Source organism: Candoia aspera, chromosome 8 (genome assembly GCF_035149785.1).
Source record: "Candoia aspera isolate rCanAsp1 chromosome 8, rCanAsp1.hap2, whole genome shotgun sequence".
Lineage (NCBI taxonomy): Eukaryota > Metazoa > Chordata > Lepidosauria > Squamata > Boidae > Candoia > Candoia aspera.
In genome coordinates this window covers 19,860,543-19,932,631 of record NC_086160.1, presented here as the reverse complement: position 1 = coordinate 19,932,631, position 72,089 = coordinate 19,860,543, and positions in this window count along the sequence as shown.

The following is a 72,089-nucleotide window of genomic DNA, read 5'->3' as shown; positions in this document are numbered from 1 at the left end:
AAAAGGAAAAGGCAGACCCTTGTAGATAAGTCCCCATTGGAGCCAGCCAGCCAGCTTCACTGAATGGATGGGAAGGGGAAGATGCAGGGGAATGACCCATCAGGTCTTGTGCTGGCCACAATGTGGATGGAGCACCAGCCCATCCTCACTGCCAAACCCACGGCATTCCAGAGTGGGATTTCTGAAGTGAGCCTCCAAAACAGGCAAGAACAGTCTGGTAGGCAGGCAGCTTGGGCTGAGGAGTCACCCTTAGTGATGATAAATGGGTGTTAAAGTAGGCTATACATTAACCAGTAATAAATACCGAGTTTAAAATACAAATAATGTTGAATGTGTCTATTTATATACCTGGGTGCTTTACCCATTAGGATATTTGATATTCAACTGACTGAGGAGGATAATCAGGACCAAATTTACACTTACTTTGACTAACTTTTTCCTCCCACAGGTAGCATTATTTTGCTTAATGGATGTTGATGCCTCTAAACTAGCGTTGGTTTCATTCACCAAAAGCTTTATTTCAAAAGCCTTATACAAGAAATCAGCTTGTGGTCAATACTCTTTGTCTTTTCCCTGCAACATGTTATATATTCATTGTTTACTACTTTGAGACTGTCTATTTCTTATTGGCCTACAGTGCAGGAGTATTGCATCAACCTTGCATCTAAGCACAACCAGCTTGCATTGCAGCAATTATTTCTCTTCTCTCATACCTTTGTTTTTTTTTGAAAAAAAAAAACTTTGTTCAAAAATCCATTCCACTACTGAATAAAAAGAAGCACAGAGCCATTGGAAGGAATAGATTCCTCTCTAAAACCAAATGCTTGTCTGATCTGGAATCTACATTAGTAATCTCCCAGCAAATTATTAACTCCAAGCACAGGAAAAGGGTAATGGGTAAGTGGCTTTTAGCTGTGACTGCAATTGTATCAAGTGCACCATCATGCTTCCAACATTACAGACACATTTTATACCAATTCACACAACCAAAAATTGAATTCAGTCACACACTGGCCCCTTATCAAACACTGAATAATCAATAAACGGGTATGAAAACCATCTTTACATCTAAAACAACATATTTAGCAATAGACTGAAGCCTGGAAACATTACAGATAAATATTCAACTAAGAGAGCACTAGAGCAAGACCCAAGAGTCTCCCAGATGATGATAGGGAGACAACCTCCCCTTCCCCAGGTATGGCAGGTGGACATATTTCTAAGAGGGGACCCCCCTTCCCCCCGGGCCAACACATGCCAGGTCAGCCCTGTAATCTATAATAAGGAGCAGCTTATTACAACATAACCTGACATTAAGCAGCAGCAGTAGCCTGAGCCTGGGGCCAGTGAGGATCCAATGAACAAGTACCGGGGTTGAGTCCAGGGGCTGGCAAGGCAGAACCAGTACTAGACACTGAATATGCCTTTCCTGAGAACAGCCCACCTCCCATTTCCCATCATCTCTCTGTCTATCACCACCAGGATATTACTGCTTGCCCCTTCCCCCCATTGAACCCACCTTTGCCAATCCCTGCCATTCTCCCCTAGGTCCAAGGATCATACCCAACACCCATGTATTAACCAGCATGCTCTGAACTAGCATGTCACAATCCTTAGTCCACTTGTGCTTCTGCACTCAGTGGTACCTCAGATCCAGTCAAGCCACCTTCATACAAATCACAACAGATACACCTCTCCCTGTTTCTATGCCAACTCTCACTGAGTCTAATCAAGGGCACAGAAACAACCCTCTCAATACCAACTATAGATTGGGATAATCTGAGAAGAATATTGCTGCCCCCCTACCTTCTCATACCTCACAAGGAAAAGAAATGCTCTCCAGCTCAATTGCCTGCAATCTGGAAAGGACATAGTCACAATCCTTCTAAATTACAGAATGATTTCGATTTAGATTCCTCTAATACCACAGATATGCACAACATAAAAAGACTGCCTTTGGGGAGAGGCAGCTGATAGTCTACTTCCTTGAAACCCCAATGTCACAACATAAGGGGGACAAGATGGCTGCTGCCCAAGGATGATGAACTCCACAGAAGCTGTAGGATCCAATTTGTTCCTGCTTCCATGAAGTCCCCTCACGATACATGGTCAATCTGGGACTTCGACATATTGCATCACCACTGCTAAGATGTCCCTCCCCTTTTTAAAGGTAAATGAATTGGAAAAAACAGACTTCCTCCTTTTCCATAAATACAATAAATCTTTTTTTCCCCAGAATGTTCCAGCAACAGAAGACTGTTTTGTTTATCTTACTAAAAAATTTAATTCTTGTGGGTTAATTATAGTGGATCAGTGTGTATCCTTTCTGTAACAGAAGCTGCAGTTACTTGAATGTTTGCTGCCTGACTGAGTTTTCCACTGTGTGGAAAATTTGCTAATAAAACTCTTTCAGCCCTTGGGCTGAAAAGTGTACTCTGAATGTTGAGGAGTGTTTACAATCACAAAACTCTTTTTCTGTCTTCGCATTCCACCTATGGAAAAGCTGTACCCTGCTGTCTTTGGATACAAGTGTGTAAATTGACTGAGAATATGCTTTATTTGAATCTGACCATTATAGCTCCATGACACTTCAAAACATTATTTTTGTCCTGAAAGATCCAGCAGTGATCTCCACTCATGGGAAACAGTAAAATAATTCGGTTTCAGTAGGCTATCTTTTATTTCTTTCTGTAAAAATTATCTGTGCTTTTTTTCCAAATATTAGGCCACCCCTTTTGTCTTTCATTAAAAACATTGTGCACTGTAGCACACTCTTTCTCCTGCTGTGAAAAGTTATGTGCAGGTGATGTCTTCAAACCTAAACAACTTGTGTGAAATTCAATTTAAATGGCCATATTGTAGGCATGATTTCCAAACTCTCAGGCTGCTTTTAGACACATATCTAACTCCTTCTACAAACACCCCAGACTTCAGAAGAGGAAAAGAAATTTATTGGCATGAATCCGGTAAGACTTTTGATGAGATTCTTCATCTGCTTATGGATCTCCCACCACACTCAGTAGTAATGTTCACTTAAGCTCTGCATAGGTTGTCTCAATTCCTTCGATATTTCTATTTCATACTTGAGTGATTCAGACATTAGACATTTTGATAAATAAAATAAATAACCATACTCCAGAAATGAGGGTGCAGCTTCCCCAAGAAAGTCTTTGGGAAACCCACTATCACTAGGTCTTTAAATGACCTAGAAATGCCTTGAGACAAATTGATATTGAAATGCCGTCCATAGTAACATTGGAGTTAAACATCATAGAAGTAGCATAGTAGGATGGATGGATGTGTAGGTAGGGAGGTAGCATTACACATTGCAGAATGGGGCAGATTTGGACTAGTCTGGCAATGAGGATTTGCCAAAGGCTAGAACAGTATCTTATGTTGTATAAACCAATTGTAAATTAATATGAAAGGGAAGGGCACTGTAGCCTTTCTATCCTGCTTCCCTGTTGCTGATATTTGGTTGTTTCTGTTGCAGAGTGCTGGAAAGCATTTGGCCCAGAGAGATCAGAAAAATCACACACCAGGCATTTCTATAAAAATAAATTTATTTACAGAAAGCACAAAAACATATTTACAGGATTGTGCATGCACATGCTCTCAGAGAGGAGAGAGCTCTCTCAGAGAGCTGCTTACTCGGTTGCAAGGCTAAAAAACTAAAAAGTCCTGCAAGCTGCCTTCCCTTCAGGCAATGCAACTATTAACACCTCAACTGAGGACAATTAAATTCGACCTCTTCACTCGGCCGATGCTTAAGGAAGTACTTAATTACCATGGTAGCCAAGAGCAGGAAAAAAAGCCAACACTCCCCCTTTTTTTATGCTAACAAGTAAGACACAAACCAATTTTCTTTGTCAACTCTGTATGTCTTGGTAGAGCAAGAGGTTTGGTTAAAATATCAGCAATCATGTCTTTTGATTCACAATAGTTTCAGCATCCTTGACTTTACTGCTTCTAGGCCCCTTTGGTTTTGATAGCCCATTCTGGCAATAGGTAACCTGAAATAGGTGATTTACTAATAGCAAGTTATTTCCATGGTCTGCCTTTTATTGTGGCAATGCTGAGGTTTTGCAGTAAACCTGTTTGGACCTGAATAGCCTTGCATTCTTAATAGCCTTATTACACAGATAAGAGAGCCTATTCTAGAAGAGGGAGTTCGAATGCAATTCCATTTTGACCTCTGTATATTGAGATAATAGGTATTAGAACTGAGTCTAAAGTATGGATTTTCATGAACAAGGCAGTCCCTTTTGGCAACTTTCTAGGGGTTACTACAAAAAAGGACAAAACTGGACAAAAGGGTTTACTTACTCAGGGAGCATTGGTCTCTTTAATAGACTTAATTTGCTTGTAATGACCCATGACTGAGCCTATCCAATCATTTGATTAGCCAATTAATTTGATTGTTTTACATCAAATTAGTTTCTTCTGGGGATGTAAATATGTAGACTGATAAAAGTCAAGTCTCCTAGTAATTCCATGGAAACATGTTTTTTCATGGCAAGAAGAGAAAGTAGGTTCCCTTTGTCTTCTTCCAGGATGTCTCTTGCAACTTCCTAACCTAACCTATGATGGGATCTTCCCTCTGAATCTACCTAGCTTTTCTGAGATCAATCAAGAACAGCTAGGTGTTGCCATCTATCTGGACAGAGTCAAACATGATTGGGCACAAACCCCCTATTCTGGTGTTATGCCTAAAAGAGGTAAATAAAATTTGCATAGTGACTGGGCCTATGCAATCACCTCTGAAGTGGATGATCTTGTGTGGGTTGCCCTATCTTGTCTATTCTGGTCATACGGAGACTTCTACTCACACTCTAACAAAAATGGATAGAAGGTTCTTAAAGATCTCCCCACTCAAAAGAGATGAGAGGGAATTGATGTTTGGGATATGCATTTTCAGTTATGTTCACAAGATTAAGACTTGAATAAGGCTAGAAGGTCCAGTGACAGAATGTTTATTGCATGTTTCCTGATTCGCAGAAGGCTTTCTTGGATGGAAAAAGGATATCTAAGAAGAAAAAAAATGTGATGCAGAAGAAACTCAATATAGTGGCAATGACAATGATACTACTGCTGGAGCAGGGATACTAAATTTTCCACCCCTCTCCACAGTCCAGCAGTCCTGATCAAACTGAGAAAAGCAAGAATTCAACAGATTGTTAAATCTTTGGTAGAACAAACATCTTTAAAACTCTACCAAGAAGAAGGTTATGAATGTATCAGAAATGTAAAACAAAAATACCTCCCCCTCCAGTTTCTATCCATGATATCTACAGCAAACGTCTGTATATATTTCTAGAGAAAAGTGTACTGACATTTCTGTAAATGTTGGTCCATTGTTTTCAGTAAGCATAAAGTGGCCTTGGCCACTGAAAGAAGAAGTAGAAAAAGAGAAAGAAGGAATGCTGGGTGATAAAGAATTATTTTAAAAGAACACTTTCCAGTTTCTGCATAAGTCTGTATGCCAGTTCAGTAGCCTTGTAAAGTACAATGCAGATGCCATGAAAAGCTTGAACTGGTGCTGGAGAAAGTCAGGGAATGGATAGCATGAAACATGTTCAGATTAAAGAGGGAGTTGCTATTCATCACTAAACATCTGGGCAATCCAATAACAGGGATCCCAGGAGTTCCTCAAGACAGGGATATGTTACCTAGTGACTTGGGACTTCTGTACCTGTGCCTTCTATTCAAGCAGCAGTTGGAAGCTGTGGCCATTGTCCAACTTCAGCTAGTGATTCAGTAACGATCCTACTTGGATTAAGATGTTCTGGCAAAGGTAACCCATGCCTTGATCACCACTTAGTTGAATTACTGTAACATGCTGTAAATGAGGCTGCCTTTGGAGTCAACGTGGAAGCTGCAGATGATGTAAAATGTGGTGGTTAGGTAGCTGGTGGGTCAACTCTGCCATCACAGAATAGGGCCAATCCTAAAGTCAGTGCATTGGTTACCAGGAGGCTTTCAGGCCCAGTTTAAAGTTCCAATAGTAGAGAACATATGTAACTCAGGGCTGAACTTTTGGGTTCTTGGTGTTCTCCAAGCTTGGTTGTTTTCTTGCAGATGTTTCATTACCAGGCTAGCCTACATCATCAGTGCAAGGGAGATTGGAGTTTGATGGCTGCTTATATATTGTTTGTTCTGCCAATCTTGGTTGGGATGTAGTTTCTTTCTTGATGGTTCCTTGATTAGGTTGTTTCCTTTATTATTTATCTGGTGTTGTTTCTTTCTTATTTAGGTATTGGCTGCTAGGGAGAAGATACTGTATACTCTGGGCACAATTCAAAGTGCTAGTGATTACCTGTAAAGGCAGATTTATCAGGCACTGCATTGCCAGAACTGAATTGGTCTATCTGGTCAGAACATCTAGAAAGGGGCTGCTGTGAGTTGCCCCCACAAGACTTATATAGGGCATGGACCAGACAGCTGGTTTTCTCCATAGTAGCCCCATGTGCTGGACCATGCTCCCTGAAAATACTGCTCCTCACATTTCACAAGAAGTGAAATCTCTTTTATTCCAATGAACCTTTGGCCTGAATTGACTGTAGGTATCCATCTTGGATTATATAAAGGTAAAGGTAAAGGTTTCCCTTGACGTAAAGTCCAGTCGAATCCGACTCTAGGGGGCGGTGCTCATCTCCGTTTCTAAGCCTTGGAGCCGGCGTTGTCATAGACACTTCCGGGTCATGTGGCCAGCATGACGACTCGGAACGCCGTTACCTTCCCGCCGAAGCGGTACCTATTGATCTACTCACATTTGCATGTTTTCGAACTGCTAGGTGAGCAGGAGCTGGGACGAGCAACGGGAGCTCACCCCGCCGCGCGGTCGAACCGCCGACCTTCCGATCGACAGCTCAGCGGTTTAACCCGCAGCGCCACCACGTCCCTTTGGATTATATGCATTTGTATTATTAATATTTTTCAATTTCAGTTGTTTTGTGTTTTAACTCTAGTTTTTGTTTCACTGTCCAGAGTCTCAACAGACTGGAGCAACTTACAAATATTGTAAAAATAAAATAAATAATGTAAAATAAAATCTTCCCTAGATTACAAAAGTAACTGTACATTTGAGACAGGGACTGTGCTATAGAACAGAATTGAGTAAGCCATTTTAAACTTAAATGCTTTAAAGAAAGAAAAAACAAATTGAGTCAGTCACGTTTATTTATAGATCTTTTTTTTTTTCAATTGCTTCACTCCAAGTGAAGAACATAGTCACTTATGATATGATTGTGGCTGTAACCATGGTGAACTCTGTCACATTAATAGTGCTAGCTGAGAACAAATGATTAGCAAACGCAGTTGGGCATGGAATCCACAATGATACATTATAGACCAATCTTTATGAAAGGATTACAAGTGCATTTTGATCTTCCATTTTTTTTTTGCAGATGACTGACTTAAATTCTTCTCTTTATCCTCCAAATACACTAAGTAAACAAACCACTCCTAAACTCAGTTTTTAACAGTGAGCTGCTCTTTGGGTATGTTCTTTAGGCAGAATAAAAAGATGGCATCTTCTATATCTACCTTATCAATTTCTTGTTTCCCAGAAAAAAAGGGAAATAATGTGTGAATTGAGCTGTGCTGCACACAGTTTTATTGATTTCATTAGGAGTAAGATTGGGTCTTACGATTTTCTCCTATATTGTCTGGGCTTGTGTTGGATCCAGTCCATGAACCTTCAGGGCATTCTGGAAGGCTCACATTTTCTTTCTAGCTTATGTATACATGGGGTGCCACTAAAGCTGGCCTTGGGACTCATGTATATCTTTGCATTAAGGTTTGCCTTAATTTAGATTGTGATGCATCCTCTTAGCTGATTTTTATTAATTGTTAAATATACTGTATATCTAGCCAATTTATAGTACAAAGGCAATGAGATTGAAAGCAAGGCAAGCTAGAAAATTCTTGTCCAGAAACATAACTCCCTGAGCCAATCTCCTTGACACCAAAGTCTGTATGTTTCACAATATCTGATAACAGATGCAAGGAAGGAACAAATCTGTGAGAACAGTGAAAGAGAGAGAGAGAGAGAGAGAGAGGGAGAGATGGTGGAATGTACATTACTTTTGGCTCCTTAAATATCAGAAAATATTCAGAAGGGGATGAGAGTTGCTGGAGCAGGTCCTCAGTTTGCAAGTATCCATGATCTGGATGTGCCATTCTTTCTATAGAGGTAAAGTTGGTGGAGGTATGTAATAGACCAGCAGATAGAAGAGGCAATAAACATCATCTTAGTCCAGAGAAAGGAGGGAACATGAGAAAGAGACTCAAAATAACCTCACATTGATTTTATGAGGTATAACAGGGACAGAAGGAAACTCTGGCAGGCTTTCATGATTCTGTTATTATACCCTATAACAATAGAGCTCCAGTAGTCATTGCAATGGCTGTTTTCCAACCTGGCCTAGTTCAAAGGGCTGACACTTCCCAGATAAGATTCATAAACACTGTCTATGGAAGGTTCTAAAGCTTCAGTAACTACCATTCCCAGGGGAACTGCCACTGAAGATCAACAGAGATGAAATATTAGAGAGGACAGTGCTCTTATGGTATAAAGCAGGCTACACGCAAAGTAAATGAAAGGAAACAAAGATGACCAAACAGCCAAAGCAAAACAGCTGCTGGTACAGATGTTAATCACTCCCCAATAGCAGAAATGATTTGTCTACCTGTGCATTGGGAAAGGTAGATGGCTGAGAGACATACCTTTATAATACAAAGAGTAACTCAAGCATACCTCCTTTATTAGTGGGAACTGAGACAAAGGGAGATTCAAAAGGCTAAGCTATAATAATTCAGACCATACTACAAGATATGGGACCAAACAATACTGTTTTCTTTATTTGTATAATCTAAGAAACCCTTGTGAATATTTAGCATAAAACTGGGTCTGATTGAAATGGTCTAATTTCATGCAATTAAAAGCATATGATAATGTTAACTTTTGCAAAAAGCTAGCATGATACCTCACATGTTACTATAAATATAAGAGAAATACTTCCAACCAAATGTAAATGAAATGATTGTTTGACTGGAGATTACTTGTACAATTAGCTGAACCATTTGGAACTGGCCAATGGAATTAGATTTTTTGTATGATACCACAATATTTCAAATTTTGCTTTGATATCACTCTTTTCTTTTCAGCCCGCTCAACTGATATGCCTGAAGAGATGAGCTCCTGTGAGGAAACTGATTGTAGGCCACTTTTTTCCTGTTCAAATATTAATAGTATTAATGTTAGGGATGCTTTGCTTCCTAATGATTCCTGCACCGAGCAGGGATTGGACTCAGTGGTCCAAATCGCTCTTTCCAACTCTGATTTTATGATTCTAGTTTCTTCTTTTAAAAAAGTATTTTATTTTTTAATTAAAAGAAAAACAGTTTTTGAAGCAAAATAGAATACACATATGTAATTGTTTTACATTATTCCCCATAGCTTCTTCGTATACATTTCAGAATTGTCATTTCTGGATCTATACCTACCATATTCCATTATGCAGAATCCAAAATGTTCTCAGCCTCAGCCTACTTCGAGCTCTCCAGAAGTGTTTAAATTATAACTCTCAGCAGGCCCAGCTAACATGGCTAAGGGAGAGATGCTAGAATTTCTAGTTCAGTGACTTCTGGAGGTCATAGGGCCCACAATTTGGGTTAAGTATAGAGAATATTATGCTATAACATTGTAAACAACAAAATAATCATTTCCCTATGTTGAAAATATCTTTTCTTCTATCACAATAGTTCTTACGTAACATGTTCAGTCAGCTTCCTTTTAAAGTTGGTCAGTGGTAACCAAGAGACAGGTATAGATTTTTTTTTTTAATGGAAGAAATTGCATTCATACCATTCTTCTTTTTAATTCCTAGCTTTCCCATTTTGGATTCCACAATACAGTGAATGAATCTAGCTAGTCAGCTCAAAAAGGTAAAAACAAATTCTTCTTTTCAGTGGATTACTAGCCACACTGAATCACCATACACAGAAAAGGGAGAAAGATTTCAGATGAAAAAGATGCATAAAAATAAAAAAGAATGACAAGTTATGCAATAGAAGTCTGAATGAGTTTTATCAAATTAATTGTCCACTATCTTAAAAGTTTTTCTTGATGGTGGGCATAAAAGAATACATAACAAATCACTTCCACAATTATATTTTCAGAGACTATTTAATTTATTATGTATATTTTTTCTGATGGCATTTATTCTACTGTCTTCAACAACTTTGTTCCCAAGGCACTTTGTAATGTTAAGTGATTTGAAATATTTGTGAAAGTCTCTAGTTAACAGTATAAGCTTGTATTGTCAAGGAGTTAGGGATGAGTGTCTCATTCTCTCCAATGTCTGCAACAGCATGAAAATTTGCATTTATTTTCACAGACAGGTTTCTCTAACACACATCGTGAAAGCATCATTCATAGAACTTAATGAACAAATACATGGATGCTATCAATCCCCACACAGCTGGCAAGACGGAGGCAAGAACTACACAGATTTTAGGAAGGTATTTTTATGAAATCTGGGGTAAATACAGACTCCTTATGGTGATACCACAGAGAAGCTCTCATTAGGAATGGTCAGTGACCTGAATAATTTCAGAAAGTTTTATATTTCCTTGCCTTTAAAAAATGTGTGAAGTTTGATGTCTCGTTGATATATGGCACCAGAGAAATTGCTTGCTGGTTGGGGAATTCTGGGAGTTGAAGTTCACCCATCTTAAACTTGCCAAAGTTGAGAAACACTGATCTAGAATGTATAAAGGTACTTCATATGTATGTTGGAAATGTGAACAACATGAAGGGTTATTTTATCATGCTTGGTGGGCATATAAAAAAGCTAAAACATTTCCGATTCAAACACATACTTCGATAAAGAGGATTTTAAAGATTAATATTCAGTTGGTGCCAGAACTTTTCCTTTTAGGACTAATGGATAAACAGAAAAAAGCCATGGAAGATTATTTCAATATATGATCACTGTAGTGAGATTATTATATGCAGAGTGATGGAAAGAGTGGACACTACTCACTATGGCGGAATGGTTGGTGAAATTGACAGATCCTGCTGAGATGGATAAACTAATTTCTTTGATTAGAGAAAAGACACTATCTACATTTATTGGTGACTGGAAACCTCTTATGAACTTTTTGCATAAAAATGAACTTGTGATTCATGGTTTTGATGATTGGACAGGATAGATTATAGAAAGAAGAGTATTTGATGTAATTTTAGAGAGAGAGGTTAAAATATAAATGAATTTATAATTGCAATTTGTAAGAATATCGGAAGCCACTGCTTTGTATTTTCTTTCTTTCTTTTCTATTTTCTTTAGCTTTTTTTCTTTTCTTGCACTTTTTTCTTTGTCTTTGCTTTCTTTTTCCTTTTTCTTCTTTATATTAGTTTGTATTAGTTTTTATCTTCTTTTTAAAAAGTTTTATACATGTGTGTGTGTGTGAGAGAAATAGTTTGTGTGAATTTTTACTTATTCTCTGTCAACAATAACTGCCATGTTTTAATCCTCTCATCTCTTTTTTTTGCAATAATCAATCAAAGCTCATCATACATTTTATCAGAGTATTTCTTATAACTTCCTTGTAAAGTGAGAATAGCTGCCTGAATATGCTCGGCACTGACTGAAGGAGATACAAGCCCTTGGCTGGCAATGCCAGTGGACCAGAGATAACCAAAATAGTTGTGCTGAATCTTTTGAAGGATAAGGCTGCTTTAGCACTTCTGGGAGAAATGCCATACCTTGTGTGGTAGATTTTGGCACTACTGCTGATTCCCAGGAAGGAGGGAGCGCATTCCAGGCAGATAAGAGGATTCACAGTCTAGAGACTGTTGCTGAGAAAGTTAAGAGGTTCAGGGTAGCTCCACCCTAGAGCCTCCCAGGTAATCTAACCTTAGGTCAGTTAGAGTAGCTTTAGTCTGGCAAGATTCTGTCTGTAGGGTAAAAGCAATAAAGAACTGGAGTTTGGAATACACTGACTCAACATACTTCTTGGGCTGGCCCTGACACCTTGCTTCTTCTAACACACTTTCCCAAGTTCACTTTCTGCATTTATTTATTTATTTATTTATTTTTCAAATTTCATCACTGTACCTCTCACTCAAAGAGTGAATGCTTTGTGTAGCCTTAATACCCACATATTCCCTCTCAATAGGGTGAAAACAAGTTTGGTGTAATGATTTAAGGCATCAGGCTAGAAACCAGGAGATGTTGAGATCTAGTCCCACCTTAAGTCAGCTGGGTGACTTTGGACCACTCACTGTCTCTCAGCCCTGGAAACAAGGCAAAGGCAAACCACTTCTGAAAATGTTGTCTGGAGTCAAGAATGACTTGAAGGTGCACAGACACAAAAAGCTGTAATAACATACAGTTGTTTCAAAATATCCAAAATGGTTGTTTGTATTTGTAAGTTATGTGTATTAAATGTAAATGAGCATGCATCAAAATAATGCTGCATCATGAAGCGTTCAGTTTCAATTTTCCCTATGCTGTATATGTTCTTCCAGAATGTTTATTTGTATGAGACTTTTCTCCAAGAGCTCAGGGTGACTTACATGAAGATTTTCCTTTCATTTTATCTCCACAACAACCTATGAAATAAGTTGGGCTTAGACTGAGTGACTTGGCAGGACCTTTTCCCCCCATGGTTTTCTGGTAATAGAAACTTACGAGAGGGTGCCACCAATCAAGCTGAACCTCTTTTCATACCATAAACTGCCAGGCTGCAAAATGTTTAGCTCTTCTACCAGCCTGCTCAGAAGTCCAGCAGTTGGGAAAAAGGAACTGAATATTCTCTCATTTTAGAAGAACAGTGTAAAAATATCTGGAAGCTTTCCCTTCTTCCTCCATGTACTTTTGCCCCTGTTTCTATTCAACGCTTTGTAGCTTGCTAGTATGAATCCATCTAAGCTCTATTTTTATTTACTTGCTATGCCAACATTACAAATGAGTACATTACTTCTTGTTTTCATGATACTGACCTCTTCTCCTCTCCAAAGAGCCCAAATTTATCATTATTCTACTCTGGAAGAAAAAAACAAAGATTCCCTTCCATGAGCTCTGATCTTGAGCTGCTGCAAAGGTCAGCTCAGCCTGGTTAGCATTTTTTTGTACTTCTCTTTTGCTGTGATGAGTGCAAATACCACTTGAAAACTGAAGCTGAAATCTCACCCCCTTGTTCTTTTTCTCCTGGACTTACACAGCCATGCTTCTGTTTTATCAGAGCCAAATGTGTTACCCTCATAACAAGACAAGGCTTTTGAAATTTCCCTCGTTCCTTAAACTCCCTGACTTGGGTACAGTACAGTGCTATGCTAAGGTGATATATTCTTTGTGAAGTTCTTCTATACATTTTATTGACCAAATGGCTAATTAGCCAAATGGCTGCAGTAATTATGAATGGGAGAAAAAAAATCTGTATTTTACAAGGACCTTTGAAGACGTGATGGTTTTCTTTGGCTACAGAGAGTTAGAAGCATAATGGCTGGAGGGAGAATTTACTTTTTGGGGCGGGTCAAGAGATCCCTCGGTTCTAGAAGCACCAACTGGGCCTTCCAAGGTCTGTCTGAACTTCCTCCTCTGATTTGCCACTCCCCAATATCTTATCACATTAATCCCATGAGCCAATTTTAAAAAGTTCTGTTTTTCAGTGACATTGACTAGTTATGTCTCATTTTCTGAGAAAAGTAGAAAACAATCTATCTGTGATTGATTTCAGGGTCAAATAAAAATAAAGCCCTAAGGAAGGAGGGAGGTTTTTAATTGGAGCTGGAATTGTCTGAAAAAGTAGAGAGGGACACTAATTTCTTAGAATGATAGAATAATAGAATTTAAGGATGAAAGGGGCTTTGGAGATAATTTAGTCAGCCCTCTGCCCAAAGCAAGAATCCACTGTAACAGGATTCCTCTTGCCTTTAAACAAGTTGCAAACTCCTGCAAAGCTGTGACGATGTTGAAAGAAAGATACTGCCTTAAGCATTTTCTGAATCTCAACATGAGATGGGGGAAAAAAAACTCAAGAATACGCATGTTCACTTGGGGCCTCAATTGCTGACACCACTAACCAAAAACCAAGCCAATGGTACAAGGGATAAGTTAAGGTTGTACGAAAAGGAACCTACAGAATATACAGTATTTCCCTCTTCTTTAGAGATTCCCCATGATTGAACTCTGGGATACTTCCCAAGAACTCAGCTTGGGAAACAGTTATATAGGATTTAACTGTTCTTTCTCATGTAGAAGTTGCAGTTAAGCAGTATCTGGCAGTCTTCCAGTTCTCATCCCTGGATTATGCCAACTTGACTGCATGTTGTGGTTGTGGTGTTGATTGTTTTCCCATGTCATGCCTCCTATTTATCCTTTTGAAAAGGTTCACACAGCACTGCAAGCATTTTAGCTTCATTGGACTAGAATCACTCCAGCTTCTATAATCTCTGCTCTACATGTAGCACACTTTTAGTAGCTGGGGAAGGACATTGTCTTATTCTCCTGGGTGTTATTTCTGTCATCCCTCCTTAGATAAATTTGTATAATAGTCATGGACGCTTTGTATAATTCTAAGGGATACAATTATTTTCTTCCTTTTAGTGCATTCCAGCATGACTTTTGTAATCCGTAATTTGTAATGCTACAGCTTTAGGTTGTAAAAAAAAAGGAATTTTTAAAAAAGAAATAAAAAAAGAAACTTTGCTGGCAGTGAAGGCAATGAACAATCCTGCTGTCTTTAGTAAAGTTTGTTCTCTTTCCTTTCAAATGCCCCTTTCTATTTCTTGTGAATACCAAACCACAACTGCAGTATCGTCACATTGGTAAAGCATATAAACTTATCCATTTATAAAGTAAAAATCTCCTCAAAATGTCCAAGCTTTGCTGAAAGTTCAAATTAGCTTCTGTCTACATTTGAAAGGAAAAATAGTACTGATATCTTGGAATATATATTCTGTGTTTCTTTTTAAGTGAGCTGATGTTTGCTTGGATAACATGGACAGGTAGAAGAGTCTCTTCCAAAGAAGACCAGTATATTAAGGGTTGCTACAACAAACACTGTAAGGCTTTATGTTCTTTCATTAGGGTTTATATGGTGTATGTCTTCTTCAAGACACCTGCGTTTTAGCCATTGACTCCAAATACCAGGTGTTGTGATGGTGAATGCATCTGAACTTCACCAAGGATTTTGTGGTCTTCCAGTGTGTTGATATTTTCCTTTTTCTCTCTGTAATCTCTCATGTACTACATGAGTATCATTCCATATTAATGCCTATGCAGTGTTTGTGTTCAAAGGCAAGGAGGTCCTTGGAAGCACATGGAACGTTCTGTGTAGGACCAATCTACAATTTCTTAAGCAGTAGTGTCTTCCCAGGATCACACGACTGTTCTCTGCACAATCCTGAGAAAAGACTCATTTGGTTCAAGAAGCTGTACACAGATGTTGTGTGCGCACCCTTGCATACACTGAAGGATCTTTCTGTCTGCTTTCCAATCTGAAGTGATGCACAACCTACTTTTTATACCTATGACTCTTTTAGATGTTGCAGGATGTCAACTGAAAACCAATCATAGAAATTGGCATGTGATAAACCCAAATGCCTGCCTTTAGCATCATATTTATGGTAATGCTGAATGCCACTGTACTCCAGACAGGTTCAATAGGCACTTGGCCAACATCCCCAGTTCAATTTATGTCTATTATTTCTTTAAATATGTCATTCTTTAATATCAATGGCATCCCAAAGTAGAAATTAAAACAAGTTAAATGAGCTTGTTCAGATTGATGCCAATACAGTGTGGAAACTATAGTGTGGACTATAATTGGAGAGATTAAATTCAATTCCCTCCACAGCCATAAAATTCATTGGATGACCTTCAGCCAACTGCCATCTCTCAAAGAAAGAAAGAAAATAAGAAAGTCCTGGCTTAGTAGCTAGTTGCTATGGAGTCAAAGTCCATGAATTACTGTATGTTTTTAATTTTTTTAAAAAAATAACAATGAAAAGCAAGAATGGGTACCTGGAGGGCTTCTAGAAAATGAATGTGGTGTAATGGAAAAAAATAAGATAGATTTGAGACAGGAAACTGTGAGTTGCAATTTCCGGTCAAAGGTATAAAGGCTTGGGGAGCCTGGAAGAAATCTCTTATCCTAAAAAGGGCAATTTGTGAGGAGGAAATAACATGGATTAGCCCCATGTACAGCCTTTTGAGCACCTCTGATAAAAGTGATATGGAACATGATGGATGATATAGATAGATAGATGATAGATAGATGATGAATCTGACCTTGGGTGTTGTCTTCCATGTTGGTTGGTGCTTGATAGAATAATGTTGGGGATTTTGCAGAGTTTGAAACAACTTTCTTCCAGATGACAACATTTTTTAAGGAAACTTTTCTCATCTAGCAAGTGATTTACAGTTTATCCAGGCTAAGTTGCAGCTAAATGAATAAAGAGTGGTCAGAATCTGCGATGTAGCCACGGCTTAGAGTACCATCGATCAGTTATTCCCACTTAATAAACTGGAGCTTTGCTTTACTTTAGTTTGTTTTTTACTTGTAATTGATGGAGAAGACATTGTCAAGATTTGTTAGGGGTAGGACTTATCACACTGTGATAAACACCTTATTTGTCTGATTTCTGACTACACATGTACAGGTCTATACCATGAAAAACCTAATATTCCATTCAGAATGAGAATGGCTGTCACGTGTGCATTGTGTTGTAATCTCAGAGTGCCTTTTACAATACAAGCTTTCAGGTACTTCTACTACTTTCAGATAGAGGTTGGGCCAGAGTGATGGTCCATCTACATCAATCCTCACACTGATTGTCTGTATGGCATTGCACTCTAAGTAAACAAAGAAATTATGATAAAATAATTTGGCCTCAGTAAACCAGTATTTTAAGACATAAAATGGCATATCATATGGAGAAATCCTCAGATAAAGATACTGGACCCTGATAGATAACATACCATGAATTGTAGTGTCAAAGCTTTATAAAGACTAAGACTCTCCTCTTTTTCTGAACTTGCCACTTTTACATAAGTTCCTTCAAAAATTTCTTCCGTCTCATTGCTTAATATGTTATTTTTAACTCCCATTTGCATATATATATATGTGTATATGCATCTATTTAAACATAGTGTTTCTCAAAATAAGCTTAGTGGAACACTCTTTGAACAACAACAACAAAAAAACCCTCTTAGAACACTGAAGAATTGTGAAAGTCAATGATATTGCAATGAATGTATTAGACCAGGATAACCTAATCAATGAATGTATTAGACCAGGATAACCTAATCACATGAGTTTTTATTCAATTTCCTAACCAAGGCTCAATAACAGCAACATTTATGCAAGCAAGTAGTCTCCTTACTAATGTTAATATTGTACAGGTATATGTGAACATCTACAGTAGAAGTCTGTCATGTACATAAGGTAGGAGGGCTGGGGCATTCCCACTCTCATGATGAGTTAATATCAGTAGTAAAATCTCATTCAAATAAATTCAGCTCCTGGGCCTTCCTAAATACACCCTCATAGTTTTCTTGGCCCTGGCCTAGAAGTGGCTTGATATTGCCTTCTGGGAAGTTTTGTTGATTTCCCAGGCTAGCCTAAAGACCTGTGAATTTCTACAGGTCTCTCATCCAAACACTAACCAGATTTCACCCAATTCAGCTTTTTGAGATTTAGTTCAGATTGACTTGGTTCTATGATGTAACTGAGCATTCATGTACCATTACATATCTTAAAATGGGTAGATTTCTTGAGCATCCCTGAACACCATAGAAACCTATAGCAGAATAAATGTATATGACATCTGACCAGGGGGATGAGGGGTGAGATAGAAAAAGTAGGAGGGCTTTTTCTATCTTCCTACTCCCCTATGGACTTTGCAAACATGCAGGTTGCCAACCTCTGGTGGAGGATGTGATTGCAACCTGTGTTTTATATGGTTCTATCTATCCTTCTGTCTCATTCCTTATTCTATATGCTTTTCAGTAGCAGCCTTGTAATTTTCTCTATCTCCCAGCTGATCACCCTGATCAGCAAGTTGGCAGGAGGCCAACATTCTGCTATAGAGTTGTTAAGAAGGAGAAATCCTTGTGTTCCTCTTTCTCCCTTAGTGTTCTGTTCAAGAACATTGGTTTCCATTGCCTCTAGCTCAGTGTTTCTCAACCTTGGCAACTTTAAGATGGGTGGGCACTCTGGCTGGGGAATTCTGGGAGTTGAAGGCCACCATCTTAAAGTTGCCAAGGTTGGGAAACACTGCCTAGCTCCTTAGTCCAGCAACTAATGCAGCCTTGATGTTCTTCCACGTCAGCCTTTTCAATTACTGAAAGATGATTTTAGCAGTTTTCCCAAATATTTCACCAACACCAAGCCTCTGATAATTTTTTCACTTTCTAGTCTCATGGCAGCTTTGAATTATTACAGTGTTAGAAGCCACCTAGATGCACTTGTATGCCTTGTGCATCAGTCTGCATGCTGCTGGGCTAACAACTGTATCTTATACAGTTCCCCTTGGATGTTACAATGCCCATGCAAGACCTACAAGTGCAAAGCCCTTGCCGGTTTGAGAGACTGTAAATGCTTTCACATCAGGAGTTGCTCTCAGTTGCAAACTGTCCCCCCCCTTTCCTCTTAGCGGCATCCTGTGAAAAATGAAAACTGTCAGCTTTATCTAGCCTTAATTTTGCTCTCCCTAAACCATAATATCCTCCCATGTCAGAACTAGATTAAAAAATAGGCTGAGATTGATAAAATAAGAATTCGACAAACAAAAGTCTAAATCTAGCTAGATGACCTCTAGCTTTGACTTATTTACAACAGAATGATCTAGGAGAAAAGTGACTTGTTTCTCTCTTTCAGCATACTCCCTTTTGTCTAATACACTTTTATTTCTAATGAGCAACCTGGGTTCATTGCTGTGAGCGTCGGAGGGCATGGCCATGTTCCAATAATCTGAGATCAGTCAAGGGAGAATTTGCCAGTGGAATTTCATGGGTCCTGCTTGATGGGTGGGTTAGTTGGATTTATGTATTATTAACTTGCTTTTCTGTTTGTGTAAACATTCAAGGCAGGTGGATATGTGGATAATGGGGTTAGAGTCTAATGTTCTAATAATACGGTTAAGTGATATTTTCAGCAGATAGCAGTTGTTAAAATATCCAACCAGAGAATGTGGATGACGAGCTATTAAAATGGTCTACAGCAAGGGTTCAATAAATAATAATAATAGTGATAGTAAAAGTTTACTTAAAGTTCATGATCATTCCCTCTTCAGGAACCTATTAGGCAGGCCTGGTTTGTACTGTACATTATTCTCACCCAGATTGGCTGCCATTTCATAATTGTTTCCATGTCATTCTGAATCGTGAATCATGTCTGCATTTTCTATTCATATTGTTGGGCTCAAAAATATGTGGTGAGATTGTGTACCAGTGACTCATCACCTAGTGGGCAAGATTTTTTATTACAAAGTTTGTCAAGGATGGAAACTGATGGGATATTAGAAAAGACATGGCTGTAAACATGGGATCCTGGCAATTGAACTCCTACTGGCAAAATACAAAGGGGCTCTTTATGGCGGATGCTGTTCTTTCCCTTTTCTTCTTTAAGGGTTAGGGTTGGGGCCTGCTGTAGATCAGAGGGCAGATTGTTCCCCTAGTATGGCAACAAACTAGTATGTTGCCATTAAGGAAAAAAACCTCTGCAGATTAAGAGAGAAGCAAAAAGAAGTTAGATCTATTTCACAGCTAAATCTGAGGTCTATCCAATATTAATGCAAAATGGCCACATAAATGTTGTTTTTCAATAAAGTCAGGCACCATACACAATATGCTTGCAACTAATTGCAGACTCATTAAACATAATTAACAACTGAGATAAAAATAACGTTTTTGAAGAGTACAGGACAAATGCTGGAGGATGCTAAAGAGTTTGGAAGAAAGTTCCCTTCTTTTTAATCTTTATTTAGTAGGACTCAAGATTTAACAGCCATGCAAAGCTCATATTATCATCCATTGCTTTTTTCTACTAAACAGCTGGGCTGCGAAAAATACAAATGCCAGATACAGCATGAAAGTAATAATTTGAGGGGTCTCCTTGCCTTTTTGTTCCCTTAGCTTTGTTGATTTTCAAAGTTTGAGCCAAAGTTTGAGGTGCAATGATGGGGGGAGAGAATTGTTCAATTAGGCCTAATTTGTGGAAATGAGTTCCTAATATAAATGAAAAGAATTTATGTGCGTTTGCTTTACCAAAATGGCCTTAGGTTTTTACACTTGGAATTGATTTTATTTAAAATGTTGCCTGAAGCAATTGCTCAGTGAGTTGTTTTCTCCCTGAAGGTCTCTTTCTAACATTTCAAACCACCAACTATTATTCTAGTAAAGAATATAAATCCTCCTCCTTACCTTTTTGTGGCCTTTCAAGGACTAACAACCCTATAAATCTGTAAAGGATAAAAGTACCAATAGCTGTTGTTTGTAATTTAGAGTCTGAACTTTTTCTTGGAGTAAAAACAAACCTACAAACCAGTGGTGGTGACGGTGGGAAAATCCGTTATTGTTCTTGTTTTTCCCAGACACTTTAAAGAAAATTGCAAAGAGTAGAATAAACTGAGCTCTCAACAGGAGTTTTTTTTCTTCTTGAAAACAGATTTTCACATTATCCCTGCATGTTGGCAGACCTTGCTGGATGGAGGCTAGGACTGCTAAAAGTAATGTCAGAAAATGAGCAACCCTTCTCTTTAGCTGTTCCTGCAGAGGGCCCTGCTAGAAAGGCCTGCTCTCTTATGCCATGTTATATTGTACAAATCTATTGCAGATGGTTTGCAATTCACTTAAAGGCATTAGTTGGCTGTGAAACCAAGGTTCATTAAAGAACCCCATTTACAAAAATGGGCAACACAAGACCATTACATACAAATTACTGCAAGGCACTTGCCAAGTCTCTGTAAGGATGCAGTGATTTGTCACACTGGTTCTAAGAACATTTGTCTCACATTCTTTAGTTCTATTAAGCAAACCACGAAGTGTGCCCATCTTAAAGGCACAGAAAAGGGAGAGGAAAAAACCCTCTCTTTTTCATATAAGTTTCCTTGAAGCATAGAAGTGACAGGACAGAATGGCAGTTCTGTTTATGTGAAATGACACATGTTTCTGTTTCCATATGTGTGTGTATATATTCTATCTATCATGCATCCATCCATACACACACACACACACACACAAGCTCAAATACATACATATGAGCCAATTTGGTGTACTGGTTAAGACACCAGTGGTTAAGAGGCCGTGATTTCCAATACTATCTTAGGCACAAAGCCAGCTGGATGACCTTGGGCCAGTCACTCTCTCTCAGCCCTAGGAAGCAGGCAATGGCCAACCACTTCCAAAAATGTTGCCACAAAAACTTCAAGGACTTGTCCAGACAGTCACCAGGGGTCAAATCTGACTCAGAAGCTATCTGTCTGTCTATAATCTATCTATCTAGGTCTATATAATATCTTGAATTCTATGAGGAAAGGCCTGAACAATGGTAGGATATGTGATAACAAGGAAGATGTTCCAGATTCAATCTCCCTCTAAGTTATATAATATCTATAAATGTTTTTGGATTTAAATCTACAAGTTTCCTCTCTCTTTTGAAAGTTGAATGAGCTGTTTTTATTTCCTTTGGCTGCAGACTTGGAACTTCAGATATTTGTCTAATACTCCCATTTTAGGGAGCTCAACTAGACAGATGACATCTAGGCTTCAGAAATCTGGGTGACTGCTAGATGGTAGGAAGAGTTAAGAGTTTTCTATATCTCTTTGCTGCCATGTAATGGTGACTCAAACATTTGCAGCCCAGATATAGTTAACTATCTCAACAGACCATGTAGAGGCTGCTCTCTAAGGAGTGCAATTCAACTGCATGTGGCCAAGCCTTCATGCCACTTCTTAACTGAAGGCTGCTGTAGGAGGAAGGTTTATATCCATAACCACAGTCCTGTGAAGTAAGTTGAGAAGACGGAATGATCGGCCCAAAGTCACCTGTGTGAGAAATTGAACCTGGGTCTGCCTGGTCAAGATCTTAACCATTTCACAACACTGATCCTGCAAGATACTGTATCTTACTGCTGGAATTGAAGGAGAAGATAGTGCCTCCCTTTCATTTCTACATATAGAAGCCAAATGAACTGGTAATTGAACTTTCCTTCACTGATAATGGAATCACATTTTCTACAGCAGCTTACTGCAATATAGGGCATAGTATATATAGTCATATCCTTTCTACTTCCCTCTACCTAATATATAGCCAGTTTGTCTAGGACTGACAGCGTGATCACCATCTGCTTCCTGGCTGCCTGTATGTTCAATCAGTGCCATGTCTTACAACACAAAAATAGTTCTTTCCCATAAATTCATATGGAACTACCTGAACTAAATTCCAGCTTATGGAATCAATTGAACAGCTTTTTCTTGGGGGAGGAAGGGAGCTGTCTGGTAACAACTGGACAGTTTCCCAGTTATAAAAAAGTGTTTTGCATCTTGGAAATTCCAAGTCTGGTATTTACATAATTCTTGGTTCTGGAAGAACTAAGCTTGACTACTAAGTAGTGCTTATACACCATCTTCAGATGTCTCTTTTCTGTAATTGTGTGTTGAATATTTGATATTTTGTTTTCAAAAGATAATCTTTTATCTCATATGAGTTTGCATTTGCTTGATTAGTAGAGGATTCCCATTCTTGATTCTCTCTAATGTTAATGGAGTTTCAACCTACCTTCATGTCTATGTGCAACCAACCCTTTTTTTTACCTTAGTGGATCAGCTTGTTCTTCTATTGAATGTCCTAACAATACAAATTACCTTTGGCCTTATTAAAGTTTGTGTATTGGCTGATGCTGACAAATAACTCTTAAGACAATAAACAGGTTTATTAGAATTAATCACTTCTCTACTTTGTTGATTTCTTCTCCCATTAAATGCTGTAAGTAGTATTGTATTGAGTAGAAAGGCAGAGTTCCAGAATTACACACTCTTAGTAATTCTGTCCAAACTGTTCGTTCTTTCTTTCTTTCTTTCTTTCTTTCTTTCTTTCTTTTTTAAAAATTCATCATCATAGAAACAAATGGTTTACAACTACAAGGTCCACTAATTCACATATTCATTCATTTGGGAACACCATGCCACCCAAGGTATGGTGCAAGGTATGTAATGGCCCGAACCCCCTAGGCTTCAGGAAGATGCTTAAGACTTGGCTATTCCATGGGGTGCTACTAGTATGAGGGCTGCCTTAATAGTCAGTTAGCTAGTACATTTTGTTTTATATTGTTTTTGTGAATCTTTGTCATTCATATTGATGGTAAACTGCCTTGTGTGGACAATATATTAAATCTTCTAATTAGTAAATTTCACATACTCCCACATATCTTCCTAACTCAAAATCTAATTGTCCAGCCTATGTCTGAGTTCCAGGAGAACTGAGTTCAGACTCCTACCCAGAACTTCCAAAGACAACAGTTCTCTTGTGTTTTTTTTATAGTCTCCAACAAGGCTTAGCCATTCCAACGAAGCTTTGGCAGCCCTATCCTGATATTCTTCTCATACTTTCTGCTACTTTTCCACCAGACTGCCATCATCTCATCTATGGGAACTGTTTGTTGTTCCAGGAACCATAACTCATTATGTCTTCTTCAAATTCTTCATCCTGGTACTTTTCCCATGCTGTTGAAATGAAATCTTTTCAAGCAAACATATTTGCTTTTTTGATCTGCTTTGAGTAGGAATCTCAAAATCCATCTTTCATACATATCCATTCACACATTATTGATTATGTGCCATCAAGTCATTTTCAATTCCAAGTGACCACATAGATAGATTTTCTCTATGAGGATCTATCCCTAACCTGTTCTTTTTTTCTTTTTTTCAAATTTTTTTTATCTCATGTTTAATGTTTTTATAAATAACTCAAGGCAGGGAACATACTTCATACTCCCTCTTCCTCCTATTTTCCCACAACCATAACCCTGTGAGGTGAGTTGGGCTGAGAGAGAGTAACTGGCCCAAAGTCACCCAGCCAGCTTTCATGCCTAAGGCGGGACTAGAATTCACTTTCTCCTGGTTTCTAGCCTGGTACCTTAACCACTAGACCAAACTTTCAGGTCTCCCAACGGGGCACTCATTGCCACTGTAACTAAGTTCATCCACCTTGCTGCTGTTCATCCTCTTCTTCTCTTTCCTTCCACTTTTCCCAGGATTACAGCCTTTTCCAGAAAGTTGAGTCTTTGCATAATGTGTCCGAGGTAGGATAATTTAAGTCTGATCATTTGTGCCTTGACTGAGAACTCTGGGTTGATTTGTTTGATGATCTTGGCTGTTCATGGTATTCTCAGGAGTCTTCTCCAACATCAAAGTTCAAAAGCATCAATACTCTTCCTATCCTGCTTCTTCAAAGTCCAACTTCCACTTCCATAGAGAGTCACGGGGAATACCATGGCTTGCACTTTGTAAGTATAGACACATCATGGAATTTGAATATCTTCACGGCTGCTCTACCAAGTGCTAGTCTGTGGTTTATTTCTTGACTTCTTGTTTCTTTATTGTTCATGGTTGATCCTAAAAGGCAGAAGGTATCCACTACTTCAATATCTTCATTGCTAATTCCATGGCTGGTTGTTCTACCCGCTGTCATTAGTTTAGTCAAATATATGTCATACAATTACACATTTTTTACTAGACCATGGCTTTATATAATGATTGGCATTAAATGCTAGTGGCCATATACTGACATTAATATATTGATACACAGTTCATTAAATAATGGTTTAATGGTTAATGTATTCTGACAGAATAAAGTGCTGATGAATCTGGGATGTGTGCATTTTTATATTTATTTTTGGATTTTCTTTTATTGAGTTCAGGTTCATTTAAAACTGAAATATCAGCCTTAGGTTTATTGAATGAGGTTATATACGGATTCATTTATTGATTAAATGAATAATTTCCACTCCATCCCCCTACATTATAAGCCAGCTTTGTGAGGAATAGTGGTTTATTTGTATCAATGCAAATCTCATCAGTGTCTGATAGTTGGATTAGCTAGACACCACTGTACTGGACAACTTACACTGAAGTAGTTCTGGAAATCAGATAAATTTATGATAAAACTGTAAGAATGTCTGGATAGAAACAAAGTTTGTCAGCATTTATTCTTCCTTAACATAACTGTAGATTTTGAGAATAATACCCAAAGTAAATAGAAACTAACTGATTTGGATTTGAGGACACAGTTGTAATAACCTGTGAAAAACACTATGTGTTGCACCAGGGGTTGTTGAATTAAATCAAAAACTGACTATGGAATTTGACATCCAAATCTGATGGCTAGGTTTATGAGCAGAATTTGAAACGTTTTCATGTTTATAATGCTGATGAAATATTATTTATGCTTTTTTGCTTAAATGCTGCAGAATATTTTTTACTCTACAAGGTCTTCCCCTCCACCCAGAAAATGGTATCTGACATATTGCCAATTGCACTAGTGGATTTACTTTTTTTTTTTTTTAACAAGTTCTCTGTTATAAAGAATGTTGGTGTTTGGCCAGCTAAGTTTTGTAAGCTTCTGGAGTTAATTGCTGCTGAACACAAACAGCAAACTCTTGTGACCAATAAACAAAAACAAATCTTCCAACATGGGTGTTCTGTCAAGTACTTTCTTTTCAATTATTTCCTTGGCGAGATAAATATGTGTTTGTATGCAGAAGTTGATGTTATATTTAATTATCTTCGTATATGCAACACAGCGCTAAGATTTTAATTAAGAGCTCCTTTGGATTATCTCTGAACCAATCATTTTTGGAACAAATTTGCATTGCAACTGCTATGTAACAAGATCCCATTTGTAATTTTAAAGTCATTTTTCTTTTTGATGTTATCCTGAACTTTATTACCCAAAGGAATGGTTAAATCGTATCAAACTCACTTAACACACCTTAGCATTGACACTGGCCTCCCCTTAGATCGTGTCTGCCAGAATGGCTGGAACTACAACTCCAAATTCCCATTAGCATTAACGTGCTCTTGGGGCCCCCAAGTTAAAAACTGTCTTTGAAGAATTTAAGACTTGAAAAAGGACAGCACATTTGAAATGCAACAGGTTAATTAAATGTAATTCAGACATGACATTTTGAAGATATCCCCCCCTTTTTGGGGGGGGGGTATTTCTCCTTAATAATGGCACCAACTGTATGTAAACCTTTCCCTCAGGAAATCTTATCTTATGTACTTAATAATTTTACACCAACTTGTGTTTTTTCCAATTTTTCCATGATTTAGCCCTGTGCCACTAGTACAACTTATTTCACTCCAGAATTCTATTTCTGTTCCCACTGCGAGCCTACACTAGTTGTTTTTGTATTTCATGAGTTCTTATCTTACATTTTATGCTGCTTTATTGATTTTATCTTTTGAGCCACTTTAAGAGTATTTTAATCTAAGAGAAAGAAAGCACAGTAGCTTTTATTCAATCAGTTGCCTTTCGTCCAACACTGGAATGGACAACTGCTTATAGAATTGACAACTTTCTGTATTCCAAATTTATTGGTAGACTTAAAAGGCTATCTTTAAGGGAGCAGATTTGGGATATGAGAGGAGTGGAAAAGGGGAGGGCTGACTGGAGGAAGTCATGCTATACAAAGAAAGAAATCTGTTCACATTATAGACAAGATTTATAAATTACATCCAGTCTGAAGGTTGTGCATGAACATTATAAAAGTGTAGTACAAATAATTCTGCTCTTCACTCAGGCCACTGAACATCTATGACCAATTTCCTTTTTTATTTTCCCCAAATGTAAGGAATTCAAAGTGACGTTAGTGAACAGGGAACTAATGTATGTGGTCTTGCCACAGCAAGAATAATGTTCCTGAAAAAAACAACTCAAATTATACATAATATTAGCATGGATTGAAATGTTAGGATCCTAGTGATAAATGCTAGGCTATTGACTGAAACAAATCTTTGAAATAGGAAGATCTTGGTTTTGCTGTGTGCAATTCTTATGATTACTGTTAATGATGGGAGAATGTCACTCTTTTTTAGGAAGTCAGATTTGCATAAGACCCCCTTCTGTTCTTTTCCTTTTATGGCCTTGAAGCCACCTAATGTGCCATCATTAAGAATAAGCATTGTCTACCTCTGAAAGACTTCCAGAAAACTAGAAACATCGGAGGTAAATTCCAGGCAAAAATGGGTATGATCAAAAACAAAGATGGCAAGGACCTAACAGAAGAAGAAGAGATCAAGAAAAGGTGGCAAGAATATACGGAAGTCCTGTATAGGAAGGATAACAATATTGGGGATAGCTTTGACGGTGTGGTCAGTGAGCTAGAGCCAGACATCCTGAAGAGTGAGGTTGAGTGGGCCTTAAGAAGCATTGCTAATAACAAGGCAGCAGGAGACGACGGCATCCCAGCTGAACTGTTCAAAATCTTGCAAGATGATGCTGTCAAGGTAATGCATGCTATATGCCAGCAAATTTGGAAAACACAACAATGGCCATCAGACTGGAAAAAATCAACTTATATCCCCATACCAAAAAAGGGGATATAAACATCAATATTCCAGCAATAAAGGATCTGTTAAATCATAGTAGATTTTCAGTAGCTTGGATAGAATTTACTTTAACTTTTAATCTCATTCTATGATTTACACTGTGTTGACTGCCACTGTTGCTATTTATATATGGTTTGGATTATATATGGTTTGGTTTGAAAAGTCATAGTTTTCAAAATGATATATTCAGTTACTTAAAACTAATTAATGAAATACTGAAATTTTAAACCTAATTCTATGATGGTTGCAGATTTCCTGTTTATTCACTCATGTTTTATTTTTATTTTTTTCTCCTCCTTTCTTTCATTCGTCTTTTTCTTTTTCTTTTTTTCAAAAATGCTTAATTTTTAAAAATATAATTAAAAAATACAATTTTTAACAAAGAAAATAACTTTATGGAAATAAATTGAATTTCCATATTAATGTGTAAGACATTGGGCTACATCTGCTCATCTCTAGTAACCCTTAATGGACTTTTGCGGACCATGATTGAACAACAAGGCTTTAAGGATTTGTTTATAGAAAACAGATGAGAAATGGGAAGAAGCGATCATTTGTTGTATTTTAAGAGAAGATGATAAGTTATCAAAATTGTTTATACTTGTGGTGAAGTGGGAAGTCATTCTTTTATATATTTCTTTTCTTTTTCTTTATTATATTCTTCTTTTTCTTTCTTTTCTATTTTTCTTTCTATTTTTTTTCTTTCCTGCATTTTCTATTTCTTCTTTTTACTCTTTTATTTTTCTAGTTTGTATTAGTTTTTATCTTTTTAGCTCTAAGTTTTAATACAACTATTATAAAAATTTGGGTAGATGAATTGAAATAAGTATCTAGGCATGTATGCTGCAGAGCAGAACAGCACAATCTAAGGTCCCAGGATTACTTACAGAAATGGTTGAACATTAGAAATACTCCCAAAATCACCCCCAAAATACAATTACAATGTGTTTGGATGGCAGTGGTCTGAATGATGGCAGTTGTAATCTTACAATCTGAAAGACCAGTTCCCCAATTCTCCCCTTACAGAAACACAGTGATAGAAGGATGGATGAGAAAGAAAAATGGATTCCTCTATTGGGGTGGGGGAGCAGGGAAGCATCTCTACTTCAAGAAAATTAGAATCTTGCAAAGAAAAAAGATGGTCCGCCTGCTAAACATTTGGTCATTAAATTATCAACTGTATTCTATGTGGCATAGTATATCATAGGATGCCCTTTATCATAGTGTACACTCCCCAGTGGGGGGAAAACATGCATACAGACCTTTCATGTATCTACTTGGGCTACTCCATATCTTCCACAAAAAAGTAAATAAGAGATCAGCAAATAGGCATTGAAACATGAATGGAAACTCATAGCCTCTTAGCAGTTAAGCCATAATTTATTTGTGTAAAGCTATAGGCATTCTTGTTTATAAAATAAGAAAAGCTTGGAAGGAGAAACCTTAACTGTAGTGTCTCCCCAACCTGTATATGCTAGATGATCTACTGGGTAATGGTTGGTAAACCTCTAGTGGACTAACTGCAATATTAGTGCCACTCATTTGCTGAGATGGCTCAGTTTCTAGCCTGGTACCTTAACCACTACACTGAACTGGCTCTCACAAACCTAATATCTTAGCTTTGCCTGATATAACAGGACAGTATTAAAAAAATTTTTTTTAACCCATTCAATCATGTCCGATTCGCAGATACTGCCTGGACAAGCCAATGCAGTTTTCTTGGCAAGGTTTTTCAGAGGTGGTTTGCGATTGCCTTCTTCCTAGGGCTGAGGGAGAGTGACTCGCCCAAAGTCACCCAGCCAGCTTTCTGTCTAAGGTGGGACTAGAACTCACAGTCTCCCAGTTTCTAGCCTGATGCCTTAACCACTACACCAAACTGGCTCTCATATAGTGAGAGGGAAAAAGTAAGTAGGCTTGATAAAGAAAGGTGGCCATATCTCCTTTGGTTTAAATGGTCAATCTTCTGTATGCTATGTATCCTATTAAAGGGGTGAGTATTAAAATCTCTTTAGTGCAAAACTATTGAGTTCAGGGGTAAAAAAACCAAGCTTGCACTATATAGAAAATCTCATTGAGAAAGCTCAGAAAATATGAGACAACAGGAACTCAGAAGATTTGGGGCACGTACTTGGAGGACCCTCCTGCCAACAACTTCCATGGTTATTAATAAAAAGGGCACTGATTTTTCACTGATTAAGTAATGGTGCTTATTTGCTGTGACAGTCAGCTATTTGTGAAAGAAAATGACATCTACACCAAATAACAAAGCAGCAGGTAGGACTAAGCTACCTATCCATCATTTTGATAACTTGGCTAATAGCTTTGTCTAGCTTTTAGAAGCTGTTTGACATGCAAACCATGTGATAGCAACACTTTTCAAAGCAGAGTTTCAAACATCATAAGCTGTACCTGACAGTGGAAAACTTAGCTTTCGAAATAAGTCCTGGAGTCAAGAAAAGTTTTGGAAAAGACTCAGGAAAAGAGTCTGTAAGCAGACATTTCAAATGACCTTGCAGTAATATAAGAATGTTGATATAAAACTCATTATGAACATGACCTGAAACTTTGGGTTGTGAATTTTATTTATAATTGTTTATTTTCTAACTATTTAGCACAGAAAAAATTGCAATTTATTTTCAGTTCTTTTTTTTAAGCAACAGACAGTTCAGTCATTAATGTGCCTAGTTATGAAAGCACACACTAATTATTGCGAGAGTCAGTGAACCACTGTTACAAAGTGCATTGACCAACTCAGATTGTCTGCTCCGGTTGATTTATAGAAAGAGATGAGGCTTACAAATAGTATGTATTTGTGCCAATTTCATTGATAACATGAACAGTGGTACAACTAGGTCACTGGCCTACAGCATTTCACACTAGTGTGAAATTCAGAGCCCTTTAAATTGAGGTGATTGCTTGAAAATCATGTTATGGCTTTATTTCTGTGGACTTCAGTTCTACAGTGGAGGTAATCTAATTTACAAACAAGAGAAGCTGGGAAATGCTGATTTTCAATTGATTTCTTCTTAATAATGTGCCAAAGTCTGTACATCAATTATTCAAAAGATTCCTTCTCCAGCACAAGAAACTCCTGTTTCCCTATCTCATTCTCAGGAAGGTTTAAAGTTCTTGATGATGTTTTGAATTTGCTTTATTGTTCCCGATTGGTTACCTCCCTAGTTACATGCTTCTTCATCAATTTGCAAAATCCTTGGTTGCCATTGCTTTTATATCTGAGAGTGGCACTTGGGTAAGGTCCCACATGAATCTTTCTCTGGAAAGGGAAAGGAGGCTGCATACCATATACTCAACCATTGTAATGGTTGCCTAATCCCAAATACTCAGTCTCACAAGCCAGGGCTTAAAGATAACTGATTTATTAAAGGAATAGTATGCAAATACAGAGAAAGCTGAGAATGAGCAAAAGCGCGCCAAATACAAACTTAAAAGCCTTGCTTCCAACCCAGTCCCGCCCCGAGCGCTCGTTAGCAACCACCCCCTCCCAGGTGCTAGCAACCGTTACATCTGCCTGGGAAAGTAACCTTGAATAGAGTAGGAAACCCAAACATACATTCCAAAGTAGGAAAATAAAGAACACAGCAATAATGGAAAATACCAGCAACCGTCCAAGCATGTAAGACACGGAAGAACGGTTTGACATGTGAAACATTACGATGTTAACAATACATTGAAATGGTGAACATGACAACCATCTTGTAAATAAATGCAACCAACCCATCTGTGAGATTATCACAATTTTGGGGTGGGGGTGTTGGAAAGCAAGCAAGCAAAGAAATTACACACTTGATAGAGATAAAATATGTTTTTTAAAAACACAGAACACATTTTGGCACAGCATTAGTTATTCTTGATGATGGTGTTTGGTCTAGTGGTTAAGTGCTGGGCTAGAAACCAGGAGACTGAGAGTACTAGTCCCACCTTAGGCGTGAAAGCCAGCTGGGTGACCTTGGGCCAGTAGCTCTCTCTCAGCCCAACCCACCTCACAGGGTTGTTGTTGTGGGGAAAAGAGGAGGAGGAAGGAGTATTAGGTATGTTTGCCGCCTTGAGTTATTTGTAAAAATAATTAAGGCAGGATAGAAAATAAAATAAATAAATAAACAAAGCCTTGTTTGTGGATTCCGATTTTGGGTGAATTCAGCCAAACAAATTGGAATAAATATGCATGATTGGTATGTATTAACAGGTAAAGTTTTCTACCTAGGAATAAAAAAATCTGGGCTGGGTAAATAGTTTCCCTTTGATTTGGAGCCACTTGAGAACAATTCCAGAAAAAGATGCTCCTTTCATTATACATATACAAACGTATGCACCGCCTGCTCCAGGGACTCTGGGCAATGATGTTTTGGTTGGATTTATGATGTCAATCTCCATCCTAAGCTGTATGGACTGCCACCAGCTGTACATAATATAGAAGGCTTTTGCAGAAATATCCCTAGGAGTGAGAGATACCATTTGAACTTGTCAAATAGTTAAGTCTAAGAGAACCTACTGAAGACATTTTACTGTCAAAGGCAGAGCAACATATTGTACCAAGCCTGTAATCAAAGGTGGATTAGAGAAGGTTCCAGTCTCTCTATTTTTTTTTCTATTTCTTCTACAACTTAAATCATCCTTAACTTTCTTATTTCTCTCCCCACCACCTGCATTTCCTGAATTTTTAGACTGATTAATGGCCTGAATGGTTCTTCCTCTTTAAAAGTTGGTACCAAAAGCTGGATGTACGATTTTCTCCTAAGGTAGAAATTGTGATGCATGTTTGTTTCGTTATTCTTTTTAATTGAGCTTAAGAAAAAACTATTTAGAGAATGAAATCAATTAAAATAAAGGGCTGCTTGTTGCCTTTTCATAATACTCAAAGTCAGGTGAAAGTAAAGTAAACTGGCTACTTTACTCCACCAAATAGCAAAAATACAGACGTTTGACAAAAACAATCTTTGAAGCATACATTGGGGTTCAGATAGTATCTACCTTCTTTCAACTTCGTAAAACACCTGCACCTTTTCCTGGGATCTCATAATTTCAAAGCACCCGAGTCTTTGAAGCATGTTTTTTCCCTCCAATCTGAAGCACTGCACTTCAGTAACACAGAACAGTTTGCAACTTGGCATCCCCCAACTGTTTTAAAATTAGATTGGAAGCCATGTGATTGGTCATTTGGGCAAAGAATTCTGGGACTTAATGTCCCAGTGCATCAAGGAAATTCTGGGGTCTCCAAAAGTGTATTTTAATGCTATGCTGAAGATGAAATGTAGACATATAGTCTGGAAACATTACAGAAAAGGATGAAAAACGAATCAATAAAAATGTTAAAAGGAAGGAAAGTAAATTACACTGACTACTTAAAAATGCTCTAAGTCAACAGTTTAATTTTTTAAGTATCTAGCTTCTTATAAACACCTTCTTTACAAATATTTTTCAGTCGCTTTCCCCTGCTATTTATTTAAAGTAATATAGGGAATTAAGTGGCACACTTTACACTCACTTAAATCATTTTGTTGCAATTTGTATGGATTTATTTAGGCTTGTTTTCTGTCTTACAACCGAACCCTGTTTAGGAATGGCTGCTTTTCTTTTACAATGTTTTTTTTTGTGTGCATGTATACATAAGCAGATGACAGCATCAAGCGGATCTCAACTGATCCCTAGGTTGGGTCTGGTTTGGGAGACCACCAGATCAGAAAACCCCAAGCTCCAGGCTAGACTGGAATTGAAAAAAAAAAAAAGTGGCAGAAGAATGTAATACCAAGCCAAGAAAATCATGTAGTGAGTTAAACTCAAGTGATTCTTGACTTTTTTTTTTAATGCAGTCATGTTTTCTGCAAGAAAGCGCCCACTTATTTATTTGACTAAATCCTGAACTGTATGTTCTGCTAACAGACGTTTTTAGACATATGTAGAAAAATATCCAGGAGGCTGTAATGAGAAATAAGAATATCTGCTTTACAATTCAGCAATATAAAATCATCTAGATGCATTCTCCTCCTGCTAGTGGATCCCTCTACTTTTATGACTCAACGTCTGGCTACTTCCTATTCATACAGTGAGTTGGCGGAAAAAAGAATCATTTGGGGAAGGTCTGCTATTGTAGAAGTCAAGCATGTTTTGCAGAAGAAAGCACTTCTTCAAAGGATCTGCAGCTATGCGCTTTGGCTTCCCTGGCTGCACTACCTAGTCCCTGATGTGCTCTTACATATTATCAGTCACTAGAGAGGACGCTGTTTTCTCTCTTTCACTGTATTTTCATCCCTAGGATGCAAATGAAGCAGGCAGTATACCAGCCATTAGAGTGTCATCATCATAAGAGGCTCTCTTTTACTTGGAACAGAAGTCAAGAGAACCAAAAGTGCTAAACCTTGCTTTGCGTGTGTGCGCACCTTTGAGTCAGTGTGACTCCTGGACAGGTCCCTGTGGTTTTATTGGCAAGATTTTGGAAGTGTTTTGCCCTTGCCTCCTTCCTAGGGCTGAGAGAGAGTGACTGGCCCAAGGTCACCCAGCTGGCTTTGTGCCTAAGGTGGGTCTACAACTCATGGTCTCCCAGTTTCTAGCCTGATGCCTTAACCACTATATCAGACTGGCTCTCTAACCCTTGCTTTAGCCTTGACATTCTGAATGTGGTATCCATGATCTCTAATATGCCTGCAAAAATCCCTGCCCCACTGGCTTTTTAAAAATGCTTCTGGGCCCACTTAGGCACTTTAGAAAGTGTACATGGCTGCAGCTGCCTAATGCGTAAGGGGGTCTGTGTATGTCTATTTCACAAAAGCAGTTTGTTTTCTAGACATTGGCTATTCTATAAATACTCACACCATTTTCCCAACCTTTTGTGAATCAGAAGCACCTAACTTAATGTCTTGCCTAGGTTCTTAAAACAACAAAACAAAACACCCTCCCAAACCCACAACAACCTATTTTCAACATAATTAGTAGATAGAAAAAATGATAAATCCTATTTAAAAAGTTAGGAGGCTTGCTGAACACAATGCAGGCATAACCCTCCCTATACTACCTCTTTGATCTCAATTACTGTTTCCAGCATTCATAGAAGTTTTCAAAGGAATACTGTATAGCCTCTCTTGAGTTTTCAGCAAGTTGGAGATTTATTGTGTGATTTCCCAGAATGAGGTTTTATTCTAAAACACTTTTTAAAAAATTGTCCCTTGAAATCTGATTCCTGAAATAAGTTAATAGGGTGTCAATTTAAGACTTTTTTTCCCCAATCTATTACGGTGATTATCTAAAATTTCCTGCTAATGGGCATCTGTGGAGGGGTCAGCACAAGCAACAAAACAAAATCGTGATGCAAATTCCACACCTTAGGTCCTTGGGTAATGTCTTCTGATGCAAGTGCAAAAGACAAGAGCTTGCACAGTGACATAACAACATACAATTATTTATTTTAGCATTTGCATGGTCAGGAAGAAAAGCCTAAATTCCCACTGTTTTAATTCAAATTTTATTCTCCCTAAATTGGAGCATGTCCTAGATTCAGTTTAGGGATGATGACAAACTCAGTCAGAAGGCAATAGGGCTATTTTTATTACAAAATAAAAGATTTTACATGCAAATTGGAGGTTCCAGATTCATTTACCTTTAGGCAATTTACAAGAATGCCATGTTTTATCTTTCATAGTCCTATTTTCTCCCTTGAGGATCTATGTTCTATTGTATCTCTATAATCTATAACCATAGCATTGTTTTTTTTCTGTATCTTATCATCTTCTACTCTCTTATGTCCTATACTTCTTTGCACTATCTTAACCTATAGCCTCAAGCTATTATCTATTCTATACTTATAGCTTCTAATTTATATTCTATTCTGAACTACACCCAGGATTTCTTACACTACTCTTAAATTTTCCCCTGCCTATCCCAGCCACCTTGGACCCAAAGTCACTAGTCCACTTTGGTAAGATGGGCAGTCTGATGCTTGAGCCAGCAATTGGTTTGTATGTTGGGATTCTGGCAGAACCTCCTCATTCTGGGTATGCCTTTGTGTCTTCAGGTCCATCTCCTGAAGTGGCCAATGCTCTGGATCTTAAAGATACAGTGGCAGCTGGTCCTCTGGTCCTTTTGCTTGAATGTCAGGGCTTGGGGCTGCTTTGCTGGTACTCTAGGGTATTTCTGAATCATCAGTCACCTGGGCTCCTGGATGAGATCTGCTAGAACTTTGGGTCTCTGGAAGATTTGTGAACATTCTGGCCTTCTCTTCCAGAAGGTTAGCCTCTTCTGCCATTTTGGGGCACCACTGTTTCTATCACTGCTGCTCTTCTGACACTTTCCTGCCCTCCTTGCCACCTTTGGGACTTCAGCAATCAGATTCTTTGTTCTTTATCCTTTGCTTTTCTTTTTTCCACCTGTCTTTTTTCCCACTTCTTACTTACTCTTTTCTTCCTTACCACCACCATGTTCCTCCAAAGCCAGCCCCCTTTTAAAGGGATAACTTGTCTGATTTGTAAGGGTTGAGCCCTGAAAAGTAACAGGGGATAGAGGAGCATTCTAGCCATTGTGCCTCCTTATTTCCACTGAGTACCATCTCATTTTGCCAAGTTAAAATGTTCTACTGAAACATTGTCAGATCCTGCTGGTTCCATCAACTCCCCTCAAAACTGTACTCCTCTTCTCCCCTCACTTACATTACAAGCAGGATTGGGCATTGAACAGAAACAAGTGGAGAATTAAAACAAGATGTTAAAGTAGAATTCAGCACTGCTTGTCTGCCATGAAATGTGGAGAAAGAGAAGTCAAGAAAAGCCTACTTTTAAAAACTCCTGAATTTTCCATCCTGTTATTGGGATGGGAGCAGAGCCCAAGAACTTTTGCTGCCCAAGGACCAGGACAAGGTGGTACCCCATCCACCACAATGTACAGAACCCAACTGGCCTGACAGATGAATGTTACTGTAACATGAGTGGAAGGACAATATCTTCCTGAGATAGCTCATTTAGGAGAAGCAGAACAGGCTACATGGCATCCATTACTCTGTCTTTCAACAGAGAGGAGCAACCAGGGACTTACAGTAAACAGGTAGGATCTACCACTATTGTCCCCTATCATCTTCTGGCTGAGATGGGTTCCTTACTGTCTTGGAAGGAAATGGAGTGCCATGACCATGAATTTTGGATGGTGACTACTAGGGAAAGAACATTTGGAATCTATAGGCTGGGCTTACACATTGGGTGAAAGCCCAGACACGAAGGGGTATTATTTGATGGAGCAACTTTCACCACCTGATTTCTCTCCTCTCTGATTCCCTTCTGCTTACTGGAGTGTTCTGGAAGAAGGAGTTGGGAATGGACAGCAACAGAAGGAAAATGCTGAGGAAGGATTATGCATTCTCCTGTTTCTTGCACAATGTCCTGGTCACACAGATGAGAAGAGGAGATGAAGGCACAGCTAATGCATTTAGCCTCCTGTTCATCAGCAACTTATGAGAGAAACTGTTTTTTCCAACCCTGATAGACTTTCTTTTAATGCTGCTCAATCAAAGTAGGATATGCTATATACTTTCATGGATTTAACCTATCGACTACTTTAACCCAGCTATTCCCATATTCTAGAGGCCTGATCAGAAACTTGTCTGATTGCATGAAAGTCAATAGAGAAGGGCCATGCCCAGAGTCGCTGAAAGTTGGGTGGCATATACATTTAATATATGATGATGATGATGATGATGATGATGATGATGATGATGATGCATGAATCCCATCCCTCACTGTTTCTGAGCTACATGTGCTCAGCTGTGAGTATTTCACATGGTCTGGGAATCTAATAAAGGAGGTTATCGTGGACAGCCTGGAGCAGGGGCAACTGCATTGTTTGTGTATGGATGTGTGTGAAAGCCTTCAAGATAACAGGGATGGCATTATGATGCAAATCTCACCTTTTTGTGCATGCAATGTTGACTCATACAGTATGTAAAACAGTGGGGCTTGGATCACATCTCCAGGCAGGTGTAATAGAAGTTGAACTTTTTATTAAAGTACCTGGCTAAATGTGTAGGGGTCATAGACAATAGAGATAAGATCAATATACTCACTTCTCTATATACTTTTAAGCCTTCATACATTCAGATGGATGTCTGAAAAGGCAAGATTTTTTTCCTGAAAGTCTTGTTCCATTCTAAAATTGTTATAAAAGTATAACAATGAAAGTAAATTAATGTTTATAGATGACAAACTCTACAATTAAAAAAAATCCTAGTGATATTTTGCTCTGATTTTTCAGACTAAGTACGTTGGGACTTAGTCCCAAGGAGATTGCTTAGTATTAGATTGGCTGCATTTTAATATTTATTTATTTATTTATTTTATTTATCTAATTTATCCCCGCCCATCTCCTCCCATCAGAGGCCTCTGGGCAGTTTACAACAAGTGATTAAAACCATCAGAATAATACAAAAAATAAAATACAGTAAAAATACTATAATTAGAAATAAAAAATAAAGAATAAAAAATCCAAGCGATGAAACATCTAAAACAGTCCAAGTGTGGGAGGAGTGGTCTATAACAACCATTCCCACTCCACCCCAAGCGAGGCAGCAGAACCAGGTCTTCAGACTCCGCCGAAAGGCCAGGAGCGATGGGGCCAATCTCACCTCTGGGGGCGACATGTTCCACAGGGCGGGAGCTACTGCAGAGAAGGCCTGCTTCCTGGACCCCGCCGGATGAAGTTCTTTTACAGACGGGGTCCGTAGCATGCCCTCCCTGCACGATCAGGTGGGACGGGTTGATGTGATGAGGAAGAAGTGGTCCCTCAGGTAACCTGGCCCCATGCCATGTAGGGCTTTAATATGTATCCTCCACAGCATTTTAAAATTTCTTAAGTATTTAAATAGCAATTCCTACTTTGGGAACAGAGATATTGCAATGGCTTAGCTTTTTGTATCCATTTTGTACAATATTATATTACTGGAAAAACAATACGCAAAGGTGAACTTTGTCTGAATAGCTGAGATGCAAAATTGCTTATATTCTTATTGTCTAATATTGTCCTTATTGTAGGAGATAGTAACTGCTTGGCATTTAATGCATAAAACGATGATGGAAATAAACAGCTGTCCTATGTTTCTTCCTTAATGATGAAGGGTGATCTAAATAAGGCTTACCATTAAAAATTGAAACCATGAGAAAGAAGAATGACAGATGGCTTATTACTTAAAATCTGATTTCACAAATGTATTAAAAACCAGCAATAATTGCAATTGTTTAACATTCATTTGCTATTAAAATATTGTGCTAAGGGTTACAGCCTTGAATCTATGTATCTGCAGAGACAAACATGATTTTACTTAGTAAGTACAAGTTAGTCTTTACAAAGACTAACACAGATGAAAAGTGAAAAAAGTAAGGGTACGCAGAATGCTCTGAACTGTTGTTTTTTCACTGTGGAAACCCCCCCCCCCCCCCGCAAGAAATTGGAAAGTAACTACTTGTATTTCTGCATGGAACAACCAGCCCACTTATTTACTGAAATAGATGTTTGTCTTGAGTGCTACCTGAATGCCAAACATCTGCTTTATGTGTTGCCGAAATAGAAAAATGTAGCTGCGAGATAAGTTAAGGAATAAAGGGAATACAAAGTAGGCTTATTATCCTATTAAGAATGGGTCTAGAAGGGAACAAATAAAGCACTTTTGATTCTTTCTAGACATAGAAAGCATCTGCAGCTAGCCACAATGATGGGAAGATGACTATATGCACATGGTGACATCATGTCACAAGCCCCACTCTTTGTTCCTATATTCCAATATAAGTACAGGGTGTCCTAAAAGACTTAGTGTAGTTTTAAGCTTTACACTTAAAAACTGCACTAAGACTTTTGGGATTTCCTATAGATAAGATGTGCACTTTTCACCATGAACTTATGATGCATGTTTCATCATTTGTCCCCCCTTCCTTCCTGATGGATGTCTATATTTACCCTAAATATAAAAGTAAAATTGATCCTGCTCCTGATTAACAGTTAAGAACATAGGAACAACATAATTATTATATTATGTAATAATTAAATCACATAAGTGATTTCTGCATGTAAGATCCTCACGAGGTGAAAGGGAAAGAGTAAAAAAGTTGTGTTTTTCTCCTGGTGGCTTCCACCTTGTAGGACAGCCTCCCCGCAGAGGTTCATATCTGAATGAGTAAAATTGCTCTTTCTTCTGACCTTGGAAAAAGTCATGACATAAGAGCCTTTCAAAAACTTGGTATGAATAAGACATCTTTTGACAATATTGATTCTTCAAATATGACATAGTTCACTAGCTTAGTTGATAAAAATCAGGAATCACAGCTGAGTCCTGCCAGTCACTCATGTCATCTGGCAAATAAGGGCAACTATACTTGGAGAATCTATATAATTGGGTGAGATCCAAAAGAGGATGCTACTGGAAAGGGAGGCTTCCATTTAGAAAATCTCAGTTTTACTGAGAAGCTGTCAGCCTACTAGATAGATCAGACTAGGAGATCAGCTCTACAGGAAGGCTAAAAGTACTTTTATATTGAGGTTGACTATAATAACAGAATGCTCCTGCACATTCCTTGGCCAGCAAAGGTGACAAACAAGCAAGTACTGGAACATATAAAACCAGACCTATCATTAGTGGGCAAAATTACAAAATTCAGCTTTACTTATTTTGGCCAGGTCATGTGATCGAACTCACTGGAAAAGGCAGTTATGCTTGGAATGGTCAGTGGTAAAAGGAAATGAGGTCTCCAGAAAACATGGTGGCTAGATACCACCAAAGCAGACACCAGCCAGAGCATAAAACAACTAAAAGAAACTGTACAAGATTGGAAAATGTGGAGAGAGCTGGTCTGTAGAAGTGCTGAGAATCGGACATGATTGAACAGATAGCGTTGTCATCATAATAACAGAATCTTGCATGTCTGATTTCTGTACCTCCTCCTTCTTCTTATACTCCAGTGAATCAGTGCGGCATGTGACTGAGTTGCTTCTGAATGTTATCTTATTGCTCTGGACTTACAAAATGGTTCATCTCCTTTTGCCTAAGTAATGGTTCTTGCATATTTCTGTCAAGGTCATCTTCCATACTCTCTACAGAAGCACAGCTTAAAATAGTATGTAGAAAACTACAAATAAAGACAGGAGCAATAACCCCCAATGCAATATTAGAGAGGTACAGATCTTTATAAGGGAGTTTAGGGCACAGCTATGCAAAAATAAAATGCAAGAGTAAAAAGACAGGTCTTCATCTGGAGCCAAAAAGTAACTCATATTGGCATCACACAAATGCCCTCCAGGAAAAGCCATTTGGGCCTGGATTCCCATGACCAAGGACATCCTCTTCTGAATCTCTACCTCTTCACATAGGTGAGCAATAAAGACCCTCCTCTCCCCAGATCTTAATGTTCAGGTGGCTACAAATACCTTGTGTTCAAGTTTTACAAGTATGAATTCATGCAGATGTGGAAGTAATATGTTTCTTCTTTTTGTCTTTCAGAATGACAAAGATACTAATAGGAGTTCTTCCCTACTATAAAAGGCAAATTTCAAGGGACTAGGGTCATTTGTTGAACAAGCAAAGCACATGATATGTGAAATCTCATTCTTGTGTTGTTCTATTGGCATATGGATCTTGGCACAATTTACACTGGGCTAGTCTTGTAGACCTTTTAATAAAAAATGTACTCATTTTTCTTTGTTAATTTCCATATGCTTCTCTTGGATTCAGATACCTTCCAGTTGGTGGGTAACTTAACACCTGAAAGTTCTTCTTACTTGGTAATTAAAGATTTTTTGTACTTGAATCAATGAGGTGTCTGGCACTGAAAGAATGTAGATTCAAAACCTATTGAGCTAGCTTTCAAGTAAATGTCCTCTTATTGATAGACCATTCAATTGTGCTGATATGGATGGTTGATTTCATGCCATTTAATTATTCTGCTACATGGTCTAAAAGATGATGTGGCAAACAATGACTATTTATGACATGAAATGAGATGTTGTTTAGTTATTTAGAACTGAGTTTTCAAAAATATTTATAGAATCCTAATAATACAAACAAGTTTATATTTTGTATGGCAAAACTGTACGGCAAAACTATATTTTGTATGAGCTTGGACAATGCTTAACTGAGAATGGTATAAGGATGAAGTTAAGGCTTATTCAAAGAAATGAAAGAATAAGAACTAGAGCATGACCCCAGAAGGAGGCAGGGAAGACAAGATGGGGGTCATGACCACATGACTGAAGCCTCGCCACTTGGAATGTGTGCATAATGTCAATGCATGATATGCATTGATATTGATACAGTATATAAAAGGGATAGGGCTTTGATTGGCTAATTACAATGACTATCTTGACTTTTTTGACCTCCCTCCAGTGGATGCCCCTGCCTCAGCTATAACTTGGAATCTTGACGTTATCCTTGACTAATTTCTGGATCATACATACCAGAGTAAAGGCAGTCAAATATTAGCAACCATCAAATAATGTCTTGGGCAGGCTGTAGACATCTCCTGTACTTTTAAATAAAAATTTCATTCAATATGATGTATGGTTTTCTCAACTTGTTTAATTGTTCAAAGAAGATGTACTTTAGAAATTCTTCCAAAGGAGAACAGTCTGTAGTTCTTGCACTTACTAGTTATGAAGTGGCCATGAAATTCTCATTGATGAGGAGTGGTGTTCTTGCACTTAATATAAGTGGGCAAGGGATGAGTAACCTGTGTTTCATTGTACAATTCTCTTCCAGTTGGCTGCAGCCTCTTTGATTGCTCATGCTTCAGTTAATTTCCAAGGGAGTATACAGGGAAAGTCTTCTCATTGGGCTTTCTCGGTCTGTTATAGCTATCATTAAACCTGGTCCCACCCTTGTGACATTGTTGGAGAATTTCTCCTTCTCCTGGAAAAATTCAAGGAAATCATCCACCCAATTTCTTTGTCCTCAAATTTTGTGAAGTTTGAAAAGCTATTTGTGCCCAGATCTGATAATAACCTGTTTGGAAGACTAACAATAAGTTCTATATCTTATAGAAAATACCTGGGCTAAAATACAAGTATAGACAATAATTATATTAAGTAAGTAAGTAATTAAGTAAAGTTTATTGTTGTAACCACAGGTCATAACATAGGATTATATTAAGTATACATGGTTGTATTAAAAATATAAAGATGAGTTCCATTCCATTGTGATGAACTTAATTTTGGCACATAATATACTATTAGGAGAATTGAAACAAATCTCCTAATGGAAAAGTAGCAGAGCCAATTACATCAGTAAAACTTGTTCCTGTTCCATGGAAAATACTTCATAAATTGAGAACAGACATATACCACTCCAAGCCCTGCTTCATTGTTGTCTCCTCTTAAAATTGCGTCTGAAGGCCTAAGAACAGATAGCCATCTAAATCTCTTAGTGAGAGAGAAAACAAGTTAACCCAGTTCTCCAAATCTATAAAAGGTATATTTAAAGTTTAAATTCCTAGTTTTAGTTGCTATTTAATATTAATATAACATTCCCTTACATTTTTCAGTGCTACTTATTTATCATATAAGATATATCATCATTATTAGATCACATTTACTTTTAAATCCACAATGAGTTCATGCTTTGAATCAGATAGGAACAGACCTCCCATGGTAAGTCAGAAGAAGAATTGAAGAATTGAGGAGGGATCAACTGGCAGTGCAGCAAATGGCATGCAAGGATATATCTGGCATCTAGGCAGTTGGTTGCTCCATTCTGGTCTAGGCCTTCAGCTGAAGAAATCAGGACTGAAAGTTCATTGGTTCTTTAATTGCTTTGTCCATATTGACAACACAATTATCTGTCTCAAATCTAACTTAATTATAACATTTTGGGAATGTGTGTGGCATGTCCTCAAAGCCAGAAGCCTAGCACGGCCATAAAAAAAGAGTCAGAATACAGTGAATTCAGAGAAAGCCCTTAGCCTCCCATTTTTGGTCTCTCTGCTCTGAGGATGTGGCTGTATTATATGAAAGGTCAATGTCAGAAGATCAAATTCTGTAGATTCTGTAATTTCTAGGAGTCTGCAGGTTGAGTTGGCACCAAGCAACTGTACCGCCAAGGCATCATCTAACGTTGCCACTTGACTTAAGTGTTCAGCTGAGCAGAAATCAAAATTGGAGCAACAGCCCTCTTAACTAGCGTTAACCCAGTCTGAAAGTTCTTCCAGTGAGCTGTCCATGGTCCTGATGTTACCAAAGCCCAGGCCTCTTTGTGCTTCTACTCTCTTTGAGTTACCACTCTATATTTGGCTTCCTTGGAATCTTTAATCAGATTAGGACATTCAAGCCTTAGACCAGAGTACCCCCCTCCTTCCCCACAGCATGAGTGGGGGAGTTTGAAGCATCTGTTTTTTAAATTTTATTTTATTTTAAGGAACCAGGATTCTGCCTAAATTGAACCAAACTGTCCTTAGTTTAAATGATGGTTTATTAAAATAAATGAAGATCAGACCTTGGCTTCTGATCCTAGCTGGCTTAAATCAGTTGTGAGGCTACAGTTGCTATTTCATATGTTATGAGAATCTGAAATTAGTTCTGGGGTTCTCTTCATGGAGACACCAGGGAAGGAGAGAGAATGAGACCCTATTTGGACCTAAGGTGGGAAGAGTAATGCTAAACTACGTTTCCATCCTAGCAAGGCCCACGGTGGCTGGTAAGCCCCATGCCATTCTTTTTAAAGCCAGTATCATTAGACTGTTCACAATCACCTCTTGGATGATATATCTAATTGGAAGCAGATTCAATATCAGATGTAGAGTTGTTGACAGCAGACAAAAACATATATATTCCTACACAACAGCATGGGTTGTGGATCTGGTTTTATAATATGTTCTCTCAGCAGCTTCCCTTCTTATCAGTCACCAAAAGTTACTGACTCCAATTAAACTTGGTGCACTATCTCTTCACAGAAAGAATGAAAGCCAGAAAACATTTTTACCCTTTTCATGCTGATGCTAGAGAACTAAAACCAATGACTATTTTTACAAATCCTGAAATCAGTCATTTGAAATGTCCTACTGTTTATGAAACCTGTTTCTCAGAGAAGGAACAGATATGTTTGCTGAGATGATGCCACTAAAACTGTCATCTCCAGAGCTAATCCCTTTGCTCAATGGATAGATGTGTTTATTATGTATGTCATCTCCAGAGCTAATCTCCCTGCAATGGATAGATGTGTTTATTATGTAAAATGGAACAATGATGGTGAAATGTTGCTTCTGTGCTTCTGATAATTAATGCTACACAATAGAGATGGACAAATGTCCGATGCAGAGAGTCTGCATTATGAGTCAAGTGTACCTAAAGAGGCATCACAGTTTGCATCCTGTTTGGAGGCATCTTTATGGTAAGCATGATGGCAAAATATCTAGCTCTTAGACATTTTGCAGAGCAGGGATATGAAACTGTTAGCTAGTATTGGCAGTTGTATGATTGGGCCTCTAGCTTGCCTTTGTAATTTATGCCAGTAGAAGCTACTGAATCAACAAAATTGATTGGAACAAAAAAGGAGATCAGCCTGTTGGCCTAACATGGATTACCAGGCTGAGTCCTGTAGATATCTTCTACTTGTGTTGTAAATCCTACTATCATAATGTGTAAGGATTACAGATCATAAACGTGTAAGGATTAAAGCTTAGTCCAGATTCAAACCCTGAAATTTGGAAGATTATCTTCCCTTCCCTTCCTTTTCTTTCTCCCCTCCCTCAACCAAATCAGGCTCCCTATACTTAGAACCACTGACAAAAATAAATCTAATTTTCTATCATAAACATTTTCTTCTATACAAATGATTGAGGTTGTGCAGTAATGTGTGTTTATTTATTTATTCAATTTATATAACCACCCATCTCAAACAAGTGATTCTGGGTGGTGAACAATCATAAAATCAATTAAAACCAAATTATAAAGACAATACAAAAGAAAATTAAATATATATAGCAGTCGAGAAAATTATAATCCATAGATATTAACATAACCAGGAAACGTGGCCCTTAACACAGAATTCCTGTGCTGGCCACTGCTAAAAATCTGGCACAAACAAAATGCACACACACACATAATCAAATCCTTTCACATGCTGCAATTTAGATATGAAAAGAGCAGATGCAAGACAGTTTAAGAGACATCAAAACATTAAAAATGGATCAGTACAGAAAACAGTTCAGCCATCCAGCACAAATGTCATTTGAGGGATCTCTGGCTTTCATATCCTTCCTTGTGAGGAGTATTTTGGAAAGAATTCTAAATCTTTGATTAGGACCATTCTAGCTTGATGTAGCAAAAGACCAAAAAGTGATGAGGTTCAGAACAAATGAGACCTGGAAAACAGAATGTCTATATTAATATGGAAATGCATCATTACGCCTGGATTACTATTATCCTGCCTAATTTTAAATTATCCTAAATTAGGATGTTATGGAGAAAAAGCATTAAGTATGAAAAATACATTTTTGCTAATAGTGTTAACGCTAAATGGGTAAAATTTTATCAGCATCAAATCTCATTATATGTTAATTACTAAACGCTAAATCTACTACAATAGATTAACTAGCCATTTCACTGGCATCTTTGATTTAATCTTAGAAAAGGTACAATGGTTGCAATTTTAAAGAAAAACAATATGTGCAAGAAAACTTCCCTGGTTTCCTGAGGCAGATTTAATGTAAGTATCTACTGTTGATATTCTGCAGTTAAAGTTAAAATAATAGAAGAGAGTACAGTGATTCTGATTAATTTTTAAAAGCACATTCTTCTAGAGCAGTATTTCTCAACCTTGACAGCCTGAAGATGTGTGGTTCTCAACTCCCAGAATTCCCCAGCCACCAAGCTGGCTAGGGAACTCTGGAAGTTGAAATCCATACATTTTCAGGTTGCCAAGGTTGAGAAACACTGTTCTAGAACATAAGCTGTTCCACCTAGTCCTATACCATCTGAAAATTAGGTAAGCATTCATTCCACTTCTGCATCCAAGTCATTAAATGAAAATATTGATGAGTACAGAACTCAGGACTGCACCTAGTTGACATAGCAAGGCCATTTTAGCCAGTTCAAACCATGGAAGTCATCCAGAAAACTCAAACATTGAAAGTAAAACCACACTTGACACCAGTTTGAGGAGGGACTGTTGATGAACACAATTTGACTAAAGTTTTCAAAACCAATTGTGGATCCATGTGATACACATGCCACTCAGACCATATTTAACCCACAGCATTCTCATGATGGACTAAAAAAATTACCCAATTTAAAAAAAAAATACAATCTGACAGTACATACCTGCTACATACAGATAGCAGTAAGTTCTGTCCCAGAAACTTCCCAAGTATCATGTCAGTAATTGGATCTTGAATCTGGATCACCTTTCCCAACTTTTTAAGATAGAGACAATAGCTGTCCTCCACCAGTTGCCTGGAGTTTCACCTATTCTACTTTAGATGCAGTGACCAGAATTGTAGAGAGTATTCTGGTAGACTTACAAATGAGTTGTATTGTCAATACCATGTTGGCAATCTTATTTTCAGTCCCTTTTCTAATGGGCTCTAGCATAGAATTTCTGCTTCTCAAAGTTGCCATACACTTATTCAACACCTTCATTGAGCTGTTGATTATGACCCCAATATTTTTTATTTGGTTATTTATAGACAAATCAGATGGTGAGGGAAACACCCCAAAGTGCAGCACTTTACACTTACAATATTTAAACTGGACTGTATTTGCAATTTGGTTTAGGACCAGTGGACTCAAGATAGCCAATGTGACACCAATTTTTAAAAGGGACCAGGTATGATCTGGAAATTTTGAGACTGGTCAGCAAAACACCCATTCTGGGCAAACTGGTAGAAAGCTAATAAAAATAATTAAGCACAGAGGAACAACCCTTGCTGAAGGAAAATCAGCATGGATTCTGCAGATGTAAATCCTCAATTTAATTATTCTAATTCCCTTCCTGAGAAATTTAAGAATATTTTATATAGTAAAGGCAGATGCAGAGAACTCAGTTTATCTGCAATTGTCTTGTCTCCTTGAGCATCTGTTGCACCCCTTTGTTGTCTAACATTCCAATGGCTTCCCCAGCCAGCTGTTTTTTCCTAATGTTTTTATTATACAGTCCTCAAATTTCTCTTATTTTTTTGTCTTTTTTTGCATTCTTTTTTATTATCTTACTCTTTTTTTGCCAGAGTTTGTGCTCCCCCTCCTCCTCCTCCTCCTGAGGACAGGTTTTTCACTTCCTGAAAAAAATCTTCATAACTTTTAAACCTTCCTGGATGCTATAGAGAGCTATGTAGGCTTCTATTGGAAGTTGATTGATTCTTTCTTGCATTGTGGAATCCATTTCATCTGAGCCTTAGTTACTGTGGTTTTAAATAAATTTGAGCATTAGGAACAATTTTGCCCCCTTCTAGCAATTTATATATGCTAGATGTTATTGTGTTATGGTCTCTGTTTCCACAACATTTACATCTCACACTATGTTCTTTCTTGAGGAAGGAGAAGGAGAAGCAGATGGAGAAAGAGACTAGTGGACTTCCTTGTACAGTTGGCTGGCCACTGCAAGAACAGATTACTGGACTTAATAGGCCCAGGATCTGATACAGCAGGGCACTGCTGTGGAGGAGAAGGAGGAGGAGAAGATGATTCTAGAATGGAAATTGGACTGTTCTCAATTTTGAAAATGACTAGAACAATTAAAGGAGTCATCTATGAACCCAAGCTTGGTATGAGAAATTTCCATTCCAGAGAAATGATGTGAGTTAAAGTAAGAACTGAAACTTCAAATAGTTTGCAGTTCAGTGGAATATAATGGTGTTTGAGTTGTCTAATGAATAAGGAAAGACACCCTCACACAAACCAACCCTCCATTTAAATATTCAATACAGTGTCTACATTCAAAGCTTCCTGAAATTGTGTGTGTGTGTGTTTGCATGAGGAACAGAGAGAAAGTGCAAGGAAGGTAAATACTGCTAGATTTGAGAAACTGACACAGCTGTTCCTCCACTGCCAAACGTAATTCAAAGAAAATGACTCTTTCATCTTTTATGAAGCTTTAGAACAATAGGCAGGAAAAAAGGGAGGAAAAAGGTAAAAAATTGATAAGCATTACTAATGCAGATTGCAAATGAACACAGTTAATAGTAGTAGCAGATGCTCATCGTCTGGTCAACAGCCAGTCAATTTTGATCTCCCTCTCTTTCTATCTTCCCCACAACTTCCAAGTGTCTCCAGTCTATTGCTTGCAATTTGCCCTTTCCTCTTTAGCCTAGTGTGAATAGTGCAGGAAGATAATTTTCTCGGCTTTTCTCAGGCGCTTACTCCCTTCTCCTCTCCCCTGTATTGAACAGGATATAGATTAAGACGTAATTTTAGGCCTGTTTACATGGCTAGTTATCATGAGCAGTCTTTTAATTTGCCTGGGTGCCAGACAGGTAAATCAGAGATGGGAAAAGAGATAGAAGTGGGGAAAGAATTGTGACTGATCAGTCCTACTAAGGCAAGAAGTAACCATGGAAAGAACAATTAACAAGCCCCATGAGCATGTGGAGGGATACAGAATCACTCTGTTCCAGAAAGACAATGAATGGGGGCTTAATATTTCCAGATATTCAGCTTCAATATCCAAAAATCAAATGCCCACTCTTTTCTGCATTCCCTGGGACCACCTGGGCCTTTCCCACAAGCTCTTTTGGCTTAAGGAATGTTTTAGTTGATAAATGGGAGGGAAAAAGTTTGCATTGCTCATTCTATATTCCCAAACATATTCCACACACAATATGCCCAGAGGGTCACCTATCAAAGACATAAACAAATGATACCTCCCATACTCCCATAAGGCCAGGGCTTAGTGGAGAATGCTGCGTCCAGATTTCAGGATCCTGCTATTTGGCTTTTATTTGCCAAATAGAAGCAGAAACCAAACTATCTTTGTTTACCTCCTGGTAGCTAGTCAGTCTGCTAAAATGGGTTACACAAATATCTGTCATGGCCATATGTGTGTTGTTGGCTGCCCACATGTTCTATAGCAGATGGAAATAACAGATAGCAGAAGGATCACTTCCAGACAGACAGAAAAAATGTATCTGATAAATTCATTTTTATCAGATTTATTGACCACAAATTCTGTTTGACCATGACCCTGAAACTTATGAAGCTAGTGGATTAAAAAAAATGGGATAGGTCTAGCAAGACAAATCCATGTTGACTTTTGTTCATAATAGCATTTCAAGGTGCTTGAAGGTCATCCTTTTTATGATCTGCTCTAAAATCTTCTCCTATATCAGTGTCAGTCTGACTGGTTTGTAGTTTGTAGTTTGCTAAATCTTTATTTTTTTGGGGGGGGGGGTATCCCATTTGGAAGATAGAGACAACAGTTGCTCTCCTTTGGTCATCTGGGACCCTATCAATTCTCCTGGATTTCTCAGAGATAATACTTGAGATTTCTGCCAAATTATCAACTAGTTTCTTTGGTACTCCAGAATGCAACTGGTGTCTTTTGGGAGATTTAAACTCTTCAAAGTAAACAGGCATTCTCTGATATTTCTATCAGTCTCAAGCTTCAATCCTGCCCCTTCATGATCCTCTTCATTTTCTGTGGGGAAAAAATGAATCAAAATACCAGTGCAGTAGCTCTGCCTTTGTTTTAGCATGTTGCCTTCTTCACTGAGGATCATGATTTTCCTTTTTATTTTGAACCTACCTATAGGAGCCTTTTCTCTTATCCTTAGCATCCTTTGCTACCTTATTTCATTCCGAAGTTTGCTTTCCTGATACCAGCTTTACAATTCTGGCTAACTTGGTCCTCTTTTCAATTCCTGTTCATATTCCTGTTTGTTTTCAGAACTTCATTGAGCTCTTTCTGTAGGCACATTGGCTTCTTTTGCTGTCCTCTTTTTCCTCCTCACTGGGTTTGTTTGTCATTCAGATTTCACTATCTTCTTCTTTAGGAATGCCTACCCACTTTTTCCATTAGCTTCCCCTGCCAGGGGACCCTTCTTATCATGCTCTGAATTTCCCTTAAAATCAAGAACCTCCACATATACTATGTAAGATAGCAATAGCTGTTAGATCACAGCAGGGTTTAAGTTTAATAAACAAATACTCTACCATCATACAGTCACTTACCTATGCATTCCAGCTATTTCCACTTCCTAAAGTATACTTCCATATTGACTGATATCAGTACAGGAAGACTGGTTCCTATTGTGCCTCTCCCCTGTGACTTCACAATTCTTTGAAATATCTGCAGTTTGCTTTTGGAAATCTTCTTACACAGCTCCTCTTTGGTTGGGAGGATGATAGCAGGCACCAGCCAAAGTGTTGCTTGGATTTATTCCTGTCCTTATTTTAACCCAGTGCTTTCTGCAGCATTGTTAAGAACATTCGCTTTGATTTCTGAGCAGGAATGGATATTTTGAAGATACAGTGTAATTCTTCCCTCTCCCCCTTTCCATTGCTTCAGTTCATTTTAAAGAAACTTTATCCTTCAGCTATATTCCATCAGGAGTAACTCCACAAGGCCGCCATTATTTTATTTATTTATTTATATTTCAAATTTCTATCACCACCCATTATAACTATTAAATGACATTTTCCCTTCTGTACAAGGCTCAAGCTCGTATTGTTTATTTCCCATGCCTTAGCATTGGTGTATAGACAATGAAGACTTAAAGAGCCAGTGTCATTTTTTATTTCTCCTTGACTAGTTTAAGAGGCACCATTTCAGCAACAATCCTACTTTTGACAATGTACAAGTCTTTATAGGAGACCCTTATTTCAGAGTTTTTATTTAAGGATTCAGTATAAAGTCTTCCTCAGCATACTTTGGACAACTACTTATTTACCTGTCCTTTTGAGATGTAATCAATCTTGTATCAGCACTCCTTCATTGGGGTTACTAAGACTATAATCCCAGAAACCCAATCTCTCCTGTTGGCACTATTTGTGATCCAGTCATTGACTTGCCATATTCTTTTTTAATTTCTGATCCTCACACATGGGTTAAAAGAGATATGGACATACTACCTGAGCTGTTTGAGTCTTAGCTTCCTTCTGAGAGGTTCAAATTCTGTGGTGATACATAACAATGCCTTTTCAGCTGTTTATGATACACAGTATGTCATATCTGCTGGGAATTATGGAATATGAGGAGGCCAATAAAGCTGTAAGGGTTGAGTCTGACTCTGAAGCTGAGGAACGGGAAATCGAAACCTATGCTAGGCAAAACAGGGAAATTGAAACTCAGAGTGACTCAGCAGAGCAGGAAAATCCTGAGCAGCTGATTGGACAAAACCAGGAGCTGGATTCAAAGCCACCAATCAGCACAAGGAAAAGGTGAGCCAAAAAGCACACCAAGCAAAGAGAAGCTCGATTGGCTCTGGAGGGAAAATGGCGCAAAGGGAACAAAGTAAAAAGCCATTTCAAGGACCAGGTTTCTGGAGACAAACGTTCCACTGAGCTAACAGCTTCCAATGGAGAAGAAAAGCCGGAACTGTTTTCGGAGCCCTGCTCTCTAGCCGCTATGGAACCAGAGCCTTTCCAGTCTTCTGAGCCTTGCCTTGCCACCTCACCATGATATCCAGCCTTGCCTTGCCTTGCCTTGCTGTCCTGCCATGAAGCCCAGCTGTGTCCAGTCTTGTCGCCTTGCCACAAGTCTAGTCGAGCCTGGCCCTGTCGCCTCATTGCGATCCATAGCCAAGTTGTGCCTTGCAGACTTACCATGTTCTCCAGCTGAAGCTGGTTCAGTCTCCTTGCTGCCAGTTCCTGCCAAGTTCTGTCGTGCCTTCCTGCCACAGCCTCCAGTTGAGTCCTGCCTGGCTGCCTTGCCACGATTTCCAGTCAAGTCCTGTCCAGCCACATTGCCTTGCTTTCCAGCTGAACCTGTCTTGCCAAGCTCTCTGCCATTGCCCAGATGTGCTTGAATTGAACTATTAATTAAAGGACAATTACTGATTGTATATAGTTGTATTGTAAATACAGAATTCCATTTTACTTCCTGGTCACCTCATAGTCTAAACAGAACAAAAACTCTCCACTTGGTTTTGCTACGCAGAATGCTCTAAGAGAAGGTTCATGGGTCTTCAGAGGCTTTGTAAGAAGCAGAGTCTCAATTTCACTGGAGTATGAGATCACAGTGGCTGAGCTTAACTGCATGCTGGAAAAATCTCCTTTTGTAACCTGGCTGCACTTTGCTCTGCAGCCTCAGCAGCTATCCCAGTCTTCTTTCTGCTTCTCCTCTTCTTCCTCAGCTCTGCCTTTCACATGTTGGCTCAAATCCTAACTACGTCTCCAGAAGTGCCATGTGAAACTTGAGCTGCTGGTCTTCCTTTTCTTCATTAAAGTTGTGTTATTGTTACAAAACATAGATTTAAAACTGCTGCATGAAATGAAGAGATACGTCACCTGTAATAGGCATAGAGTATATAGATAGGGGAAGAATATACGGTATAAAGACAAAAAAGATTTTGGAAGTTACGCACAGTTAACAAATGGAAAAATCCTTGTGTACTAAATGTAAGTTTATCATTGTTACTAGTAGAAAGTTCTACTAGTTCTTCTACAGAAGAAACTATGCAGTTATAAGGGTGTGTATGAGGAGGGGATGGAAAAGAGTCACCCCTTATTCAAGTCAGGCCAGTCTTTTCCAAGAATCAGGTGATGGAACTATCTTTCTTTTTTTCCTTCTCATCTGTCTTCTAGACTTAGCCCCTACCTGCAAAATATACCTCTATTTTCCAGCTGTCTGTTCTGTATCTTGCAGAGAATATAAACTTTGGTGCCAAGCATTTGCAGTTCAGTACCGAGCTAGCCATAGACACAGCTATCTATAGACACAGCTATCTACAATTGAATTTGATTGATGCTCTCTGTGCCCCCTGCTTTATCTAACTTTTGTTTCAGTACTGCTGGGACTTAGCTCCTTGCTTGCCTTTCTATGGCACAGCATCAATAATGACATTTGTACATCCATGACCAGTAGTGGTATCCTATCTGGCACAAAACAAAATACTTAATTTTTCCCATGAAGAGATTAACACACTGCTTCTTTTAGAATCATAGAGTCTGAAGAGCTTATTTAGGCCATTGAATCTAACTTCTACTAAATGCAGGAATCTAAATTAAAGTGGTATCAACAAGTAACTAAAAAAATAATGTGGTATCAACAAACAACTAAAATAAATAGATAGATAGATAGATAGATAGATAGATAGATAGATAAAGTCTATCCAATGTTTGCTAGAAGCCATACAGCTAACAGTTTTACGTCTTGTATTTTTCTTGAGGGTGACTTAGCCTATGTTGGATTTGTACTTTTAATATTAAGAATATCAGCAAATTAAGGCAGCAGATAATCCTAAAAAATGTCTGGTTTGGAAGTCCAGTCTCCTGCTCTGTGTCGGGAGCAACTTCAATATCCCTGACAGATGGCCATTCAATCTCTACTAAACAGTTCCAGAGAAAAGGATCTCCTCAGCTCCTCAGGCAGTCTAACCCCCTAACAGAGCTTTATCATTATCAAGTTTCTCCTTGTCTTTAGCTAAAATCTGCATCCCTGAAATGCTCATGCCTTGGCTGTAGCCTTGTCCTCTGGAACAACACAGAACAAGTTAGTTTATATTTTGTACACCATCCCTTCATATACAGTATCTGAAGCCAGCTATCATGTCTATCCTTAATCTTTTCTTCAGGCTAAACATAATATCCAGCTCTTTTAAGCATTCCTCCTAGGACTTAGGCCCTGTTCAGACATTAATTTAAGACTACTTTTAAGAGTTTTGTAAAACATACTTGGTCATTTGCTTTTTAGTTGGAAAGCTTTCTGGTATTTACTATACAGTAATGGATTTTAATAACAAATTGTGGCAAGTTCTTAGTGGTATGGGGATACCAAGTCATCTTGTCTGCCTCCTGAAGACTCTGTATAACGACCAAGTAGCAACAGTAAGAACAGACCACGGAACAACGGACTGGTTTAAGATTGGGAAAGGAGTACGGCAGGGCTGTATACTCTCATTCAACTTGTATGCAGAACACATCATGCGACATGCTGGGCTTGAGGAATCCAAGGCTGGAGTTAAAATCGCTGGAAGAAACATTAACAATCTCAGTTATGCAGATGATACCACTTTGATGGCTGAAAGCGAAGAGGAACTGAGGAGCCTTATGATGAAGGTGAAAGAAGAAAGTGCAAAAGCTGGCTTGCAGCTAAACCTCAAAAAAACCAAGATTATGACAACCAGCTTGATTGATAACTGGCAAATAGAGGGAGAAAATATAGAGGCAGTGAAAGACTTCGTATTTCTAGGTGCGAAGATTACTGCAGATGCTGACTGCAGTTAGGAAATCAGAAGACGTTTAATCCTTGGGAGAAGAGCAATGACAAATCTCGATAAAATAGTTAAGAGCAGAGACATCACACTGACAACAAAGGTCCGCATAATTAAAGCAATGGTGTTCCCCGTAGTAACATATGGCTGTGAGAGCTGGACCATAAGGAAGGCTGAGCGAAGGAAGATCGATGCTTTTGAACTGTGGTGTTGGAGGAAAATTCTGAGAGTGCCTTGGACTGCAAGAAGATCAAACCAGTCCATCCTCCAGGAAATAAAGCCAGACTGCTCACTTGAGGGAATGATATTCAAGGCAAAACTGAAATACTTTGGCTACATAATGAGAAGACAGGACACCCTGGAGAAGATGCTGATGCTAGGGAGAGTGGAGGGCAAAAGGAAGAGGGGCCAACCAAGGCCAAGATGGATAGATGATATTCTAGAGGTGACGGACTCATCCCTGGGGGAGCAGGGGGTGCTTACGACCGACAAGAAACTCTGGCGTGGGCTGATCCATGAAGTCACGAAGAGTCGGAAGCGACTGAACGAATAAACAACAACAAATGGATTTTAAATCATGCTTTATTTTACCCAGCTTCTTTCAAAATGGTACACTTTGAAGGTGCTTTCATAATTTGTTTGCTGTAAACAAAGTTAGAGAACTTCAACAAACTTGTCACTAGTACTCTGGCAGGGAAAAAGTAAAGAACAAAATGTCTTATGGGAGTGAATTTCTTTACATTAATGGAATAACTGATTTAACCCATTCTGGTCAGTGGCATGGCTGGAAGGGCTTTGGACCATCCTGCCCTGGTGTAATCTGCACTATGCAGTTCCTTTTCTTCTTTTAGTTTGTTTGCATTTTCCAGATCTGGTCCTGGATTTTCCTCTTCAGTTGTAGAAGGTGTATCTGGTACATTCTTTGGCCCATTGAACCACAAGGCATAGGATTGTGTGCTCAGTCCTATTTCTCTACTTCTTTACTTTCATAAACTCTCTCATACTGCTTTGTTAAAAAAATGGTGATATGCTGCTAAATATCTTAATTCTTCACTATTAGGCTTGCATTTCTCTTTAAGGATTTTTCTTTCACAATTTTAGATCTATGGATGTCACTGCTGTATCAAAGGAGGGAGAGGTAGTGTTCAAAAGAGTTTCCAAAATCTCTCCCTTTTCATAATTAGCTCAAGCAGAATCTGAAAGGAATGAATGCCCTTCTGCATTTCAAATAGGTAAGATTATCCCCTTAGATCCCTCTTCAATACAGACTTCATCTATGCCCACAAGTCGATCCTTAATATTTTATGCTTAGCTGATATTGTGGACTTCTTGTCCTCTTTGCTATCATCATGTGCAATATCAGTTTAATATTAGAGGTGTTCCTCTGTGGGTAACTGCACAAGGATGAACTCAACAAATCTAATAAGTCTTTTCCATCTCTAACTAATACACTTCTATTTGGATTGCAGTGGGGAAATAAAGTTGCACTCTTGATAGACACCATTTGCCATCAGCCTTTGGAGTGTTAAATAGGCTGCCAAGTCTCTGGTGTGGAGAAGCAGTCAAAAGATTTGTTGCTCACATGGGAAATACTCATTCCCTGATGTGTGCGCTGCAGTTCTCTTCTTAATGGAGTTCGGTTTGCTTTTGTTTTATTGGATTCAATTTCAGACTAAGCAAGCTGTCCTGAGGTGTACATGGAAGGAAATCAAGATGGTAATTTAAGAGGTATTTAAAATGGGAATTAATTAGAAGAGTAAAACATGAATCCCCTGCTTCTGTCTTGGCCAGGGCACAACATAACCTTGTTACAGATGCTGGGAAAGTCAGTTTGGTTTTAAAGACACCCTTTATTGTGAAAAGATAAACTTACAAAGAGGTTAATAAGGCCTAAATGTGTCATTCATCAAATAAATTAGCATACCCTGAACTAAACATAGCTGGTGTACAAAGTAGCTCAAAACTGGCTCTTGGAAAACGGTTCTAATTATTTAACTTAGTTTAAATCACAGATGTGGTTCAGATGAAACTCCCTATTTATCATCTCTTCAATCTATTAATTTCTGTACCTAGGAAGCAGCAGATAAAGAATAGGGGCTAGGGTCCCAAACCAGCAGAAGATCAGAGATGATAGCTCACACTACTGCTGGGGTTCACTCACAAAAAGAACCTTTTTTCATTGATGAAAAAGAGCAATAGAAAAATGTCAAAAATTTGATATAAAACAGTTTTTTTCTTCTCTTGGCCTAAAACACAGTTCCTGGATTTGAACCAAGACTTCCTGCTTTGTATTTCACAAGCTAAAAAAAGTCAATCCTACTTCTCTGATACAGTCTGGCAGAATCTTGATTTGCAATTCTCAAATTAGGTGAGTTGCAAAGAATGGGGAAGATCAGATGGCTGGTGGCACATATTATGTATGAAAATTTGTAATAAGGATGTAATCTGGGTTAATTTTAAACTGAGGCCAGGAAGAGATATTTCTGAGTATGTTAAAATTTTACTTCTAGATAAAAATTGTAAAATTATAATGGCAATAGCTAAATTTTTAAATATGGTTATATAAATGTATTAGTCTTTACTAATATATTCATAATTTTGAGGTTTTAAATTTTTTTATGTTATAGTTTATCTGCCAGACTGTTTTATACTAAGCTAAACATTTTGATTGTATTTTTATTTGGCTATTTGGGACTTTTGGGGATAATAACTATTACATACATACACATTTGTAATAAACTATGTTATCTTGCTTTCAGCTATTGGAAATGTTATTGCGAAGCTCACTCAGCCTTTCTCAGCAGAAAGAAAAAACATTAACAGGACTGCGCAATTCTTCTGATCCAGTTCCAAACAGATGCTTTGGAGCGTATGTGGGTGCAAATGTATCCCAAGTCTGCAACTCCTTAAAACAACTGCATCATTTCCCAATATCACAAGACAGCTGTAGAGGGAAGCTGTATGATTCCTGGAAAAGATGTGACTGCTTAAAAGGTTGAAAAGAAGTACTGTTTGCAAACTGCACCCTGTGAAGTATCTTTTCAAAATTATTTCTAAAGTGCTGCACTGAACATATTATTATAGTTGATCGCACAGTCAGCCAGATGTTTAGACCAGTTTTGGTATTTTTGTCCACCTATTGAGTCCTTCCCAAGAACCTGGAAAAGGCAGATGTTGTTGTTTAACAATATTAAAAGTATTGCCACAGGATGTAAGCTGTTCTAAGTAAAGCTGCCTTTTGCAATTGACTGATGGTGATTTATGATGATTATTTTAAATTTATTGGCTGCCTAACTCCAGTGGACTCCAGTGGTGCTCACTGTTAGTCCAGTAGCAGTGAGTCCAACTAAGAAAACCTTTTGTTTATTATCTGCATGGCGCTTATAGTAAGAATATATTTTTCAATGGCTCTGATTAAAATGACTTCTTAGGTAAGAAACATATTATGGAAAGTCATTGGGAACTTCAGGTTGAAATAAGCTTGCTTTGGCCAGGATGGCATCTCTATAAGGCAGGTATATACAAATTTTGGTCTGCTCATTGCAGGAAGTCTTCACGATGCTCTTTTTGGACCTGCAGCCTGCTCAGTGCTACTAATGCTTGATTTTTAAAAAAAATTAACAAGAATGCTTTTTGTCATATTTTAGGGGGATTTCCCTCTACTTTTTTAGTTGATTTAATTTCTTAATATTTTCCCTGGACCACCTCTTTTGTCCTGGATCCACCCACTTTTCTATATTAGCTCTACCTACTTTTCTGAATGCAGCCTCGAGCACTTCACTCAACAGTAAACTCTGGCCCATAGTCCCCAATAGTTTTCTGACCCCTAAGGAGTGCAGAGAAAGAGATAGCATTTGAACCTGCTTCTATACTGGGATGTAGCACGTACCTCCATTGGTTTATTTATTCATGCCAAGGGAAACCTTTACCTTTACCTTTATGACATTCTAGGAAAAGAAAGAAGGTATGGAAAGATTTGTCAGGATTTAGAGCCTGGCTGTGGGCAAAGGATATAAAGTATGTAGCTTTGAATGATGCATGCACTACTTTAAACAAGTGGGATAAAATTTAGGGCTAAAGATCTGGCTTCAGAATTCAGACAACTGTTCTCTGTACTGCCATCAAGACTGATTGATATATAATAATTTTAAGCCACCTCAAACTCAGATTTTCAGCAGACCACAAAGAATAACCACAATAAACCAATGCAGACCATAAATACATAGACATACAATATTAAATTTTAAGTACATGTTTACATGTCCTACACATTTGAGGCCAATGATTCCTTGCCAATTGGGTCCCCAGGGCCTTCTGGAACAGCCAGGTTTTCACCAGCTTCAGGAAGGCCATACAATGAGAAACACCTTGGGAGTTAAACTGATCCATGGGAGAGGAGCTCCCACAGACAATGCCCACTTTTGAGCTCTCCAGCCCTATGTCTTGGTAGGTGGGGATCTTCAACAGGTCTTCTCTGTTCATGCAGATTGGGAGGGCAGAATCTATCTGAGAATCCTGATCTGGTGGCTCTGATAAATATCTTTATATAAATACATACATACATACATACATACATACATACATACTCTGGATGTGTTTGCTGATTTACATAGACTCCCAATAGTTTAATATTGATAACAGAAATAATTCACTCTCCTAATTGCATCCTATATTCCTGAAATGAACAAAGATTTCACTTTATCATGCCTTTTGTGTGGCGGGGGGCTTTGTTCAGTTTTGTAATCTTTACTTCTGATTGTGTGATGTTCAACTTCGTGGTAAGCCCTATGTGATTTAGGGAGGAGGTTGGCTTAGCATGATGTGTGAACCCAGCCATTGTGGCTTAGCACAAGGAGTGATCCAGGTCACTGTTCAGCAAATCATAGCTAAATCAAATCATGGTTTAGTGTGATGTGTGAATCCAGCTGTCTTTTGCACAATGTACTTGATGCATCTCACAGTTCTAGAGGGAAAAAGTAGATTCTGTGATCCTCAAGTCTGCATTGGATCAAAAGGACCACTGCTACAGGAGAATATTAAAATATACATACACCTCATAGAGATCTACAGTAGTTTAATCCAGTATGGGAAATCTTAACATTATTCCATAATAATGATATTTATTTGTTTGACAATTCTCTCTGTTGTATTCTTGGTTTTGATTGTATTCAGTGTGTGGATAGAAATGTAATAAAGCTAGGCATCCTTTTAAAAACATACAGGACTATGATAAATCATGATTCAAGCAAATGATTTTATAATCCCAACTATATTAAAAGTTAATCCCAACTATATTCTTCAGTATGCAAAAATGAAATGTCATTTAGCATGTTGCTGTTATGCAAAATACAGAAAGTGAAACTGAGATTTCAAACAAAAGGAATGATGAATAAGTTGGGGCAAAACGAAGATAAGTAGAACAATGAACAAGAATGGTGGACTAAATAATTGTTCCTGTTTTCTGAGATTAGTTTTATTAATGCCTTCTTTGTGAATGCAGATAGATTCTGCCTTCCCAGTCTGCATGAACAGAGTAGACCTGTTGAAGATCCCCCACCTACCACTGATTTAAAATGCTGAAAAATGTTACACAAAATTCAGAGCTATAAGGAAATTTAAGGCCAGTTTGAAATGGGAATATAACAATCACTTATACATTTGTTGCCATCTGCCAATACTTCATATAGCTTCCAATTTTTTTTACAATATGTCTTTTTAAGCATGATGGAAGGAATTTGCCTCGGGTGGTCGCATTTGAGTCAGCATGAGATTAATTTACTAAAAACAGTTTCAAAATCTATATTCAGTTCTTTGCCAGATTAAGACCAAAATAGAAGTAAACTGGATGATGAATGATCAGATTTCCAATGCTTGCTTTAAAGGTTAAAAGGAGGAAGGAGTAGGACAATATTATTACAAGATACCTTTCTAAAAAGACCCCCTTTCTCTCCTTGTATAATTTTCTAATTTCTAAATCACTGTTTACCCTGGAGTAGGAAACATACAAATGTTCTATTCTTACTCTGTTTTTCTTTTCTGCTGCTTAACTTTAGAATATGCCCATGAGAGCTAATCATGGATCGCTTGAGCTGGGATGGAGAATTTCTCTTATTCTGAATTTTTAACCACACTGACCCAATTTGTTTCTTAGAATAAGCTGTCAGTCATTCATCTTTTGGACTGCATATTTTTATGCTTCTCGTCTGCAGTTTTTTGCTTAAATTTTTTATTCGCAAAAGCATAAACGAGGGAGATTGGTTTATTATTTGGGAAAATCATCTAAATGCAAGTTTTCATATGAATTCTTGAAAACAAATTCAGTGGCTGATAGAGAAAAGGATGAAATGCATTTGTGAGTGAATTTAGACAGTTTGACATGAACTGGTTCCATCTCTCCATAGTCAAAGCATCACATTCAAATTGAACCTCAATCCTTTTTGATTTCTTAGCTTAGAAATTCCTTGAAAATGACACTTGGTAATGATCACTGATTTGCTGGTAATATGTATGTAAGAATTGATTCATTTTAAGTGGAGTGGACAACCATATAATACAGCCCAATATTTGGAACAAGGTTGAAAACTGCTTCTCCTCTCCTAGTATGACTGAATTGCATCTTCATATCTATGCTAGCAAAGCTTCATCCCTCATACAAATGATTAATTGTGTGGCAAGTACAGTGTATGAGCTGAGGCCATTATGACAAAGTAATATGGTGATTGGACTTTCTTTCACATTGTGCATACCATAAAATTTATCACATATTTGATCTATCATCACTAAGCTTTCAAAAGTGGGTCAGAGAGCATCATAGTAGATGTGAGTTGTGTTACATGTGGAATACAACTGCAACTTTCAATTCTTTTCCATTTGGGAGGAATGAATCTGACCATGTAGGATTTTTTTTTTGGTAAAGCAATGAATGGCAAATAATAACAAGTCTCTGATGTGGGATCCAGGAAACAAAGTACAGTAGCTCTATGCAATGCATTTTTCCTTGTATAATTCTCTTAATAATTCAGTGTACCATAGTAAAACTACAGGCATAGGAAATAAACCGTGAAGAAAATATAGGGCAACAATTTACTTTTAATTTCTGAATTTAACAGGAAATCTCATTTGAGATTTTAGATCTCCCAAGTCATCATGAACATTTTCATCTTGATAAATATTGACATGTTGATGAGATATCCAGCCAGTGTATAACAGAGAGACAAAGTTTGATTCAGATTTCTTCTGTCTCAAGCTTATCCCTTATTAAAGTTAAAAAGCAACCAACAAACACCCAGCTGAGATTATTACTTGCATGGACATGCCCTTAAGTTGTCACCCTGAAGGTTCTTATAAATTCTTGGAGCCATGGTTGCTTCACTCTCACAATGATCTTCATCAAAGATGATAATGGGGTAGTACTTTGATGAATTGCTCAGGGAAATTCCAGAAATGTGCATCATGGAGCAGTTTATCATGAGATGCAATGGTAGTATTTGAAGCAGTGACTGTGCATGTCACTGAGCTTTTTGCCGTTCCAGCACCTGAAGTTACAGTGAAGTAGAACCCTGCTTAGAAAGTTTATCCATTAGTGCTGTCTTGGCTTACCAGGGCAAGAGACTTTCTACCTGAAGATGTTAGAATTTCTTCTATTTGTCAAGCATGCATCCCCCAACCCCAGTCTCCTCCTCTTTTTAAAAATGGAGAACATTTAGGAAAATCCTCTGCTCAGCTCTCCAATCTCTCACACAGGGGGGAAACTTAAGGGGGGCTGATCTACACAGCCTCATTCCATGTGCTATTATTGTGATACAGCCTCCCAATCACATTTATAATTGTAAATGCATATGGTGCCTCCCAAACCTGGGAATTGTAGAATTACCACCATCACTTCCTCCATACAAATTAAAATATAGAAATAGCATTTGCAATTGCTTGGAAAGGAAATAAAGATAGTACAGTATGCCAAAGAAATTAACATCAACACCATTCACAAGTTGTTCCCACACCTTTCTACTTTGCAAACCATCCTTGCTTCTATCATGTCCTACCCTGCTTCATATGTTACCATTTGATCTTCACTATTAATTTATAGGTCCATTAAAGTATTGACCAGAATCTCAGATTTATAAAATGGTGTGTCAGTTCAGAGATAATATTACAAGAAGCAAATCAGCCATTGTGGTCTGTTCATATCTTGAACAGTTTCTGGGAGTAAACTTCATTTCTGTAAACTAAAGATTGCCACCATAGGCTTGCAAAATGAAATCATTTTTCTATTCAGGTAGAGCACCATGGGCAGAACCAAAATGTCCAGGCGGGCCTATCTTTTCAAATACATTAGTAAAATACTTATCCTTGGAGGATCTTTTTACTTTAAATACCTTAGCAGGATATCCGGCCTATGACAGAGGACAAAACAGGTTTTGCCCCTATTGGCCCCGTCATGCACATGTCATTTATGACACAAATCATTTTCCAAAAACATTTTTTAGTGTTTTTACATGAACCTCCATCCCAACACTTTTTGGGGCTATGAGAATAGGGAATTCTGACCAGTTAATCACCTTGGAGAGATTTTTGTGTTGGGCCATATGTGGCACAATCAAAGTATGATCAGAGCAGTGATCCAAATACAGGACCAAATTAGATCCATCCCTATTTGCTGGCACTATCTCATCTAATTCTGCCCACATGTGAACAAAGTGGTGTTTTAGGAAAACAGCAGAATTCAAATACGCATAACCATTATCTTCTGCAGACCTTATTAACAACTCCATGTGATATGATAATGTAATTTACTTCTCTTCTCTCCAGTTTTTGACTGTAGTAGTGTGAACCTGTCATTACGATGCAATACAACTTTTTCTGATGATAGGAACTCCATGGCTAAGAAGAAAGAATAAAACGGCATAGTGAAGATTGGATAGGATACTGTGAGGGCCTTCAAACTTGACCTGAAACAGCAGTTGATTCTGTGATTATACTCTCTTGAAGAGCACCAGTCTCTTCTTCCCACAGAAGTGCCACTCTCAGAATCCTCCTTGCCCCAAGCAAAAATAATTTGATTAAACCACTTACAATGTCTGGAACTAATATGTCCCTATTTCACTTTGGCTGATTGATATGACCAAATCTGCTGCACCTTATCGTCTCAGCTGCTTAAGCTGCTGTTCTATAAGCTCTTTCAGAATAATTGGATAATCATAGAATAATTGGATAATCTATGCTTCTGTTTTCCACCTTTGACACACTCATTCAGGCTCTGTCTCGAAGTTAACCTGCTTTCACATTACCCTTTTTCTTAAGTACAATGCAGTTCCAAAGTTTATTTAGAAAAAAAAATCATAAAACTACCACATATTCCACCAACTGGTGCAGCATTTTATCATCAGAATGATGGTGCTTTGATAATATATTTAATGTATTGTGTTATAAAGGGCTGTGTCCCTGGTGACATAATGCCGTAATGCATCATCAAGGCACTATCATTTTGATGATACACTATACCACTGATTTGCTGATTATTATTATTTCTTTACCCAAGGAACAACAAACATCTCTAAAGGCAGAACAGATCTTGCAGTTTATGAACTGCTGTTAAATGCACATGGCTCCCATTGAGTTTTTGTTTAAATGCACGGCACCATCTTTGGCATTTAAACTGACTTAAGCAAAGAGACAGTGCATCTTGCAGGCACTTTTTGCATCTCTCTAAAGACGCAGTTAACATTTTCCTGTCTTGGAGTCAGTGCCAATGAATTGAATTTTACCCTGTCAGACAGCTTCTTCAAGCACTTTTATCTCTGTTTTCTACACTAGTGGGAAATTTCATACACATTCTTCTAGAGTTTGTATATTTTGCCCTTTGTTCAATCTCTCTTTCTCTCTGTGAATTTGTGTTGTGCCCCTAGGAGTTGCAGTTGGATTATGACTTCACTTTAGGCATATTGTGGTTGGAGATGTGATCAAAACGGGTGAATGGTTCTATGCTTATGTTTCATTTATTGTCTCTGCTGAGGCATAACTAGAAAATGTAACATTTCCCTGGCTGGATGGCCAATATTGCTTTGTAGTGAAGAACTAAAGCATGCAGGGTTTGTAAAGGACAATGCTCCGTGAGATCCATAAAGAACCAATAGACTTAAATTGTTGAATGTAAAGACAGAGCAAAGCAAACAGTTCCTTTGTAAAACAGTATTGATTATTATACTGTGCCAACATTTTCTTTTGCATTTATCTGTTGTTGTCCTTCAGTTCAACAGAAAAAGGGGAAGAAAATATTGATGACTTTTTCATGGGTGGAGCGTGGTATTCAGACACTTATCTTAGATCAGTGTTTGTCAAACTTGGGAACTTTAAGATGTGTGGACTTCAACTCCCAGAATTCCCCAGCCAGCATGTTCCCAAGGTTTAAAAACACTGCCTTAGATATTGGGCACCTGTTATATTTTGTATATAATAGTTCTATCTTTTGTCATACAATCATCTCTAGAGTGGTCTCCAGTTTTTCTGGCTTCCCATCTTCCAAGAGCAATTATTTCTAGGAATAACCTGGGAGGGAACTCCCGTTCTGAAAACATGGGTAGGCAGGCATGTGGGTGTTCACTCCAGGGCTAGTGGGGGGTCCAAATGACAAAACATACATTGCAATCTTGTGCTACGCTTCTTTTGAACTTGTGTTGCGACACTGCACACCGGTACAGAAAGGGCAGAGCTTGCATTGTGTCACCACAATGAAAATTTTGTCATTTTGATGAAATCCTGGCTTGTTGTGAATGACCACAGCCAGACAGTTTGCACAGTCCACCACTTTACAAAAAAGCAGCAGCAAAATCAGTCAATCAATCAATCTAAAGAAAAGCCTAAACTTCCATATGAATGTGACAGAGAAATAAATGCCTTATTTTTTTTTAAGGGAAGAAAACTGGAGGGTAAATTTTGGCCCAACTGAATTGCAAAATAGTCTGATTGCCACAAGTCTGAAAACATTTGGACTATTTTGCTCAGTAGATTTCCCTGAAAAAAAAGAAAGAAAAGAAACATATTGGCTTGGATCTTAGCACTAAGAGAGAAAGTTTTACAGAAGAAGACTTTCCTTCTCCTCTTCATTCCCCCCAGAACGCAGTATATAACTTATGCTTCTACAAACATGGTCAAATCAAGGACCATTCCTGATCTGTGAATCTGTATGATTTCAGAGGATAACTCACTGTTGGAGTATACCTTTGCTGAAATAAGTAAATTTATTTATTTGACTGCTTTCAGTCATTTATGAAAAGTTGCTATGGTAGTTGAATAGTTTCACACTGTGATGATGTAATTATTTGTACATTAAAGCAATAAACAGAAATAAATATAAATAGGAGGGAACCAAACTACAAAAGTTTGAAACAAAAATTTATTTTTTAAAACATTTTAGCAGATCAGCTTTGTTTGGAATAGTTCAAAACACTCCTCTGGAATTTGACCAAATTCTACTTCACTAAATTCCAAAGTAGAAACAATTCTGGAAGGATGAAATTATAACAAATGTGTCAGAATCTGTTTGAGAATCATTCTATTATCATATTTAATCCAGATTTTCAGAACCCAGTGTTCAATAGCATAGTGAACATTTGCAGCTCCCCATTTTGGGGGGTGGGTTGGTTATGTGCCCTACAAAGACCAGATCTCTGTAGATAAAATGCATCATGGAAGCATGTTACATTCTGTTCTAATGTAAGGGTAAGACTCCTTGTGAACACTGAATGCAATTTTGTAAATCATTGTTTAGGAAAGAGTCTAAGAAATTGAAAAAAGGCCAAAGAATGACAGTGAGAATGATCAGCAGGGGGGAAAGTAAGCTTTACAAGAAAAGACTAAGAGAGTTGTGTGTGATTAGCCTCGGGACAAAGTCTACTGAGGGGCCATATAATAGCACTTTTTTCTATCCAAAGGGTATTGTATAGAAAGTGGACTCCTCTACAGTGAATGTAATCAAACAGATGTTGGATAGATATCTGAGAAAATATTCAGACTTTGGTTTCCTGCACTGAACAGAGAGTGGGATTCTGCATAAGTGGCCTTTTCTGCCTTTGCCTTTGGAAGCGTCATGGCGGGTCATCTCAGAGCAATTCCTTCATTAACCGCCCCCCCTCCCTGCCAGCATCCTGGGCACCAGTTTATTTTCCAGAAGCTTGTTATTATGGCCAGTAACTTTCTAATTCCTATTCCTTCCCAGGGAGTATTTGTTGGGTTTTTATTATTGGAGGGATTACCTTTGTTGGCAAGACAAAAATTTAGGGCACAGTCCCTTTTCTCAGAACTATCTGAAGAGAGCCAGTGGTTTTACTGCCTTGAAATTACCCTCCCTCCCTCCCTCCCTCCCTCCCTCCCTCCCTCCCTTCCTTCCTTCTGAAAAATGATATTCCATTTCTTATATTTCAATTTTAATTCTCCCTGTTTAATACTGGAGACAAGGATGAATTTGATCTTAATCCTAAATCCTGTTCCTGTGTTTTAGTTCCCATTACTACCTCTTCACATTCCATACCATCACTCATTGATCTCTTCCATTTGTATATTTAAATAATCTTTTATTGCTTCAATTTAGTTCCAGAACAATTCTCAATTTCTTGTTAGTTTAACTTCCCTAATGAGATTTTAGGCCATTTCTGCTTGGCTTAATTCTGTTTGTTTTTCTGATATTTTTATGTTTTTTCCTGTCATAAGTTCCAGAATGAATAGTGTGGGATTTCTTGCTCTCTTATGGATCATGAAGAGTGCAATTTAACTAGTTTACTCTTAAAGCCTTGCTGATTTTAGGAGTATTTATGCAGTTTCTTCCACAGAAGCTGGAACTGTTTAACTAGATCCTGCTCATATATTTGATCACTTCCTTTAAATATTACTTGTTTTAAAAAGTATGTACCCCTCATTACAAATTAACAAAAGTTCCCATTGTAGCTCTCAGTTAGAAAGGAACAATATAAAATAACTTCGATGTATTAAAAAGGAAAACCAGCATTAATTAAAACGGGAGAAGCCATGTGGAGTCCTTGGTGCTCTCTGAGCTTGGCTGTTTGCTTGCAGATGTTTCATTACCCGACTGGGTAGCATCATCAGTGCTGGTGAGTGTGGGGTTTGCCCCCTGTTTATATACAGTAGCTTGCCCTGCCAGTGCTGGTGGGGATGCGGTTTTCTCCTTGGTAGTCCCTTGACTGGGGTATTTTTTTCTGCTTGATGGTTTGTCTGGTGTTAATCCCTGCTTATCTGGGTGTTGGTTGCTGGAGAGGATGTGTTCTGGTCTTTTTTTTTCTTTTTTAGCTTTTTTTTATTGTCTCTTTTGAATGGTGTGTAAATGTGGTTTATCTCTATATGTCATATTTGATTACTCTAAGCCATATTTAATCACTATACTTCTTCAATTCTCATCCATAAGAATGTTCCAATCAAAAGGAAAGGTTAGTTAGTGAAACAAAGGTCCTCACCTACAGACGCACATATTTCAGTTTCTTTCCTTGTGTTTTATTTGCTTTTAAGTATCAAGTTTTTTCACCTAACGTATAAAGAAATCTGTGATTTAGGCTAAAATCTTATTTTTTATAAACAAACAAACAAGCAAACTATAATCTTTATCCATCTAGAACAAATTCAACAGGTAAGCTTTCCAGCACTGGGAAGATTATATGGCATCACTGACGTCAGTGCCAGACAAATATTTTGCAAAATTATTTTCTTCCATCCTCCTATACAATTTAAAAAAAAAAAAAAAAAAAATCTTCATTAGCTGCGAAAGGGATGTTTAAGCAGTTTTAGTTAACATTACATCTGCACAAATGAAATAACAAAAACAGAAAAAGATAGATAGCCTCGCACTGCTCTTAGATGACTCCTGTAGTTAAACTCCATGATTAAGCTTTATTGAATACAGTGAAGATTCTGAAGGTACTGTTATAGGTCTGTGGCATTTATTTATTTAAATAACAAAGAAAGATTCTCCTCTATTATTGTCTTGGCATTTTTTTGTCATTGATTTTTATGATTTTTCTTTACTTGGCTTTTACATAATATAGTGCTATCTATATTGTAGCTCTCTGTCCAGAAGAGTGCAGTGCTAGGAACAGCTAAGATACTGCACAGAACCCTCAGACTCCCAGGCCTCTGGTACAGGACCCGAGGTTGAGGAAGACATGAACCACCCATATGGGTGAGAAGGGATTTTTTTTAAATTTGATTTCCACTCCTGGCATTTCATAATGGTTTTCCATCTCAGTATGAACCAGATATTAACTTTTTGACTGTTGCCAAAATTAGCTAGGTGCTGTCACCTACCTGGGAAACATATTGACAGGGAAAAGCCAGAATGACATTTTAAACATCTTCTTTTAAAGAAAGTTGATTTTAGTACACTTTCATTTTTAAAGAGTCATGTGTAGGTTTTTAAAATATTCAGGGGTATCTTAAAATATTTGGGGGTGTCTACAGGGTATAGTCAAAATAGTAAAGATGATCGGTGCATTGGTGTGATTGAAACAATGCGCATAAAGACCAGGCAGAGCTTTGATTGTACTTTCTCGTGGTTGCCATCTTGACTTCTTTGACCACACACTGCAGACACCCTACAAATATTCCTCATGTGCAGTTTAGAATGGAACTTTTTAATAGCTCTGGATATAGAAATCAATGCTTCTTACTATTTTATTTTTAATAATATTCTAGGGTTTTGTTGCCATCTGGAGCACTTGTCATGAGAAAACCATGTTAATTTACCAGTACTGCACTACTTGTACTGATGATGTTACTTACAGTAGTTGGGTGATGAAACATCTGCAAACAAACAACCAAGCTAAGAGAGCACCAAGAACACAGTTCAGCTCTGAGCTACATACAGTATATTCTCTTCTATGATTAAAACTGCAATACTATGTGCTCTATGATTCTCCCCTATGTTTTTCTACTGCTTATGCATTCTAAGAAAGCATGATCGGTGCATTGGTGTGATTGAAACAATGCGCATAAAGACCAGGCAGAGCTTTGATTGTACTTTCTCGTGGTTGCCATCTTGACTTCTTTGACCACACACTGCAGATTTTATAAATCTTTATAAATCTTTATAAAATCTTTATAAATCTTTATAAAAATATTTTATAAATAAACAGTGTTAAAGATAGATTGGCTATACCTGATCAATCAAGAGTTCTGTGTGCGTATGTGTTTATGGACATCTCTTTTATTACTTAGTTTGCCTCTACTACTTTCTGCTGTAGAAAGTGAAGAATAATGTTTCTTCCCATTTGAAATTCTAAAACAATAAAATAGAAAGGGATAAACAGGCATCTAGGCTAGGACTAATCTGTTTGAATCAGCTTGATTCAGAACTTGGCTGAATCCAAAACACCTCATTAGAAAATATTTATTGTCTACTTCATGTACTTATATTGTACTCACTACAGTGTAAAAGATCTGATATCATTATTTTATAAAGAAACATTCTATTCATATTTTCAAAAAATCATTTCTTTGCTGCATTTGTTAATGTACCAATCCATCATGGTTTATTTTTCTCAATTTCATTGTTCATACACTTAATACATTTTGATATTTTCTCTATAATGGATATAGTCCTTTTAGATAACTGAGCTTTTTAGTATCTTGAATTATTAATAATTTTCTAAGACATGCAGCTATTATTATAGTGCATTGTACTGAATAATTACACTTTATTATGGTGCCAATTTACGATGCGGAAGATTCTTAATCTATAGCACATCTCCATTGTATTGTCCTTCCTTAAACATTTTGTTTCTTTGCCCTCAGCTATTATTCTAAGCTGTTATTTTTTTCTGCTCGCTGTCAACCATTGTGCAATATTTATTTCTAATGCCTCATTAAAAAAAAGTTCAACTTCAAACTACACAAGTTTTTTTCTTCCCAAAATTTCTATAATGATGTAATATAAATGTGTGTATGTGTGCTAATCTTGGTTAGTGAATTATTCAGATTTAAAAAAAAAATACTATATGTCTTTTGCTTCTTTTTAAACTGAAGGGACATTTTTTTAAAAAAATTAATGCATAATGATTGTATGTGCAATTATTCAAATTATTCTCACTGTATTTAATAGAGTTCATGGTCAGGTAAGACTGCAACTTTAGTCAAACCCATTAATCTCAGAGTCCAGTATGTCCCCTTCACACACACACACAGAACTCTCCTTCTGATACAGTCAAAAAGGTATATCTCATCCTCCTTTTTTATCATCCAACTCCTACTCAGAAATCTACTAGTTGCTGGTGCTGTGAGAATAATTCTGTTCACCTGTTTATCTATCACCAAACTGAAGACTTTGATAGCTTAGCTTAGGCTCAGATTTCCTGGAGAATATTTCTCTGCATGGTCCTCATTACTTATTAAGATCATCAAGAGTGTCCATCTTGAGGTTCCACCACTTTCACCTGGTCATCTCAGTCCTTGCCCCTAGGAATATGCTTTGTGTAGATACCAGGCTCTATAGTCTTTAGATGCCTTGAAGAGCACCCTAGAGAACCATCTTTTCAGACTGTCCTCTAATGATATTGAGTAGTTTCAAATAGTTTGCATGTGAATTTTATGGTGATTTTAACCACTTTAAAATTTAATATACATTGACCTGAGCCATTTTGGAAGGGTGGCATAGAAACTAATAGACAAACTAATAATAAATAAAGTTGCATTACAAATGATTTCAGAGGTGAAGAGAATTTCAGTAAATATCCAATGGCACTTTTTAGCTGCATGCTGGCCTGTGGAGGTAGTCTTGCATTTCTGCCCATAAGGCACTCACAAATGTCCTGTCTTTTATGGTTGCACCATCACTCCAGCAGTCTTCCTGGCTTCCCACACTTCAGTTTAACACCAGAGGAAGATATCATGATAGACCTTCTCCCAGGGGACTTTTTCAAATTGGGAAGCTTGTGCAGCCAGGCAGATCCAGAGCAATGGAAAGATGTGAAATGAAAACAACACCAACTAAAGAACCTTCCACCACCTTCAACAAGAAATGAAGTTAAAAAATTTCACCAAGATTAATCACCAAGTACTCTGAGACTAAGGTATAAAAAGAACACAAGTCTACCTTCCAAGGCAAGATAAATTTCAAGGCAATTTTCAGCACAATATTGCTCTA